We start from the raw sequence: 71020 nt of genomic DNA, 5'->3' as shown, positions 1-71020 counted from the left end.
TGACTCCGGCTGCGGCTGCTGTGGCTCCAATTCCACCGGCTGCTGCTGCTTTCCCAGGAGACGCCGCCGGCAGCGCACTAGTGGCTGTGGCTGCTGCGGAGGAAGCCAAAGGTCTCAACGCTCCTGCAACAATCAGAGCTCAGGCTGCTGCTCCGGTGGCTGCTGAGAGCCCACAGAGCTGCTCCGGAAAAGCTCTCACCCAGTCCTCCATAGTAGTAACAGGCAGGACCGGCCTAGGAATTTGGTTCCCCTTAAGCTAACTGCACTTTGATGGTCAGAAACTTCACCCTGTTCTTAGATCTGTCCTCTAATGTTGATTTTCCTCCCAGGGAATACAAGTCAGGGATGGGACCTCAGATGCTATGGGTAGGAGGTTGTGCACAGCAGTGTTAACAGGCCAACTGATTTGATTGTCCCCTGGAGACATCATAATAAAGCTTCTACCTCCTACGAACGCTTCTTTTCCTATTTATTCCTTCATCCGTGCCTTCATTTTCCATATTTTATTCCCTTTTATACTACCCCTCAAAGGCTCATGCCTGAAGGAGAATACATCAACTCTGGGAGTTCTAGGAATTTGGGGTTGGCAGTTTCATCTACTTTGTGTAATGATTCACTGAGGTGGCTGCTGCCGCGTCTATTTTACAGAAGGGAAACTAACGTTAAGCTCAGGGTCACTTCGATATGCCTGCAAGATGGACGAGATGACTGCAAGATTCTGGAGATCAGTTTACTAATTGCTCTGCTTAGCTTGGTTTGCTCTAAGTGGTCTGGAAGCTTTGAGATCCTCTTAGAGCAAGCCCCGCCCCCTCCCCAGGCCCAGGCAGTTGAGGGAGTCTGCAAGTTCAAGAACTTGAATTCAGTTCTGCTGAATGTGTTTTCTCTTCGTTCATCTTTTTCCTTCTTTTCATCTTCTTTACTTCTTCCATTTTTTCTATCCTTTCCTCGTTTTTCTTTTTTCTGGTGGAAGATCACTGAATTTTGCTGGATGAGAACATTTTCTATGCCTACCACAAGCCTGGGACTAACCCTCTTTTAGGTCTGGTCTATGTAGCTGAGGCACGGCCAGGAACCACAAGTCTCCCCTGTCTGTGGCAGCTGGAACAAACCATACTAGTATAGGAGTCTTTGTAAGCATAGCGTTTACTGTTCAGGCTAGTAAGACCCCTTAGCTTGATGTCTTCTAAGTTCAGAAGAGATGGTGTAATAATGGTTAAAAAAAAAAATAACAGCACAAAACTAGCTAACATTTGTTGAAGATTGATTTTGTTCCAGACACAAGGTACAGCACAGAACGTATGCATATATATTTATTTAATTTTAATAATCTCAAAAATAGGTTTTATTTCCCTAGTTCTTAAAGTGTGAGTAGGTTGGGATTCAGAGACTCTGAGGAATCTGTGCAAAGTTCCACAGGCAGTGAGTATCCTAAGCCTCTGATGGCAAATGATGGACATAAGACTTAAACTAGGATCTACAGGTATCAAAGTCCATGGAATCCACTCAGTGCCATTGAATCCACTCTACTGCAATCCTGGAAACCACCACTGCCTGAAAGCAGGGACACTTGGGCTTCTACGGACACACCCAAGCTCTTAGAAAATTGCAGCTTGACTGCTCTGCATCAGCAACTGCTGTGCTCTGGGTGGCATCAGCCCGGCAGCCATCAGCTGAAGTATTTGCTCAGAGGCAAAGTTAGAAATGCACCACTGATTCATCCATGCTATTTAAAGGTGAGACTAGATGACATCCTATGTTGGGGATGGTTGGAAGGACAGTCCTACTCTGCCTCTCACTTCGGGTTCTGAGATGCTATGCTTTGATTGCACTGTTTACAAATAGATGATCTCACTGAAGATCTGCCTCCTCCATACCAGTCAGTGATGTGTAGTGAAGCAACAGGCCTCGACTTGTTGGACAGCAAGACAGGAAGGGTGGGCTTGGCTGACTCAGAACATATTGGAACTGCAGTGTGAGGAGCAGGGAATGCAAGGACTGAGTTTTGGGGAAAGAGATGGTGACTCATTACAAGATATATGCGTCTCTAGCAATACATGTCTTTGACCATAGATACATTGATGTCTATCAATTGGCCAGCTGTGAGGATGGCAGCCCCACTGGTTCCCTCTTGTCTGTGAAATACAGACATACAGGGGATAGACAAGAAAACACATGGTTACGGGTTCTTCCTTTCCAGTCAGCCTGAGGCTTCAGGTATTTAAGATATCCTTCTGGTTATATTGGCAATTGGACTTTGTCTTCACTAGAAAAGAAACCTGGGATTCCAGCTGCTTGGCATACAGGCTTGCTACTAAGATCAGTCTTACACTGTAAACTTGGTACTCTTTCATTCACCGCTTAAAACATTGCCACAAGCAAAGTGTTCCTGTTTCTTCATGAGGAAACAAAAGCATAGAGCTATCTTGAGATGTCACTTCTAATCAGAAGACAAAGTTTTGAACAGGGTGTTTCGACACCAAAATAAACATTATGAACATCTTTTTTTGTACTATGTAATTCTAAGAAGAAGGAAAACTTCTGATAGAAGCAGGAGAAAGAATTTAAGATATTGCTGGGATTTCAAATAGATCTCTGAAAACATGTCCCCAGAGGAGAGGCTAGGCTACAGGTGGCTCCAAATGCCAATTATAGGAATTTAACAGTGATGTATCTGCGGCATAGAAAAACAGCTCTTAAGGAAGAATTTGGAAAGACAAACATTGACTTGCAGAATATCTACAGCAAAGCTTGGGAAGCTCTAAAAACCTAGAAAGACTATACTAATAGGCGGCTACAGTGTGAGCCAGGCTTGACAGAAGGATCTGAACCTGGCATTGGGCAAGAAGAGGAAATGACAGGTGGGAAAAGCATTTGCCTAGAGAAAAAAATGGAGAGAACCAGGTGTAGCACTGGGGTATATGAAGACAAACTAATTAAGGTGTCATTGGGGCTTTGTGCCTGGTCACTGGGAAATGACAATAACATTGACAGAGAAGTGGAGAATGAAAGAAGAGGTGTAGAAAGGGAGAGATCTCACCCACGGCATGCTGGATTTGAGGAGCTGCCAGGGCGTGAACAAAAATCAGTACTGTGTAGCCAAAAATGCAGATAATCTTTGAAAACTGATTGACAACATATAGATAAAGAGGAATAAACTCTGTGGAGGTGGGGAATCTTTGGCAATGGATGTAGCTTCACTTCTTCAGTGAAAGTTATGAAGAAGAAGAAGAAGGAGAGAGGGGGGGGAAGGGAGAGGAGAAGGAGGAGAAGGAGAAGAAGGAGGAGAAGGAGTAGAAGAAGTAGGAGAAGTAGAAGAAGAAATAGAAGAAGAAAGCCCAGATCTGGTCTGGCTTACTCATCACAGAAAGCTTGTGTAAAACTAGAAAATTAGACACTGAACACTGGAGATGCCTGATTGATATGTGTTGCTTCATCAACCTGGCCACCATTAAACACCTGAGGTGAGTTGAGGGGAATGAGCAGGAAGAAGCTGAATTCCAAAAGGAAGTCAAATATGAAGGCAAGAAACTTACTCAGGTTTCACCTGGGCAGCTTATCAGGCTGCTTTCAAATCTTGGGTTCTAGAAATCCAGGCTGAAGAGAAGTAGGACAGAGCAATGTTACAGAAAGTAAAGGTTGTCACCAAGTAAGGTCAGTCACATGGGGCCTTCTTTCCCATTGCTTCGTCAACCTTGCCACCATTAGACACAACTAGAAGTTTCATCTGGAGGGACAGCACTTCCTTCCTCCTTAACTTGGTAGAACTTGTAAAACAGGCAAATTGGTATCACAGTGAGTAAGGAGAAAAATCCTCTCTGCTGTGAATGACACTGCAGCAGATTCGAATGATTTGGCTCTGATAAATCTGAACTATGTCAGCTTGCCTCGGGATAAATGACAGCCCTAGAAAGGCAAGTATCACCCCTTCTTTTATAAATACTGACCAAGGTGAGGACAAAGAATTCTAATCTATCTTGTTCCCTGATGCATCCTGTTAAGAATGTTGTTGAAAGGATTATGGAGATGGTTCAGTGGGAAAGAGGAACGGTGTTCAAATCCCCAGCACCTGTGTAAAAGAAAACAAAATCGAAATCTGGGCATGGATGTGCATGCCTGCAACCCCAGCACTGGAGACTACAGACAGGCAGTTCCTGGGAAAGCTTGTCAGCCACCTGGCTTAGGTGAAATGGTAAGCTTCCACTTCTCAAGGCAATAGCAGAGAGTGGACATCTTGCTCTGACCTCCACATTCATGCATGGACCCATGCGTGTACCCATGTATGCTCATGTGTGTACAACATATACACCACAGCACTCACACGCCACACACAGTGTGTGTCTGTTAGTTTTATTGTCAATGATGTGTTGACAATAAAGCTGTGTTGGATCTTATTTGTGAACTGAATTTGCAGTGTTCAAATACCATTTTTTCTTGCTTCCAACCCCAATTTTTTTCTGCCAGTTTGAAGTATAATTACGTGTGCTTGAAAACTAGAAGAAATTAAACTTCTCCTTCTGTTTTATGCCCTTACATGTTTTTCTGTTCATTCATCACTGTACTCTTTCATTCATTAAAAATGGATTGGTTGTTCACCATACCTTTGGCACTTTATGATGTAAAAAAAGTGTTAATGATAGAGTTGAATAGTAGTGTGATGAGTCCTTGCAGCCATTATCATATGGACTGCACACAAGTGACAGTTCACACTGGTCTTGACAAAAAGAGTTGTTTGGACTTAATGCTGGACATGGTGTTGGTCAAGCTGAGAACATAGAAAAATATTTAAGTTAAAGAAAATAGCACTGCCGGGCAGTGGTGGTGCACGCCTTTAATCCCAGCACTTGGGAGGCAAAGACAGGCAGATTTCTGAGTTCGAGGACAACCTGGTCTACAGAGTGAGTTCCAGGACAGCCAGGGCTACACAGAGAAACCCTGTCTCAAAAAACCAAAAACCAAATAAATAAATAAATAAATAAATACAAAACAAAACAAAAAACAACAACAACAACAAAAAAAGAAAACAGCACCAAGTGTGAGGACAGAGAAATAAACACATGTTTTATTGAAAATTTTAAATGAATGAACCTCAAGAAGATCAAAAAAGGTGAAGATTATACACAGCTGGTCAGGGAACAAACAAGACTAACCCTTAGTGGTTTCTAAAGCATCTGGAACTTTATCCTAGAGGCAGGGTGAAACATAGCATTTTAACATTTAACATATAAAATTTTATTTATGTATTTATTTATTTATAGAATTTTCCACATGGATACAAAGTATTTTGATTACATCTAGCCACCATTACCCTTCACCTATGTTTCCCATGGGTCTCATTCTCAATCTAGTCCCAGTCTAACATCATGTCACATTGTTAAAAAATAACCCACTGATTCCAACTAGTATTGTTCATATGAGCACAGGTGTGGGGCCATCCACTGGAGCATGAACAACCTACCAACAGCTATAATCGCAAAGAAAGTGAATTTCCCTCCCACAGCAGCCATCAACTGGCAATAGCTTCTTGGCTAGAGGTGGGGCCTTAAGAGCCCCTCCTGCATTTATGCTGGATTCTGACCAGCTTGACATTGTGTAGGTGACCACAGGTGATCTGAGCTTACAAGGCCAGGATCATGGCATCCTCAAAACTGTTAGATCCCTAGGCTCTTTCGAACACATAGAGGATGCCTTAAGAAATCAGAGCACTTGTCGGGCAGTGGTGATGCACGCCTTTAATCCCAGCACTTGGGAGGCACAGGCAGGTGAATTTCTGAGTTCGGGGCCAGCCTGGTCTATAGAGTAAGTTCCAGGACAGCCAGGGCTATACAGAGAAACCCTGTCTTGAAAAAACAAACAAAACAAACAGAAAAGAAAAGAAAAGAAAAGAAACCAGAGCACTGACATACTAACAGTTTCTCTCTCTCTTTTTCTCTTTGTCTCCCTCTTTCTCTTTGTCTCTCACTCTGTCTCTCTATTTCTTCCTCTCTCCCTCCCTCCCTCCCCCTCTCTCTCATTCTTTCTTTTTTTTTAGTGTCTTCTCCAATTTCTAGAGATTCCTTACCACACTTGCCTCCACCAAGTAATTCTTGTCCCACCAACCATTGTGCATGATCATATTGATCCAGTCACCAAATCATCTCTCAAGCTCCACCTCCCACGATGTTCCTTCTTCATTCCCAAGGATCTTAGGCCTCAGTGAGGCATTGCCCAGTTCTGATCAAAGCTTACCCTTCCACCCTGGAATCTGCTCTTCTATCAGTTTTCTAATTTGTTGGTCACCCCCATCTGTCTCTGCCTGTCTCTCTCTCTTGGTTTCTCTTTTAAGTCTGAACATTATACCCAAAGCTCTGACTTTTTCTTTTTATGGGAAACCTCATTTATTCATTTATTCATGTATGCACCATGACATCAGGTGTCTTTTTCAGTCACCCTCTATCTTATTTTTTGAGACTGGTCCTCTTACTGAACCTGGAACTCACTAATTTGGCTAGACTGGCTGTCCAGCAATCTCCAGGAATTTATGTGTCTCTGCCTGCCCCAGTGCTGGGGTGAGACTTGTGCTGCACCTGGCTGGGGATCTGAACTCACAGTCTCCTGGTTGTGAAGCAAACACTTACCACCCCAGCCCCTTCTGTGAAATCTTTGACACTTTCCTTCCTGTTTGTTTTGTGCTTACACAGTCTTCCCTTTCTTCTTCTTTCCTATTTTATATTACCATTATCACCACCAGCACAATGAGGAAAGAATTTGTAAGTCAATAATCTAGGTAAGTCATCTGTCATGTGACACTAGAAGGGGTTCATGTTGGATATATATCTTAATTTAAGCCCCCTCCCCCACCCTTTTTTGTGGAAATAAGCCATCTACAGAGAGGTTGGAGTTCTATACAGTATTTTATTACAAGTCTTTTGTGTTTTATGCATAAGGTAAAAAAGAAATGATGTATATTGTGTAAAGGACACTTCTCTCTGGAGCCATATACATGTGAGAGGATGTTAACTGTGAATATCCTCTCCTTGTCTTTCATTTTGTTTTTGTCTATCATCAAAGCTTGTACTGATCCCTACCCCCACAGTAGTTACCCTCACTTCTGGTGCTTTTTACTGTCAGTACCTGTTATTTCATCTACAGATTTGTTTTTCTTTCCCAGTGTCTTAGTTACTTTTCTATGGCTGTGATAAAACATCATGACCAAGGCAAATTATAAGAGAAAGCATTTAATTTAGGGGCTCATGGTTTCAGAGGTAGTTCATGACCATCAATGATGGCAATGATGATGAGGGACATGGCAGCAGGCAGGTAGACAAGCATGGCTCTGAAGTAGTGGCTGAGAGACTGTCTGAGTGGTATCATATTTATATTGTGTCTTGATACACAAACAGGAGGTAGAAAGAGCTCATTGGGAATGGTATTGGCTTTTGAAACCTTAAAATCCACCTCCAGTGACACACCTTCTCTTACAAGGCTATGAGGCCATATATATGTCCTAATACTTCCCAGATGGTTCCATCAACCATGGGCCCAGCATTCAAATGCATAAGTCTATGGGGTCATTCTCATTCAAACAACCACACCCTACTTACCATTGCTTTAGATCATTCTTTCCTTTGAAATTCAGTTTTCATTTTCCTAAATTAAAGATTCTGGTAGTTCTTCTTATCCACTGTTGAGGTAAGATGATTCTTAGCTGAAAATAACTTGGTCCTCAACATTAAGTGACATTTTAGCTTAATATAGGATTCCAAGTTGAAAAATATGACCTTAAATCACTGGTGATAAATAATTACAATGTTTTCTGACATTAAAAGTCAAAAGGGTGCTGTAAGCTTAATTTTCTTTTGTGGAGGTCATCTGTTTCACATGGTTTTACATTTTCCCTTGAGATTTCTGTTCTGTGAGTTCTTTATGTATCCATTCAGTGAACTGTGGATTGAAAACATGAATAAAAGCATCTACATACAGATTTTTTTTACTCCCTAAACAATACAGTAAAATAAGTATTTGTATTACATTAGTATTGCGTTTGTATTGTATCATAAGTAATCCAGAGATTAAAAAAATTTAGGAGGATATGCAGTATTAAATGTTAATACTGTGCCATTTTATGAAGAGGTTGAGCATCCTTGGATTTCAGTATCCCAGAGATCTTAGAACACATCTTCCATGCTGATGGAAGATTATATATAACTTTCAGTTTTTTATTTCTTTTCAAACAACAAATATATTGTTTAGTGTAGCAAGACTCAAGCATGGCTCAAAGTGTAAGGGGCATCTGCTGCCAAGTCTGGTGATCAAAATTCAGTCAGTTCCTAGGATATACATGGTGGAAGGAGAGAGCTGATTCCTGTAAGCTGTCTTCTGACTCTATACATTTTCCATGGCACACACAGACACAGACACAAATAAATAATCGAGTAAATAAATAAATGTAATTTAAAACTTTTTTTTAAAAAAAGGGTTGCTTAGAAAAAGAATGTTTCCAAAAAATGTCTGTTTTAGCTTGGGCTTATGTGGAGGAAAGAGAATCATCTCTTAAAACTTATAGGCACAGCCTGCAAGTCAGACCTGGCTGTCATTCTCTCTAAAGGCCTCAGACACACCAAAGTTATGGAATTAACACAAAGTTGGGTTCAGACAAGTGACAGATTACCTGGAATATCCTCAGAAACAAATTCAAGTTTAATTTAGAGAGACTGTTTTTCAACATAAGCCCTGTATACTGGCTGCTAATGACATCTCACTAGGATGCACCTGTGAGGAACGGGTTTTAAAGTATGTTTGCAATTTTTAACTATGAATTCAATATCTAAGACAAGTAATGCTATAAACAGTAGGATAAGGCTACTAAAATTTTTCTGACAAAAGACCTGTCAGGCAAATATGATAAAATATTTTATTTTGCATGTAATTGTTTCTAGGAGACTGTGCTACATCACTATAAACTCATCAAATGTAACAAATGTACTACTGTGGAGTATTGATAATGAGGAAACTATATATATATATATATATATATATATATATATATATATATATATATATGTTCAAGTACAGAGTATGGGACCTCTGATTTCCTCTCTCTTTTGCTGAGCTTAAATATTTTCTACTATAAAGATCTTCTTAAAAAGTATGATTTAAATGCCCTAAATACAGTAAATAAGAATTTAAGTCATAAAATAGAGATTGAAAAAAACCAGATAGTTCTAAGAAAATTTAAATTAAATTGTATTTGAAGAAAAGAATGAGTGATACAGAGAAAGAATAGCTTTGGCTATAAATCAGAGACATAAAAAGATAGTATTACAGTTTGCATGTATAAAAGTAATTTACAATATAAGATCCTGAAAAAATCTGGGACTGGTTCATGTAGCTTTTCATATCTATTCCTAGTCAGTAACATTCGTTTTGGATAGGCTGGTAGCTGTGGTTGGGGAAATAGGACTTACACCATTAACCGATTATAAGTTCTCTATTTGGAAAAGGCACTTAAGAGCATGAAGTTTTCGGTGTGTGAGGCAGGAAGGGGATATCTGCTTAGCCATCCAGAGCAGCTGAACCAGTCTTGGTGGTCAGTAGCGAGAAAGATCCCAAAGACAGATGATCCTTATATCCAGGATACTAGTTTTTTCATCTTTGTATATATTTCCTGTTGGGAGACCCTGTATTAAGGTCGCAGTCCACCAAGTCCGGATAGCTCCAGAGCTTGATTTAACATGAAGGACTCTTTTTCTCTCTTCTCTGCCTAATTGGATCTGGAGAGCACGACCCCCAACATCCTCTTCTCCTAAAAAGTCACATAGTCCATGGCCAAATTACAGGTTCAACTTCCTCTCTTCGGATAAGAACCTGCCCGGCAAGCACCTGGAATTCCTCTTCATGTAACTAATGCATTATTCCCATCTTATCCACCACAGCTAATAATGTGTTCTCACCCTGAAAACCTTTCTCACTTCCCAAGGTTAATATGGCCTCTTCACCGCGAATAAGAAGAACAAGCCACTTCACTGAACATCATCTAGGAGAGCTGTTTCACTGAATACCGTCTTTGCCTGGACACCCTGAGGGAGGAAGTGAAATTCAGAACCGCAATTTCCCACTGGTAGTATATAGTCCAAGCCAGGAAAAGAAAGGGGTGAAGAAGGAAAGGGACAACGAGTGTGGGTCTGCTGTTTAAAAATGTCTTAGAGGTATGTCTGCATTGCCCAGGACTGAGTCACGTGACCACACTCACCTAATGAGTGGCCAGGGAATCTGCTAAGTTTTAGGTATTTTGTTATTGTGGAAGAAGTGGATTATAGATACGGAAGAAAGTTAATAGTGACAAGACTCTTTTTTTCTTTTATTGCCTTTGTGTATCCAGGGCAGAAACCATGTCATTAGTTCTGCTGGCACGTACCTTTACTGGTTAAGCCATCTCTCTTGCTCTCTAGTCCGTATTTTACTCAGTAAGGATGCCCACCTTATTAGTTTCAAATTTATATCCTGATCTTTATGATTTCACACCCCCCCCCCAACATTTGAGATAACTACACATGTAAAAACTTTCCATCAAGCAGTTCTGTCAAAACCAGTAGTTGGCTTGTTGGCTTTTTGGAAGACCTAATCTGTCTTCACTGCTAAGGGAAACCAGTTTCCTGGTTTGTGAGGTGGGGTGATCAATGAGCAATTGAGACTACTGTGGAGGAAACAATGATATAAATATGAAAGTCAAAAGAAAGCCAAGGCCCTATGGGAAGTTTCTGGACCCTTCAGCTCTTCTACATAACTATGTCCTTTGTTACTACGGACAGAAAGCTTCCGGGAGACTCTGACTGCATATATACATCTTGATGTTTCTTTACCATTTTTGGCACCATGGCTTGCATATGGAAGTTACTCAACAGAGCTGTTGATTGATTGTTGACAGGTCAAACTATGCAATTTAATCCTTGCTTTGTACGTTATACTCATCAGAAAATTACATCAAGGTGTGGTGCATTTCAAATACAAAGCAGCACATTAACCCTCTACTCCACCCAGTCCAGAAATATAGGGAAAATACCTGCACTCATTTTTGGCATTATATCCATTCCATAACTAAGTTACAAGCAAGAGAAGACCAGAGAGAATTAAAAATATTACTTCTTTAGTTCCAAATATGTTTTGAAAATCTTTTGGAGATTTGTAGTCCCAAATGTCCTACCCTTTAGCTTTTGGTGGGGTTACTATAAACCATGTAACCTGCCCAGTTTCAGTCTCTCTACCATGACCTGGTTAACACTGAATGGATCAGAGCTGGAGCATTAGCTCCACTGATCTGATGGTTCATTTCACTTTGAAAAAAGAATAAATTCTAAGAAAATATATGTGGTTTTGATACTAAGGTAAGCTTTTCATTTTACTGAATGATTGTAGCAGTTGTGGATAAGAGCAATTATAAATAAGCAAAAGATAACTTACATCAGTACAACAACCGTCTTATGGCTGGTTATGTGCTTTTTCACATTACTCTTTATGCTGTATTTGCTAAATAAACCTATTCAGGCTGCAATGCTGCTTTTCACTGGCTTGATTGTATATTGCTCTGTATCCATCTTTGTGCTGGCTCTTTTTGTTTAATAAAGCATCCAAGCTGAGATTGAGACTTTTCCCCTTGATTTTTGCTCAGTAGTGTAAAACTATCTTTTCATTATAGTAAACACATAGCATGCTTTTCATGCCTAACTAGTTTTCTGTTTCATGGCTGTCTGCTGTTTATTTATCCACCTCCTTATTATTGGGTATTATCTTGCCTCCAATTCTTTACTATAATTAGGTATAGTGTGATGAACATCGTTTATTCATTCAACAAATATTTGTGAAGTATGTTAACTCTGTGCAGCACTATGAAAGGGGCTAAAGAAAAAGGGGTCACATTTCCTGTTGACTTTTGCTAAGGTTAGAGGCAGAAAATGAATAGAATCAAACTGCAAATAAGATAACCACAAATACTGAAGAAAACACAGCAGGTAAAGAGATAAAGAGTGACAGGGTCCAGCTTGTAATTTAGGAAGGGGTGGCAGACTCTGCACAGAGCTGAAGGATAATCTTCAGATAAACCTGCAGAGGTGGAACTGCACTGGGAGATTAGGCAAACTCACAGCATGTGGGAGGGTTGGCTGCTTGGCATGCTAGCCAGTGCTGGGCCCTATGCTTAGCCTGGCATCTATTTTTTGATCCTCTTGCTATGCTCTGAACCATCTTGGCACCATCTGCTCCCTGTCTGTGACAAAATTGTTCCTTCTATGTACAGACCCTGGCATTTTTTAAGAAGACCTTTCACAGGTTAACTTAATGTGGTAATTATTTCTAATTAATTAGCTAATTAATTAACTCAGCAAAAAGCTTCATATCTGAACAAAGAGAGAGAACAGATCAATGAGCCCTCAATTACTCTGCCTGTATTTTTTTTCTACCATCTGGACCTCTACAATGATTTTCCCCTTTGACTATTTTATTTTATTTTATTTTATTTTACTTTATTTTATTTTATTTTTGCCTGGCCTGAGAAGTCTCATGCAGCTGGAAGCTACTCATCACAAATTTAAAGATTTCAGAGGAAATATTGTCTGGAACTCCTCGCCTTCATCTTTTTTTTTTTTTTTTTTTTTTTTTTTTTTTTTTTTTTTTTAGTTTTTATTGTTTTTAAATTAAATTAAATTAATTTTTTTTACATATTCACTTTACATCCCACTCACTGGCCTCCTCCAGGTCACCTCCTCCCACAATTACATTTTGAGTTAGGCTAATTAATCCTTTTTGGTGCCATTTCTCCTTCTTGTGATGTCCCTACATTCCCCATTAATTCTTGAAAACTAGTAATTATATATAGAAGCTTAAGTTAAATTCAGGTTCAAATATATTTCTGGCAAGCATGAATCTTGTGTGACCGTACATGCTTGCTATTGAACTACACGGAAGACTCACACAATCTGATGTGCCAGGCCCCACCTGAGGGATGCTGCCTGAGACCGACTGGTAGACTTGGATGTTGGCAATGCCAGTCATTTATTCATCTTAAAGCTGTCCAGAAACCTTTCACTTAATAGTATAAGTGCTCCTCGGTGATTACTACTTGAGAAGTTATTTCATTACAGATTAATACATGGAGATCCTCTACCACTCATTTCTCACCTATTACCTGGAATTGTTAAAGAACTTTCTCTCCAACAATTTCATAGCCTAAACTACAAATTATACAGAAAACACAGTAAAATCTATTAAATTTTTGGTGTGTTCAATTTTGAGGGCAACTAGTTGACAGGTCGTCAATTTCTAAAGGTAACTTTAAAAGATCACTACTGTTTCTGGGTCTCTGTTTTGAGGTGCATTGATTAGGTGTGGCATTTTGGTCTTATTTTTCATCCAGTGGAAGTCCTTTAAAATGGTCTCCTGGTGTGGTTCTGCCAGAACCTCAGACAATCCACATGAAGTAGGCTCCCACAGCATGCTTGCTTTCTGAAATTTTTTTCTGTATTAACTTGATAAAACACTGGCTAAACCCAGCTGTTTTAGTTTGGTTTGGCATTTAGGGAGTTTAACAATTTTATTTTTGTTTATGTATATAAATAACAGAAAAGTCACACTCAACAAGGTTTAATTTCTCCTCTTGACTCCTTTTTGTTCTGTAGTTATTTTTATTGAGGTTTAGATCACATATTTTTGTTATTATCCTTTACTCTTATTCCCAACCCTTTTATTTAGCAGGCAAGTAGTAATTATAGTAATGGAGGAAGTAGCATCGCCCAGTTTGAGCCTAGCTTCTCTGCCTCACACTGCCCTCCACAGACTGCTCTAGACATGTCAAGGGGAGGGGACATTAGCTCACACTCAATGCTAGGCAGGTGCATTTCAACTAACTTCTTGCTTCACCGAAGATCCCGCCCATGCTAGGATACACAAAATAACTATGAGAGCTATTTTTGGACTCCACATACTGCTGAGTGTACAGACAAAAATGTGTGACCACACAGGTGCGCGTTATCAATTCCTGTTAACACTGCTGTGATGAAGAGCTGAGGGATACAAAGATGTTGAGTAACTCCTGAGCCAAGCGTGGGGACAATACACATGAAGATAGTGGTCCTGACATTAACAACAACAACAACAACAACAACAAAAACCAGTTCAGTGAACAATTGTGGTTTCCTAAAGTCTTAGTTGTCATTTTGGACCCTTTAAGAGTAAAAATTGGCAAAATTTTCCCCAAGTTTAAAATGAGAAGCTTGTATTCTTTTCTTTCTAATTTAATTCAATTTAAAATGGTATTGGCAACTAGACAGAAGATAGTTGCCCAGGCTTCCTTGATAAAAAATTTTAACAGGGTAAGTGTACATGCTAGGATGTTAGATTATTAGGATATTACTGATTATTAAAGGGGTTCCTCACCGAAGAGCCTCCTCACTGAAGGGGCTCCTCACCAAAAAAGTTCCTCAGAATTCCCTCAACTCCCTGGGTTGCTTACAAGAGATGCTGAACTGGCCATGCCAGTAAAATTCTTCTAAAGCCTACAAAAACTTCAGTCACCTTCCCCTTAGGTCTGCCTCCTGAGACAACCTGGAAGCAAAATGTCAATCCCTCCTGGGACCCTCCCTCCACTCCCCTTCCTCCCCTCCTCTCCATTCTCTCCCCTCCCTCTGGAGCTTCCCCCATCCAGCTCCCAACCTTCTGTCCTCTTTGTTCTCTCTGTCTCCATTCCTTTCCATCCTCTCTTTCCCCTTTTCCTTTTCTTTTTTCTCCCCCGTCCTTTCTCACCCCTCCACTACGCCTTCCTTCCCTTGGCTCTCCCACCCCCTTCTTTTTCTCTTCTCCTTTTTCCTTTCCCTCTCTTTTACCCCTCCCCATCTCTTTTTGTTTCCTTCTACTCTTTTTCCTTTATTCCCTCTCCTTGTCCTCTCTGCTCCTCCCTCCTTTCCCCTTTTTTCCTGGACTACTTTCTGGATATTATTGGGCAGGCAGGCAGGCAGGCAGGCAGGCATCTAGGCAGGTTTTAATTCCCACAAGTCTAAAAAAATGACACAAACATTAACAATAATAATAATAATTATAATAAAATAATAATAATAGTAATAGTAATCATAATTAATAATAATAATACTTCAGTGATTTCTCCCCTAGTAGTTATCGGTCTATCCAATGGAGTGACTTGTTAAGGTTTTTGGACCCTGCCATCACTGCCATGAGCACACCAGCTTACTCACGCTTCAGTATCCATTACTCTACCTGTCCCAGCCCACACTGCCCCACGTTTGGGTACAAAGTGACCCGGCCTATTTTGGTCAGTCAACAGGTTCTAGCAAGAGAAAGAGTGGAGATGGAGGGGCAAGAGACGGGAAGAATGAAGACAAGACAGAGAGTCTGATCAGGTTCCATTTATTGAAAGGAAATCATGGGTATATATAAGCATATGCAGGGGAACACAGCTGAAGACACTTTACCACGTGTGCCTTGCAGCTGGGGGCACTAAACAACAAAATGAGATATGTGGGAAAAACAAGATGTTTATCAAGTGTGCTCAGCTGTTGTAGGTTGCTGAAAACAAGTCTCTTGTCAGGGTTTATGGATGGCTCAAGATGGCTGCAAAGATGATAGCTGTTTTCTGCTAGGACTTGGCTCCCAACATACACCCTACTAAAAGAGCTAAGTGTAGGTGAAAACTATTGTTTTTGTTAATGTTGAGCCTAAAAAGTCTTTCTGTTTAGGTCTACTTCCTGAGACAACCTGGAAGCAAAATGTTAATTTCCCCTGGTACCCTCCCTCCCCTCCCTCCCCTCCCTTTCTTCCTCCCTCACTGGAGCTTCTCTCTCACCTTATAGCTGCCTAGGTTTGTTTTTTTTTTTGTTTTGTTTTGTTTTAAGGCCATTTATAGTTCTTTTGTGTATTGTCTTTTATCAGTTTTGTAAAAATTTATATTGCACTCCTTAATGTGATAGGAGATTTTGGTCCTTATTAAGTAATTATGTACTACTTATGGTGTCTAGTCATAATATTGTTGAATATATTCTATAAATACTTTACTCAGCTTGTATGTCCATCTCCCTAAAACCAAAAACAAACAAATGAAACCCCCCCCCAACCTTGTTCCACTAATTTTCACTCCCTGGTGGTGCATACCTAGTGGACCAGCTAGGTCTTCCCAGAAGCCCTTTCCAGAAGACTGAGGAACACTGGCCTCAAGTGACCACTAGATGGTTCTGTGCCAAGACTTCTGCACAGTGGCTGCTGCTGAATACAGTAACCAGACAAAAATGTACCAGCTAAAGTGATAAGACACCCTTGGGCTGGCTTGGGGCATTTCCGTGTGTCGCTTTTTGTAGATTCAAAGCAATCTTCTCTCAGGCCCCAAGCTCACTTCCAGATGGTGGGTTGGGGGAGTGGGCAGGATGAGGCTGAAGATTTCTGGTAAGGGGGAAGCCTTTTCATTTCCTTCCCTCCTTCCTTCCTTCCAGCTTCAAGTTCCCTGCTTCTCTCTGAACAGGTGCCAAGGCGTTTTAGAAGAGGTTTAAAACATTCTCTTCTGGTGTAAGTGGCAGTCCTTTATGTGTGCTGCAGCATAGGTGTGCTAATTCTTAGTTTAATTAGTTCACTTACATGCTTACCCTATAACCACTTTTGAAACACTGGCTCTCCTGAGTGAAGAGAACTCACAAATGAACAAAATACAAATTCTTTTCTTGAGTGACTAAAAGAGCAGTGAGACAGACTAAGCACCCAAGTAGCTAGGATCCAATATGGTGAATTATGTAATATATATGAATGAGACATCTTCATGTCTTAGGTCAGAGCCTTTGGGTGACAATGAGCCTAAGGAATGACAAATCCCAATACTGTTACTTGCTATTGTTGGGAATGGTGGACCAGGTAAAATCTTTGTCTTCATCAGCAGTACTTGTTAGAAACAGAGGTGTTGGACCCATTTCCATACAAGGGCAACTGGCTGAAACTGGACACCCAGGTACAACTAATCTTAGTCATAACAAGAGGCCCCGAGGAAAAGATAAGGCTGTCAGGTGAAGTCATAGTGGGACCAACTGGGAAGTCGGAGAACACAATGGACCATGGATTTTAGGAAAAGTAGTAGCTTAATCAGAAGGATAGATATAGGAAGTTCAGATATTCCTAAATTGTGCTGTATCTATTTTAATTTTTCAATGATGTGTATGAATTAATGAATAAACTTAAACATTCAATACAAATGTGTATATATGTGAATGTATGTGCACATAAACACAGACAGAGACACACACACACACACACACACTCACACACACACACAGAGAGAGAGAGAGAGAGAGAGAGAGAGAGAGAGAGGTCAACTTTGAAACTTTCCGCAGTGTAGTCTTATATAATGGTAAAGTTAGAAGGATCTAGAGGATGAAGACAGCAATGAAGTGATTTCAAGAAAATGAAGTACTACAAAGATGTTTAAGGTAAAGTCAAACATTAAACATTGAGACTCTGTGCTAAGATGACAGCACTCGAGAAATTAAAACAAATGTAAGGAGCGCTATGTAACTCGGTGGTGTAGAATCCATTTTAAGAGACTTGGGAACTGCAGAGCATTAGAAATGATTTATATAGACTGGATTTACTACAACTGTGAACGGTGATTGACTGTATGTAATGAAGTTATTATTCAAACTTTGTTTCTTGGACATATTTCTGTATCATTCATGAATCTGTCTTCAATGCTATCATGAAAAATAAGAGCAACATTTATAAGGAGCTCCACAGTGACATATTCCTTCTGATAATACCATTGAGTCCTTGGGCACTGCTGACAGGGTCAGAGGAATGTTGCCAGGGGCCAGCCCTGGTGAGGTGGGGGTGTCTTCTTCTCTTCTTGTCATTCTTCTTGAGGCAGCTGAGGGAGAAGAGCATCCGGCAGGGGTGGGGGGTGGGTAAGACTTGATCTTACGAGATATTTAGGGTTGCTGTATAATAAAAGTTTACTTATCTACATTATTATACTACTGTAGCTGACCTGCCTTCTGTGATCCTGAGGCCAGAAACTGCAGTTTCTGGCACTTAGCACCTCAGCCCCCAAACAGCAAAGGATTAAGTAAATAGCCTTTGTACTATCTCAGCAGAAACTGCTGGGCCCTAACTTATGCCTGCTAGTCTGAGGTTGCAGGAAGAAAAAACACTTAGAGAAGTTATTATAGAGTTTATTACTAAGTGTAAAAAGTTTCCTATGAAAGCTATCTAAGGGGAAACGTGGAAAGATCCTAAGTGGGGAAAAGGAAAAAAATCTAATAAGGAAAAGATTCTAAGGGAAAAGATTCTAGGCAGGGGAAAGGAAAGGAAGGGACGAACGACTAACTACTACTTTGTTTTTGTCTTCAGTACTTATACATCTTTCAGAGTACATGATCACACGTTACAAAGTTCATCACAAGTTCACAGCAAAAATCTAATCATAAATTGAAATAGAAGTTTACAACAGAGAATGTTTACATGTGTATCCATTAGTAGTAATTATCTGGCTAAACATCCATCACCTAACTCCACAGGTTCACTGAAGGTTTGAAACTATAACTAAGAAATTGGTGAAGTCCCTTACAGCTGAATAAGGACTCGCTTGTCACAGATTATATAATAATCCAAGGCAAGCCATTTCAGGATGATCACCTGCTAATTATTAGCTTGTCCCATTATGGCTCTTGACAGGATGTCTGGCTCCAGATGCCAGTGGGGTCACTGCTGCCCCCTGTGACATTCATTGATTATTGATCTTCAGTGGTACCACCTTGCCTCAAGACTATGAGCCTGTTATTTTCTTGGTGTTATCAGATGCTTCCTGGCCACTGAAATGCTGTGCCTGTTTTTGACAAAGCCAAGAGTAAAAATTAAGTTGGCATTGACTTGTTTTTTATACCACTATTATCACAACCATAAGTACACAATTTAGTGTTTTATCTTTGATTTTTTTCAACTGCCCTTCAGCAAAATAACTAAAAGGATGAAAGATCTATAGAAAGTGGGCTTATTTAAGCTATATATTTTCTTATTCCAGTTTACTTCAGTATTTGGGGTCTATTTCTTATTGAAATACAGCACCACCAAAAATTATGCTAAAGGCATTTTAAAGCACACACACACACACACACACACTCACACATGTCATATATGTGTACATATTAAAATACTACTGTGGCAGGATTTTTCCTGCCCCAATTTATTTTAAATATTAGTGCAGCAGGAGGCCTGTGATTGGATACGGAAAAGGGAAGTGGAGCTAAGGGTGAAGAAAGAGAGAGAGAGAGAGAGAGAGAGAGAGAGAGGAGAAATGGGTGGGGAGAGAGGAGGAGGCAAAAATAGAGGCCGGCGTGAACCAGCATGGCTTTAATTAGCCATAGGTAGATATGATATCTGTTGGGAGCCGACTTTAGTAGAAAGCGGCTAGATCAACTTTGCAGCCATCTGGAACCATATACCCTGATGAAAGACTTGGTTGGCAAAAGCCTATAACAGCTGAAGCACACTCTGATAAATATATTGTTTATCCCACATAGCTTGTTTTGCTGTTTAGTGACCTCAGCTGTATGGTGCACGTGGTAAAATGTTTTCACCTGTGTTCTCCTACTTGTGTATATAAATACCTCAGAATTCCCTTCAATAAGGGAGACTTGAGAAAATAGAAGAGAATGAATCACACCCTGTCTTGTCTCCATTCTTCGAGTCTCTTGCCCCAAGAGCCCCACTCTCTCTCTTGACCAGAGCACTTAGCACCAAAGTGTTGAGGCAGAGTGTGGGCCTCAACAGATATCAAAGGGTTAGGATAATAGGGATAACTTGTCTAATCTGTGTTGACATCTTACCATTATCAACTGGCCTTGAAATCATTGTGTGGGCATTTTGTGTTTCGAGAATTGTAGATATATAAATCTGTTTGGTCAATTATAAGATTTAAGAGTTTTGATTTTACTGCATTATTGGGTATTGTGATATCTAGCCATGAGATTGGTGGTAGGTAGAGGCAGCAACCACGACAATATCTTGGGGGCCCCCAGGCTGGCAGGACTGAGATGGCCAGCCAGTGTTGGGGCATAGATCAGGAACTTTGTTGGTGGCAGAACCAGGAAGCCTGCCAGTAGTCTCATTAAATACCTCCTGCTACATACTAGCATTTGAGAAAGAGAACATTACTGTTATCAATCATGATTTTACTTATCTAGTAAATTTATGAAAATCTGTAGGAGTGGCCTCTACTTCTTAAAAACTTAAATGTTACAACATGAAATAAACTATGTACTTCCCAGTTATGGGTTGGGATACATTCCCCTGCCCCTGCCACCTGTGATGGCATGAGTATGGGGATGTAGTGAGGGGATGAAAAAAAATCAATCTCCCATTAGCAGTGTGATTTCATGCTTGTGCTAAGCTGTTCTGGACGTTGTGGAAACAGGTCTGTACTAGATGTACTGACCATCATCAAATATAACATAATTATATCTCAGGTTTTACTTAGTTTTGTGGCTTGTCCCTCAGCTTATTAAGGCTACATATGTGCTCATTACACAGCAGAAAAACTAAATGCCTTCTTGACCTATGGCTGTTGTGACATAAACCCACTAGAATGTAGCTGCTTGAATGGAGTATATTTTTTGTTCCCCATTTTGTCGTCAGTGCCTGCAATGTTTTGTACACAGAATAACTCAATTAAAATTTAAACATAAGAGAATTATTAAATAAACAGTTCTTGATCTGGATATGATGAGTCTGGAGAATCTATTTCTCTCTGTGTCTATGACCTCCCTGTGTGAGGTGGAGCATACATGCATTACTTTAGGTTTCCTGAGCCCTTATTGCAGTGTCAGGTCTGGATTTTACTGTCTTATTTAAGATTTTTACGGCTATAATAGAACACTATGACCAAAATAAACTAAGGGAAAAAAGGTTTATTTCATCTTACAGTTTGTAATTTGTCACTGACAGATGTCAGGGCAGCAACTCAATCAGGGAAGGAACCCAGGGTCAGAAGCTGAGGCAGAGGCCACAGAGGAATAATGCTTAGCTTGCATTATTATGGCACTCAGGACCTCCAGTACATGTCTCTTGTCTTTATTTCTACTGTATCTTGTCTTCAAGTTATTATGTCTGATCCAGTTGGTCCAGGCTGTGTATTTGAGAAAAGATTCAACTTAACGCCCCTATTATAGGTATAGATGTGTCCACAAGCCAATCTAGAGGGGCAAATTTCTAAACGAGGTTTCCTCTTAGAAAATGACTCTAGCCCATGTGAAGACGACATAAAATTAGCCAGCACACTGACTGATTGGCCCCATTTTCTTTTCACCTAAAATAGATTTACTATTATTTGGAATCCTGATCATATTTTCTGAGTGAGCTCTTGGGGTACTGGTAAGTTTCTGAGACCCAATCTATAGTTCCCACTAGACTGCATCTTCCAGCACTAATTACTACCTGTCTTATAGTTTTTGCTTCCATTGACTCCCCTTTTCCTGTTTCTTTGTTAGGAATCCAGGGACACCTCTTCTAAGATTAGTCTTTGCCTTCTAATAGAATCTGGGTACCAGTCAGAACACTTACCACACTTGTTATACAGTAGTCAAGTCTCCCACAGGAATCAAAGACAATGGCCTCTCCTCTTCCTGATGCAACACCCTCCCCCAGCCCCACCATGCTGCTCTTTTGTGAAGGCACATTTACTCTACATGCTAAATAGTACTGGCTAGAGGAACAGAGCAGTAGGAGACACACACATAGAGCTAGACATGAGAGACATAGTGCTGTTGAAAAACAAGATCTTTACTTTCCACAGGGTCAAGTACAGGATGATAATTACCCAGGCAGTTATCAAAAGCTCTCAAGATAACAAGGTACCTGCTCTGTGGGATTGAGGAGAACAGAAAGAGCCAGGAGAGAGCTGAGTTCTCTTGGGAAACATCTCAGCATGTAAAGAAGACAGAGAAACTGAGAAAGAGGACTGAACATTGGGGAAGATTTGTAGTCGTGTTTTTGATAGTGTTCCTTTTTCAACTGGGCTGTCCAGATTAGCAGCAGCCCCCAGAACTGTGGCCACAACCTGAGCCCCCAGACTGCTGACCACTGCCATGGTCACAGGAACTGGAGCTCCTGCGCCTGCATCTGTGGGACCTGCGCCTGTGGTGGCTCAGGCAGCAGCCTCCCTCAGAGCTGGGGACACTGCAGCCTCCAGAGCTTGTAGCACAGCAGGAAGAGGCTGCAGGCAGACACTGTGCTGTGCTCTTTGGGGGACATTTTGGGGAGCACTTTGGGGAGGGGCACTTGGGAGGAGGTTGGCACTGCTTCTGGCTCTGCTGGCAGGACATCTTGGCAGGAACTTGACCTAGAAGAGTATAATAGAAACATTACAGGGAGAAGCTTCTGGTGAATGTCTACTGACTTAGTCTGTCAAACACATGCCTTCCATGACTTATCTGCTTCCTAAGCCAAGATCTCTATGAAATAAATAGGACCATGGAGGTGCCCATACATCTGAGTACAGCATTCTCAAGACTATCAGATAGATCAGCATGCATTCCTAGTAAATACACTCAGACCAAGGAGCAAAGGGTAACTGATCTCCATAACCTGAAACACTGTCTTCCATTTTGCCCTGCTTGCAGAAGGGAATGAGGATACTTCTAAGTAGCTCTCTGTTGAACTGTAGCAAATACAGGTAATGGGAAAATGACTCTTGGAGAATCCTCTGTACTGATGCAGACCTCTCAGCAGAGTGGAGGTAAAGCTGAGAGCCAGGACTCTGATGTGTCACAAGCCCTGATGTACCTACATAGGTCCCTATCTGTATTCTACTCCCTGTTTCTTGGAACCTTGCAGGTCCACTTCCTGCTGCCTCCACACTGGACACCTCTGCTTCTTTCACCTAGGTCAAATTCTGCTTGTTATCCCAACACCCTCTTAGATGAGTTTCTGTTCCTAATTAGGTACTTACCAGATACAGCAAATGCAGGAAAAGAAGGTTGTGCTGAAGAGGCTATGGGTGAATGGTCCAGGGCAGCAGCCCTTTTATCCTTGGCAGGTATGTGATGTACAGCTCAAGCATGCTGCTGCTTTCACAACAAAGGAAGCAACAGCACCCAATACTCCAAGTATCTTCCTCATATTTCCAAGATTCCTGTCAAGGAAGAATTAAGCAATCTGTCATTGCTTCCTGGATGTACCAGAGATCTGCCATTTCTTCTTTCATTCATTCAGCTCACATGCTTTAACCTGTGTATTCCTTACATTTTTTTGGGCAGTGTAAATATAGAGAAACAGAATACATTTTTTGCCTTTGACCATTTCAAATTTAACTGCAAACACAGAGAAACAAACATGTATGTATGGTATCATGTGAGTTTTTAATGGGATACAAATGTCAGATGTGATTTGCTCCTGATTCTTAAGGGTGTTGAGTCCTCAGATCACTCAGTCCTTGAAGTGGAATGCATTAGCTAATGGATTGAGGGTGGCTTTAAGTCCTGTGGAAGGCAGAACTAACATTCAGGTAGGATAGGAATGAGAAGCAATGTTGTAAAGGCCCTATATTATTGATAGTACAATACCCCAGTGTAATTGGTAAAAGATCTTCTCCATATTTACCTTTCTGTGGAATATTAGGTATTGAGTATAAGATGATAAAATTATTTTGAAGCATGATTGATGAGTGGTAATGACTTTTTAATGTGGTGCTAATTACTAGGTTGATGTTAGGAGAGTACAGACTGCATCACTATCAATGAAATTATTCTGCTAACTTCTAAAGTTTATAAAGCATGGATGAAGAGTTGCCTACAGGAGTGTGAAGACAACTGCATTGTAAAGTCTTCTACCAGCATGGACAATGTCTTCTCCAGATCCTCATAGATAGACTTTCTCCCAGTTAACCACCCCAGCTTATACCTTAGCACCTTCCAAGACTCCCAGGCTTGTGCAGTTAGGGCAGACTTGAATAGAAATGGTCATCTGGAACTTCAGATGAGGGTTCAAGGACACTTCTCACTCCATCCTTTCTCTAAAGGAACATCAACAATCAACAGGCAGCTGGTGATGGATTCTTACAGGCAGACACATGTGATCTGACAACAATGGAGGGTGCTTTGCACAGTGGCTAGCATTGTATGACTGGTAGTAATTAGTGCTACATGTCTTTTCAGATAATTTTTGTAAAATATGAATCTTCTTTTTCTACTGGATTAGAGATCAATTTGTCTTTGAATTCATCTATTTTGCTATTTGTTTCCCATATTACCATCATAATCATAGCAGAACACTGGTTATAGTTAAATTAAGTGATCATTTTTAAATTCGGATCTATTCATTGTACACTGTTTTTGAAGGAGATTTTTCACATAAGTATATTATGTAATGAGTGACCTTATTCCTTTCTGATGGGGTACACTGTGCAAAGGTGTGTCTCTGTTCTTCCTCACCTGTCTAAGGCATTTTCTGATTGGTTTTAATAAAGATTTGAAGATAGCTGGGCAGGAAGTGGAAGGTGGGACTTCTTGGGAGAGAGACAGGGATGATGGGAGAGAAATCAGAGGCTAGGGTAATCACTAGCTGGACAAGGATGTGGTTGGACATATAGAAACTGAGAGAGGTAAAGATATAGCCACGTGGCAAGTTTCAGGCTGTGATAATAAGATTAAGCTAGATGAGCTAGCTGGAAGGTAGCTGTTGTGGTTAATATTTAATATGGCAGCACCCAATCTGGCTTCTTGTTATGGGGCTGCCATGTTCCCGACTAGACAAGGGCTGAGGCCAAGAGTGGCAGGGTGCTCTTGCTGCTGCTTGGCTCAGAGCAGCCAGAGGTACCAGCCCTGGTACCCACGAGATGCCAGCGTGGAAGATGGCTCTGCCAATCTACCATGCTTTCTCCGCAATGCTTGGCTGAGCCCAGACCATCCTGTCATCCATGCAGTACCCTGTAGAAATGAGACTCTAATGCTTAAAGATTGTCCAATAGCTTTATATATTTGGTAATGCTCAGTTAACAAGATGCCCACACAATTAGAGGTGTTAACCAGTACCTAACCTAGATCTTACAACTACCTTAGACTGCTAGAGTCATCTTCCACCATCCTCTCCTCCTCTTCCTCCGGTTCTCTAGCTCTTTCCTAGCTCCTCCTCTTCCTTTCCTTTTCCTCTCCTGACTCCTCACTCTGCCTACCGCTCATACAGCCCAATTGCTGAGCTTTATACAAATATACTGGGAAGATATCCCACTACAGGTAGCACAAGCTAAATTCCTAAGTTATACTAAAATTTTATAAGTCTCTGTGTCATCATTTAACTTCTGGTGGGTCTAGAAATTTCAGCTATACCTCCCTTTCTTTCCTTTCTCCCCTTCTTTGAGTCAGCTTTGTAAATCTCCTATACAGATTTGCTTTTACTGGCATATACACACAATTTATGTATATATGTAAAATCTAGAATCTATCAAAAATAGAAAACTTATTTGTCTTTCTTGGATTTTAGTTCACTTAACATAATAATCTCCAGTTGCATCCATTAAGTGATAATTTGTAATTAAACCATTTTTAGGGATATGTATGCTTGTTCTCTGCATATTTTGGGTTTCTGAGTTTTAGAAACAAAATTCATTATCTTAGAATGATGTATTTTATTCTATTTAAAATATGGGGATTCCATACTTCCTTTTGATGTAGGCACACAGAAACATTTGGTCTTAACGAATGTGGCCTTGATGGGGAAGGTGAGAGAATTGAGTGACCCTCCTTTCTGATTTCCTTTTGACTTCAGAGGTTTCCTATTCCAAGGATATTTTCAAAGTTTAGATAATTAAAAATGCTAAAGTGACCTTTTACTTCTAATAGTTTAGCATCATATTGATTATTACTGTACTAGATGCGATTATTTATCATCCATGGTGGCTTGAATGAGAAACATCTCTGTGGTCCAAGAATTTAAACACTTGGTCCCCAGCTGGTGCTGCTGTTAGGTGGTGCAGGTTTGCTAGAAGATGTATGTCACCGAGTGGACTTTAGCGTAAAAAGCATGGCCAACTCCTAATTTGATCTCTGTTCTTTGCTTATACCTTAAAAAATGTGAGCACTACACTTTCTGCTTGTGCCACCATAACTGCCACTTGCTGCCATGCATACTCTGCCTTTGTGACATCTTATGCCTCTGGAATAGTAAGACAAAATAAACTCCATAGTGTTTGAGTACTGCATCAGAAAAGCAACTAACACACTCAATATAGGTACTTTCTCATATTAGCTTCACAGTAGTGAAGCTGAAGAGGGACACAACATGTTAAAAAAAATCACAACATGGTAATGTTGTGCTCACTGTGGTAGACAAGAGAATATGAGATGGACAGGAAGGAAGCTAGTCTAATGAAGGTGAATTCTTTTTAGAAGGTCCTAAATTTTAGAATTCTAGACCTTCTAAAAGGTTTATGGTCTCTCTTAGTTGGAGACTCCCATTGGAAGTATCACATCTCTCTTGCCCAGAAATCCCCAATCCTTTCCCTGTATTCCTTCCCTTTCCTAACTACTGCCATTAGTATCTGTCCTCAATGAAATTCTTTCTGCTTAAAATAATCATTAATAGACTGCTATTGAACATCATTAGTAGTTTCCACCCAAACAGCATCAGGAACACCAGGTAGCAGAACAAAGTCATGTTGATTGGCTTGTTGTCATGATGGAGAGAGCAGACTTTCTGGAGACATTAAGACATGATTGTTGAGGGACTGGAGAAATGGCTCAGTAGTTCAGAGCAATTGGTGCTATTGTGAAAGGCCTAGTATTGTTTCTCAGTGCTCATACTGTGGCTCAAACACCTCATCTCTAGTTTTAGGGGATCCAGTGCCCTCTTCTTACCTCCACAGGCACCTGGCATGAAGTGATCTCCACACACGCATACAAGCAAAACTCTTATACACATTAAAAAATTATTTTTAAAAGAAAGAAATGAGCGTTTTAGGAATTGAAGAAATGAGTGTTTTAGGATTTGAGCTTGAGTTATAATATCATTTGGGGAGTTGAACTTTGTATGGACTGTATATTGTCAAAAAGCACAAGCTATTTAAAAATACAATTGGCAATCTTCATCACTTTCAACCAATAAGTATTTAAATCTTCATTACTTTTTTCTTCATCAAGATTTAAAAAATCTTCATCATTTTAAGGTAGATCAATGAAGCAGGTTAAAGCTCTAAATGCTAAAAAAGTGGCATTAACTCACATAAGATGAAAAAGTAGATGTTTAGAGGTGTGTGGTTTAAACGGTGCCCTTATCTTTTGGGGCCTTCAGAATGACCTTGTTTGTGGTTTTCTCTCTCATGACCAGAATAACCATGTTTGCTATTCAAGATAGGTGAAATGTATGAAATGTTTATATCCAATAGAACATTATAGCATTATCTCTCAGAGTCAGGTCAACTTCTTCTGGTCTATAGTACTGCTCTTTCTTTTCTTAGCATTAACTGTAGGCCAGTCATCCAAACCAGCAATAGAGATGCAGTGGTTAACATTGTACACAGTTTATTTATTGATCTAATTTTTGACAGATTGAACAACTACAGAATAGTTAATTACACAAAGATACTGAGCTCCTAAAAAAATTCTAAGTGCTATAGGGTATGTAAAAAGAAAAAAGATATTAGAGCCTAGAATTTCCACAAAATTTATTTTATTGCCTCATATCTATGGTCATCAGAAGCAAGACTTATCACAATAGTAGCAAGAATAGAGCCATTTTGCCTATGGGTTGGAGCTATGAGTAATAGACATTAGGAGATGGTGATAGGTAGCAACAATTGAACAAGGATATATATCACACTTTTGAGCAAGTTTCAAAGGACCAAAATATACGTCCCAGTGACTTTATGTATATAGCTTTACCTCACTTTATGCAACATAAGGTTGCCTGTAGGGCTTTCCTCTAGCTCTCTTCTTGATTGTTTATCTGGAAGCTTCCTGAGACACCTGAAGATGGAGATCATTAATGTCACCTCTTGGTGAACTGTCTTGTTTCTCACTTCCTTTCTTCATGAGATAATATGATCTACAGAGCACCCATCCTGTGATGACCCATGCAGAACATCCATCCTGTTATGACAGCTCAGATCCCTGAGTGTCTACTCACTCTCCCCTAGGGTATACAAAGGCCCCAACCCCAGGAGTCTCATTCCGTGGAACCTTTGCTCTATATAATTTTAAACACATCGAGAAAATACAGAGACTTGTCTAGCTGGATGAATCTTGGCAGAACTGTATACTTTAGTCATTCTAATTGTTATTACAGGAAGGAGCAGTACAGGATCTCAGGGTCAGGTCTTTGTAATATATTTTCAGTATTCTTTCTGGTAGTCTATAATGGGTCAACAACACAAAAACAATGTCTTTTTCCTTACAATTCAGTTTCTTATCTCAGTCCCTCCCATCCTCAAAACAGTTGCATCCTATAACAAGCAGCTGTGACATTCTGAAAAAAACAGAGGAAGGGGCAGCTGGAGAGCCACCTACTTTCAATGTTAGATGGAGGATATTTGCTGTAAGGTTCTTATATAGATTCGTATGTACCTCTGTGATGAATTGTGCTATTTGAAAGTATCCATATCTTTGTTGTCTTCTCTAAGAAAGTTCCAGATGGATGCAGCATGTAAGAGAAGTTTAGACTAGACATTTTTATTCTGATATTGGTATTCTAGCTAAAGATTCAAAGCTGAAAATAACTGATAACCTTTATCCATAGTATTCTAAGATACTATGCTTCAGTCAACACAGCAAAGGGACAGAAGACAGAGTAAAACAAAACTGTTCACTCTTTCTTTTACTGTACTGAACCAAGGGCATTTAAAAGGCTCTAAAATAATCATTATATCAAGAAAGCATCTTGTAGATTCTCTGCTTTTTGCAGTATCAGTTCATAACAGCAAGTTCTAAGATTCCAGGCCACAGAGGACAAGCAAGAAGCAGTTGGGGAAAGTGATTTTATAATGACCACACGAAGACACTACAAAGTTACTTAGAAGTGGAAACTGAGACATAACTGGAAGGGTTAAGGGAGCACATGATGAATTCTTGGAAGTCAGAGAAGAAATCTAAGGATAGGAGCATCTTAGAAGTTTAAGAGTAGAGGAAAGAAATTTAGGTGTGGCAGGCTAAGAATGTCTGTGAGCTGCTCATCTGTAGTGTATGGGGAAGAAGGAAAAAGGAAATCTCAGATGACTATCTTAGTCAGGGTTTCTATTCCTGCACAAAACATCATGATTATGAATCAAGTTGGGGAGGAAAGGGTTTATTCAGCTTACACTTCCACACTGCAGGAAGTCAGGAATGGAATTCAAACAGGTCAGCAAGCAGGAGCTGATGCAGAAGCCATGGAGGGATGTTACTTACTGGCTTGCTCAGCTTGCCTTCTTTCAAACCCAGGACCACCAGCCCAAGGATGGTACCACCCATAATGGGCCCTTCCACCCTTGATCACTAATTGAGAAAATGCCTTACAGCTGGATCTCATGGAGGCATTTCCTCAAGGGAGGCTCCTTTCTCTGTGATAACTGTAGCATATGACAAGTTGACACCTAAAACTAGCCAGTAAAATTGACCCCTTGTCAACACGAACACATCATTAGTAAGCCTAAACCCTTACTTTCTTATTCATCCTCAAGATCTAAATAACTTTAAAAGTCCCACAGTCCTTACAAATTCTTATATATTAAAATTGCAATCCCTTAAAAATATCCAATCTCTTTTAAAATTCAATCCTTTTACAATTCAAAGTCTCTTAACTGTGGGCTCTACAACACTTTCTTCCTTCAAGAGGGAAAAATATCAGAGCATAGTCACAATCAAAATCAAAATAAAAATCAAACTTAACCGTCCAATGTCTGGGATCCACTGATGATCTTCTGGGCTCCTCCAAGGGCTTGGGTCACTTCTCCAGCTCTGCCCTTTGTAGCACACATCTTGTCTTCTAGGCTCCAGATGCCTGTACTTCACTGCTGCTGCTATTCTTGGTGGTCATATCATGGTACTGCCATCTCCACACTGATGTCTTCTACTGCAACTAGGCTTCACCAATAGCCTCTCATAGACTCTCTTCATGGTGCTACACCTTAACTCCTTTGGATGACCCCTTCAGTCCTGGGACATCAATATCAACTGAAGCTGCATCTTCACCAATGGTCTTCCATGGCCTCTCACAGTGCCAAGCCTCAGCTGCTCTTTATGACCCCTTCATGCCTTCAAAACGAGTACCACCTGGGTGACTCTTACTCATTACCAAGTACAGCCACAGCACAAGGTACAACCTTGGTTATCTCTGGAACACAGCCTCTTTGTGCTTTCAGAAAACACCTCCCAGAAGATTTCACCTCAATGATGCTGATCTCTTCTTAATCACTACTAATTTTTCTTAGCCCCAGCTAACCAGCTTCAATAGTCCCAATATTGCAAAGGTTTCAGTTTAGTAGTTCTGGTAACTTGTTAATCACAGCTGGTTCTTCAGCCCCAACTAACCAAAACCACAGACTCTTCACAATCAAAACAGCAACAGACCTGATAAGAGTCTTTAATCTTCCCTCTGAAATTTCACATTCCAGGCCTCCATCTTCTATACTATTCTCATCATTACCTTCCAAGCTCCTACAGAACATCCCACATAGCTCTTAACATCCCAATGACTCTTCTAGCAAAAAGTTTCAAAGTCCTTTCACAATTCTTTCCAAAACATGGTGAGGTTGTCACAGGAATACCTCACTATGCTGGTACTGAAAGGGTTAAAATTTTCAAAAAATCCTAGCAGGCTGAGCAGAACCAAAAGTGAAGGTCAGCTTCGTCCTAAGTTCTGTTTTGGGAACTTGGCTGACCACAAGATAGATGGTTGGTTAGGAATAGGCTCTTAGAGAATAGCCTATACAAAATGTTCCCCATGACTATTCCTTGTACCCTGTCACAAACTAAATAATGGGCTGGGACTTTCCACAGGTACTCTCCAGTAACCCTCCTTCACTCCCCCTGGGTTGTGGTTTCCCCCCTGAATTGTGGTTTTTGCCTTTAAATTTTCTCTGTCTCCAAAGCCCCGGGGTCAGACCCCACTGCCCCTGCATGGGTCATGGGTCTTGACCTCAACATGTTGATCTAAATATACCTCTTGCTGATTGCATCAAGTTCGGTGTCTTGTGAGTTATTGGGTGGCCGAGAATTCCTGAAGCTTGAGTGAGGTCCTCCCTTCATGGGGGCCTTACAGTACCAACTTGTCTTAGTCAGGGTTTTTATTTCTGCACAAAACATCATGACCAAGAAGCAAGTTGGGGAGGAAAAGATTTATTCAGCTTATACTTCCACACTGCAGGAAGTCAGGACTGGAATTCAAGCAAGTAAGGAAGCAGGAACTGATGCAGAGGCCATGGAGGGATGTTGCTTACTGGCTTGCTCAGCTTGCTTTCTTATTGAACCCAGGACCAACAGCCCAGGGATGGTGCCACCCACAATGGGCTCTCCCCCCTTGATCACTAATTGAGAAAATGCCTTACAGCTGGATCTCATGGAGGTATTTCCTCAAGGGAGGCTCCTTTCTCTGTGATAACTGCAGCTTATGTCAAGTTGACACATAAAACCAGCCAGTACAGATGACTTTGCCAGTGTCCTTTGGTTTCAATACCTACTCCATCTTCCTTCAATTTCTTACTAAAATTATTTTATTTACATTGTTATCTTAAGACATTATTTTCCCTGAGTAGTGGAGAGGAGTTGACACACTAGAGGCATGGACCATCTATTCAGATCCAAGGTAGGCATGCTACTTGATAATTCTCAGTGCTTAGGGGATACGCTTTCAGGAGGTCTCAAGTTGACTCAGGCTCATTCATTGTGGGGTTGGCAACTGGAGAGTGGTTGAGAGAGAAAGTAAATATGACAACTGAAAAAATGCAATGACATTTGACAGAGATAACCAGGAGCAAATAGCACAAGAATAGGGTACCTGGGAAAACAACAAAGAAGATCTTATTGAGTAAGAGACTTATAAAAATGAGACCTAAGATACTATTACAAGATCAGGCCATGATGAAGACTGGAGACCAGCCATTTACTGATGCACAGGATTTAACAACAATGTGTGGTACTTGCATAATACTTTAGGTTAAACCAATGCTTTGAAGGACTCCCTAATGCCTACAATCATCACCATTCCTTTTTGTGACTTCTCAGCCCAGGTATAGAGATGATAGAATGAGGAAACCATCATCTGTTTGCTTTACCGAGTCATCCAACTCTGCTTCTGTGGTACCCACATCACCCCATTGCCTTCCTGCTGCCTCCCCCACACACCCTCTGCTTCCTTTTCTCTGAGAGTTGCTGGTCTGGTCTCCACAGTACTTCCAATGCAAGAATAGTATTCATCGAATTTCATGGACATCAGAAGGTCTTTTGGACAGAAGAACAACTGCCTCTAATTCACCATGAAGGAGTAGGGACCTCAGTATGGATAATAGAATCAAACAACCCAGCTCAGAACTAGACCTAAATCATTTTGATAATAACATGAGGCATAGACAACAGGTCAGGAAGCCCTGGCATTTACCTATGTCCTCTACTTAGGCAATATTATGTGGCTAGTAAAGACCATGTCTGGTCCCTGACAGTAGAATTCAGAGTAGAATGTGGCAGACATTCTATTAGAGTGATTAACCTCAGAGTAATTAGCTGCAAAACTGGATAAATACTATATGTAACTAACCATGACATATGCAGTTCTTTGGTGAGTTTATGTAAACAGAATAAGACATATTTTCCTTATATGTCATTTTAATTTTGGAGACAATCTCTACTATTAAAATAATTACATTTTATGGATGCCTTTGAAGATGAAGCACAGTTGGGACCACTGCTTTTTACAGTATTTAGGAAGTGAGAGCTAAAAAAAAATTATCAGGGAGAGAGACCTCTGTAACAAGATGCTTCTCCTAGAGTTTCTTAGATAATCCAGTTTCATGTGGTGGAGAGAGTCACTGTCCTCATCCCATATCACAACAGTTTGCAAGAGGAGTAGATGAGAGAGCAAAGTATTCTGATGGAAAGAATTCAAGTAGCTTCCAAACTCTCCCTCTCTTGCTACTTCCCTATTTTCCTCCATTCCCTCCTTTTCTTCCATTTTTCCTTCTCCAGAATGTGCTGAGCTAGACAGCTTTTTTAAAAAATTGGTTATTTTATTTATTTACATTTCAACTGTTATCCTCCTTCTTGATTTCCCCTCCAACAACCCCTTATTCCATTCCCATTCCCATGTTTCCATGAGGGTGCCCCCCCAACTCCCATCTTTTGTAGTCTTCATCCCAGGCCTTCCACATCATCCTGGGGAGATGGGAAGAGTTATTCTCAGAGAGGAGTCACATGATTGTCCAAACGGCTGCCCAGTGACTCAGACTTTCTGTCCTCTCTCCATGCTAACTTTTCCATTCTGTCACTTACTCATCTATTTACTCAATATTTAGTGTATCACTAGGATGTAACACACCATATATTCTGGACAGGATATCCTTAAGTAGCACACATGCAATAGAGCAGACAGGCACAATAAAATAAGCATGAGCCACAGAAGCAAGTGCTTCCTTAATGGTGTATGGAAATGAGAGTGAGGGTCTCTGAGATATGTTCTGCATTCCCCATCAGATGGCAGGCTTTGATCAGAACTGTAAGAACAACATATGAAGAAGAAGCAGTCCTACAGAGTGAGGGTCTCTGAGATATGTTCTGCATTCCCCATCAGATGGCAGGCTTTGATCAGAACTGTAAGAACAACATATGAAGAAGAAGCAGTCCTAGGGCTGTAGGTGTTTGATCTGTTCATGGAAAGCAAGTCTGATGGCAGGATAAGGGCTCAAGGGGAGGGACTCCTTGAACTGAGACCATCCACATCAGCAGAGAGAGATGGCACTAGTGTGGAGGTAAGGTGGCAAATAGGAGGGTGCTGGGAAGTTCTAATGAAGCAAAGCTTGTTCAAATTCACATTGGAATGGGATGCTTCTGGATGTGAATCCTGTTGTCTTTAGATAGCATCTGGACTCTCTAAAGTAAGAGGAGAAGAGACAAGAAATTCAGCATATGTGAGGGGATATGGCTTAAAATTTAAAATATATTGAAGACCCTTGTACAGTTTAGCTTGATGATTTCAGTGATATCCATTGTCAGAGTTCTAGGAATGGTTCTGGCAGGGAATGATTCAGCTAGGCTGGGGTGAGTAGAGAGATTATATGAGCTGTGAGTAATACTTTTTGGGTGTGGTTTTATTGAAGCTTGTAGTGACAAAGTTTAGCAGTAGTTCACCAAGGGTTTGGAAATTGCAGTTTGGTAAGCAGTACAGTGTTTCTTACTGCATTTTATTATACCAATGGAGAAACATTGCTCTTTTAAAATCACACTCAAGAATGGATTAAATCTCTTAAGGCACAAATATCACTTATAAAGATGATGAGGCATAACCATTTTTAAATAAATATTGAAGAAAATCATGTGTCTAATTGTCCTGTTAAAGAAAGAATTAAAGGTGTAAGCCTTCCCCTTTAGGTGATGAATAGGTGGTAGTCACAGGAAGGAAGGAGCACAGGTATCTTTGGTGTTGTGGAGAAGAAAAACGGAGAGGTGGGGAAGGGCTTGAGGCTAGAGTCATGCTCATGCACTGACTTTATCTCATTGGTGATAATAAATAATTTGTGTCAAAGATGGGAAATGCTTGTTTTTTACTGACACCTCTAAACCCACTGTCTAAAGGCCTCAATACTTTGCCCAAGCTGATGTCTTCTCTGGACTTATTAAGTAAATGCCAGTGTCCACTCATTTCCAGAGAACTAGAGGCTGTTCCCTGAAGTGTGGGCCATGGTGTTTCACTGCTTGTGAAATCAGGAACCATCAGTCTTGGACCCAAATTCTGCTTCCCTGACTCCCTGCTGAATCTGTAGGGCCCAGAGTAGAGTGCACAGCAGACAATAAACGTGTGTGAAATGAATAAATTGGTCCAGGACTTAGAACTCTATTGTAGTCACCCTCATGAGATCTGTGGGTGTGTTTGTCACTAGTTCCTTTGTTACTCCCAGCTTTCCAGGTCTTAGTATCCTACTCAGGCATCTATTGGTAACCCTTCTGTCTTTTCTTTTCACTTGGGTAAGAGTTCCAGAGAAGGGGGTTCTGTTGTGCTTTTGAAGTGGGGATCAGAGTTGCTTACAGCCTCTGTCAGGTGGCAACCTGTGATCCTCTAGTTCTGTCTAGCCTGTGGCACATTGTGGAGAGGCTGCACAGAACTGAGGGACCTTTGCATGGTATCACTCAGAGGTGTGACACCTCTCAGGCTGGCACAGATGTGCAGAGTTCTTCCTCATCCTGGGTTGCCCTTCCCATCTACAGTCTGCCAAGTGTCCCGCCCACCCAGTGATGTCATTACAAACTCTAAAGCTAGAGCTGTAGCTTCTTCTCCAATGGATATCTTGCTTTCTAGATTTGGTTGGTAGATGTCTAATATTAAGCTTCTATCAGGTTTTTTTTTTAATCATCAAATTTTGAGCAAACTTTATTTGAACCTCAGAAGCACTTAAATTTTATAATTTAAGTCTCAGCAAGACTGTGTTGAGATTGTAGCTCCCATGTGTTGGAGTTGGGATAGTGTAGAGTTTCAAAATCATAAATATTTGTTTTTTAAATGGTCTCTATACTAAATCCAACATTCTCCTCTTATCTTTTCCCTAAAGATCTCCTTTTGCACACTCTAGTCACCTCATAGACTAAACTCCAAATCTCTGGCTACATCATCTCCCCTTGACCTTAATAAACAACTATCTAAGATTTGCTTCTTTTCCTTGGATCTTCATACAACTGTGTTAGCCTCCCCATTCTATCCTTTTACTTTCTCCATCTTGCTTGTTTGTTATTAACTGATTGATTGAATGATTAATTGATTGATTGAGGTTCTTCTGCTGGGTACAGAACATGGGCTTCACTCACACATGCAAACTTGCCAGGGAAAACTCTCACTGACCTCCCTCACCAGCCCCTAAAGCTTTGTATTTGTTTCATTCACTGCCTAAGAGCTATGCCTTTGCCTCAAGCTTTTGATGCCTTCTTTGTAATCAGGACCTCAAGAACAGTTCATCAAAATAAGTATCATATCATTTCCAGGTTAAATCAGGGTCCTGTCATGTTTCAGAGGAAAAAACAGTCCTTCAGAGATTTCAGAGTACCAGCCCCAAACCCACAAACTTTCTTCCTCTTATCTTGTAGTAAGACTCTCTGAAGCCCTTACATAAGCAGTAGCAGATATGTCTTCATTGTATATGTAACTAGGGATTTGTCTAAGACATGGTTGTGATGTGCAAGGAGATAAGGATTCTGGGATTTCCAAAATGGCCCAGAATGAAGTGACTCATAAGATTCCAGCAGTTACAGTTCAAGCAGCTTTATTTTTGAAATGGATATGGATAAGACATATGCATCTGAAGCTAGGGCAGGAATGGGGACTGTGGGGTCCCAAACAACAGAAAGGAAGAGAAGTCACAAGGGGAGTTGAAACCATGGACAGAAGAAGCCAGCAGGAACTCTGGGAATGGACAAGACAGGCTAAATTTTTCTTGATTCCTGAGATTCTTGTTCCCTCTGAAATCCCTTGTCTCCACCTCAGGGTCCAGGTTAGCAGCAGCCCCCAGACTGCTGACCACTGCCACGGTCACAGGAACTGGAGCTCCTGCGCCTGCATCTGTGGGACCTGCGCCTGTGGTGGCTCAGGCAGCAGCCTCCCTCAGAGCTGGGGACACTGCAGCCTCCAGAGCTTGTAACACAGCAGGAAGAGGCTGCAGGCAGACACTGTGCTGTGCTCTTTGGGGGACATTTTGGGGAGCACTTTGGGGAGGGGCACTTGGGAGGAGGTTGGCACTGCTTCTGGCTCTGCTGGCAGGACATCTTGGCAGGAACTTGACCTAGAAGAGTATAATAGAAACATTATAGGGAGAAGCTTCTGGTGAAGTCTATTGACTTAGTTTGTCAAACACATGCCTTCCATGACTTATCTGCTTCCTAAGCCAAGATCTCTATGAAATAAATAGGACCATGGAGGTGCCCATACATCTGAGTACAGCATTCTCAAGACTATCAGATAGATCAGCATGCATTCCTAGTAAATGCACTCAGACCAAGGAGCAAAGGGTAACTGATCTCCATAACCTGAAACACTGTCTTCCATTTTGCCCTGCTTGCAGAAGGGAATGAGGATACTTCTAAGTAGCTCTCTGTTGAACTGTAGCAAATACAGTAATGGAAAAATGACCCTTCAACAATCCTCTGGACTGATGCAGACCTCTCAGCAGAGTGGAGCCAGTGCTGAGAGCCAAGACTCTGGTGTGTCACAGATCCTGATATACCCACAGAGGCTTCTGTCTTTGTTCTCCTTGTGTTCTTGGCCCCTGGTGGGCACTCTTCCTACTGTCTCCACACTAGACACCTCTGCTTCTTTCACACCAGTCAAATCCAGCTTGTTATCTCTACACAGTCTTAGTCGAGGCCCTGTCCCTAGTTAAGTACTCACCAGATACAGCAAAGGCAGGAGAAGAAGGCTGTGCTGAAGAGGCTGTGGGTGAATGGTCCAGGGCAGCAGCCCTTTTATCCTTTGCAGGTGTGTGATGCACAGCCCAAGCATGCTGCTGCTTTCACAATAGAGGAGTTGACAGAGCCAGGACCATCCATTCATCATCTTTCCGTGTTCCTACTACAATTACCATCAGTAGAGAACCAGGAAATTTTGATGTCTCTCTCTGTTTGACTTCTCACTCATACCTGCCTAGTAAGGGGAAAAGGTGAGGCTGTTCTTGTGCCATCTTTTCCATACTTCCTTTTTTTAAATTCTTAAACACAATCTCTGTGCCCGTGTCTTTTCTGGGAAGCCATAACACAGGTTATTATGATCTTTTCTCTTCCTGGGGAGACTATGTTCTATTAGGAAAGGGGTGAAAATATTAATATAAACAGTTGTAAATACAGAGTCATATATCAGATGGCAAATGCTGTATGCTATGTGCTATGTCATCAGGCTTTAGTGCATGGCCTTTGTTGTGAACCTTGCTTCACCTTATATGTAACCAGAATATCTTGCCATATCTGGTTGTAGCCAGTGACTATACTCTTCAACTCTGATGATAAGACTAGGTAAAAAATGTCAAAGTAGACCCAAGACCTTGTCTAGATGATAGGAATCTCCAAGAATATCTTATGGAACTCAGAAATTTCATTATAGAGTTTCTGGCAAAGAGGGAGGTTGGACTGAGTTGACAGTTGTTTCATGAGAACAGCTCAGTAGAATTTATAATATATGAGACTGATCTACATAAATAGGCTGCAACCTTTCCTTGAGTTTACCATTTGTTGCCTACAGTTTTATTGAAAAAATATAGCCACCAAAAAACACGACCAATAGTTCTAAACAGATGGTTCATCAGTTAAGAGCACTTGTAGCTTTTGCTGATGACCTAGATTTGGTTCCCACAACCACATGGATATCTACACCTGTTTGCAACTACAACTCCAGGAGATTCAATGCTTTCTCTGTCCTCAATGGACCCAAAACAAATAAGTGGCACATAGTCATTCATGGAGACACCCCACACAAAACATTTTTTTTAAAAAGAGAGCACAAAAAAAGAAGATCAAAATTTGATAATTTGTTTAAATCATATTTTAATTTATATAACATTTTATATTTTAGGACAGAGAAAAGTGTTCCTGGATTGTTTTATGACTGTTTGGAACCCTTTATAAAATGTAAAGGGTTATATGTGAGATGCCATATATGTAATATTTTCCCATTATCTTATTCTCCTGTGACAATCAGTGACTAAATGACTGCTTGCTATTAGAAAAAAAATATTACTTAATAGAATCTCTCGCTCTCTTCCTCTCCCTCTCCTTCTCTTTCTCCCTCTTCCTCATCCTCTCCCCCTCCCTCTCTCTGTCTCCTATTTGAAATCCTCTACTTTGGCATCAATGTCAATAGAGACATCTGCAGTAATATGTATTCTTATTAAAGAGAAGAGAAGCTCAGTATGCTAATCAGAGCATGAGGTACCCTCACCCATCATTTTTCTCTCAATGGCCATTTCACTACAAGGAAGTGTAATAGGTATCTTCCTGGTCTACCACATGACAATGCTGTGGATGGATGTGGGATGGGCACATTCCCTTGCTTTGCTGATGGTGCCAGGCCTTGGGAAATTCATCATTAGAAGAAGGGCATATTCTAGTTAGGAGCTTCTCTCAGGGAATTCTGGGCCACATACAAGACTTACATCTGCTTTCTAGTCTAAGATTCTGGTGTGAGACAACTTTACATCATCTTCCAATGGCTTAGTGTTTAGCCTGAGTTCCTCTAATAGAATGAATATTTGCTTTCCCTCAAACTTGTGGGGAAACTCTAATCTCAAATTTTAAGGTATTAGAAGAGTAAACCCTAGGAGAACATTTGAATTATAAGAATATGTGAGAAATATATCTTAGCAATTTGATGCCATCTGTTACAGCAGCCTGAAGGAGCTAAGAAGAATTCCAGCTTTCCACATGTGACTGTCTCGAGGAACCCTCTTATTCTTGAAGGCCTCCAGCTTTCTGAACATTGTAGATGCTCTCCTTAATAGATGTTCATCTCATAGAAGCCATTAATTTCTCTGTATTTTAAGTTAAACATATTTGTTGAAGCATGTGGCATGAACCAGGCAGCATGAATTGCACTGCGAATGCATCTGGGACTCAAGGGGAGCTTATATAGGACAAACTGAGAGAATAAGGATTTTGTTGTCTAGAGCTGGGGCTCACAGTTCTCTCAATTGTGCTGTAAAACTCCTGGAGACTCAGATGCTTAGAAGAAGTGAAACACTGATTTCACCTGATTTGTAATTTTTCAGAAGCAAGGACAAGCACCATTTTTGATCAGGTGGTTAAAATCTTAAGTTATTGGAAACCAACCTTGTAAAGTAACCTCTGCCATTTTGGGCAAGCTTCACATCAAAACCTTCAGAAACTATCAGCCAAGAATCTCCTCATGAAATGCAAGCCATCTTCTGTTGTACTTTCAGATGCTCCATCTCTACCTGCCTATGGAGTCTTTTATACCAGAGAAGAAACTGTCCTGCCCTGGCAAAGCAAAGGATATGAGGACTGCATTGCAGGGTTCCAGATGGGACAAGTGCATCTCAGGGAGAATGAGCATCCTGCTATCCACAGAAAGCAGCAGCTGGTCCAGAAGGATGGTTTAGTGAGGAGTTCTGGGCTTACTAATGCCCACAGGTGCTATGATACAGGCCTGTAGCCTTTCAGACTTACCTCTTTGATGGATTCTGTTCAGATCATATAGCTTCTAAGTCAGTCAGTCATTACTCCTTCCTCCCAACTGAGCAGAAGGAATTGCCAATTCAAGGTTTTTTTGTTACCATAATGACACTGCTTTGAGTCACACTTAAACAAACCTGGAGGAGAGATGGACAATACAAACCAAAACTCACATTGCTTTTCTGAATATCCACCTTTGTAAGGTATGCAGTTTGGTAGACTTAGGATATTCAAAAGATGCAATTATCATCACTAATTTTTTAAGACTTCTATTACTGTCAGAAGAAAATCTATAGCCACTATCACCTATACTCCCAATTCCCTATTCCCCAGAAGACACTATAGAACTGACACTATTCAAGAACAAAGCCACTTGTTCTGGTCTTTATCACTTAGCTTATTTTGAAAAACCCCAGTAAATAATTTATTAAAAATTTTTCCTAAAAGGAGAGCTAGAGGGATGGTTCAGTGGTTAAGAGCTATCGCAGTTCTTTAAGAATACCTGAGTTTTATTCTCACTACCCACATGGTGGCTCTCAACAGCCTGTAAATCTTGTTCCATAGTATATTATGCCCTCTTCTGTCTTCTGTGGGCAACAAGCCTGTAAGTGGTGATGAGACATACACTCAGGGCAAACACTCAAACATTTAAAATAAAAACTCAAAATGTTTTGAAAAGCTTTTTCTAAAAAACTGATCAAATGTGGACATGAAATTACCTGGGTAATTCTTTCATCATCTTGCTTTGTAGAGTTATTCCGGATGTTTTAATATTCTTTCTGTATCCCAGTAGTTAACATTGGGGATATATATTATTTTTCCCTCTTCTAGAGTGTATAGAATACCACCTTTCCTTTCTTTTGTTTTAATTCTTGACTTTCATTTACTTTTTTTCTTTAGTGTCTTAATGATGGAAGGTAGGTTGTTGGTCTCATGGTTTTCTTCTTTTCAATATAGTTGTTGTACGGACTGCTATTTTTCAAGACCAAGTTCTCAGGACAAAGATTTATTTGCCCCAGAGGGACAAAGGTCAGAAAATAATAGAAAAAGACAGAAGATAGAGGATAAGGGAAAATGGATAAAAGAACAGGAAAAAGAGGAAGGGATACGGTTCTAAACAGATGCTGGGGGTGGTGACAAAAACTGCCTCTGGATAGAAAGAAGAGTGATATGGTCCATAGGCAAATACAAGTTTATAAAGGTAAAAGGAGAAACCCAGTGGAAGATGAAGAACTTAATTTTGTTTGAACAACTAAATTAGGGCAGCCAAAAGGGGTTTTTTGATTGTTGATTTTCAAACTTTGATAGCTAGACCATGGTAGTCAGTCTTAGTAGGATGAAGTGATCAAATGAGTGAATGGGGGATAGTTTTAAAAATGTAATCTAATGAGTTTTAGCAAGGCAAAGGAAATGGAGGAGAAGGGCAAGGCCTGATAGTCATGTTTGGCATACTTGGACTGGCTACAATCCCTTCAGAATGTTTAATATTTTCCAGATTTCATTAGGAAAACATTTTGTTGGCATTATTCATCAGATTTGTGCTAAAAAGATGTGTATATACTGAGGAATTAACACGGGAAAGAACTGTGTCTCAAAGCTTACTATTACTCCTCAAACAACCAGTTTTTATGAACTTCTGTGAGTGACTGAAATCTAATCACTCTTCTGTGGGCTGCTCACCCTGAGCTGAGCTCCTGTTATTTGTGCCTGCCACTAGTGGGTGATGACACTTAGAAACAGATTAAATCACTATGCAGCTAAGGTGCAGGGTGAGCATGAATGGAAACAAATGAACATACAAAGTTAAACCAAAACAACACAACTGGGAACCTCCCAACATCATGTACAAGTACTATTTTATAGCTCCCTTTTAGGCTCAAAACTCAGGAAATAAACAACTCAAAAGGGCCAAGAAACTCTTGAAACTTAAGGATTCCCAAAAACCCCTCTCCAAGATTTACATATGTGGTAATGATTCCTGAGAATGAGACTTGACAGCCATTGGAGCTGTCTGCAAGTCACACAAGGAGTTTCAGGGATACAGCTTTCTTGAGTCATCACCTATGCTGGGTGGGCATTGTGATGATCCAGCTGCTCTTAAAGCCCAGTAAATATTAGTTTGCAAAGAGGAACTTTGGGAGAATCATTACTTTGATCTGCTATTGGTGTCCATATCTGAAGTAAGGAAAAATTTTCTTTTTCTCCCCAACAAATCATGTGAAAGGAAGAGAAAGAATCAGAGTTGCAGAATTGGTGTACTGTTCTCTAGTCCACAGACAAAATCTCCCTTGGTATTAGTCTCCAGGCAGTCAGGAGCTGGCTGCTTTCTCATCACCACTCCTGCCTTCCTCCTCCAAACCTTTTACCTCTAACTCCTCACATGTTTGCCACACCCAGAGACCCAAGGACTTTTGCCTGGAGCTGGCACTAGAACACTTTAGTGACTGATGCTTTGAACTCAAAGTATCTACATGAACATTTTAGGAAAAGATTCAGTAGTCAGAGTCCAAGACCACAGACCTTATCATCAGATCATATGTTTCTTGTTCATAGGCTCAAGGTCTATTGGAAGAGGGAAAGGAGAAAGAAGTATAAAAGTTCCATGAGAAGTGCTCTAAATCCTTCGAAGTTCTTGCTTCTTTACCTCACCAAGGGCTTCTTTCCTTACCTATTTCTTTTCCTTTCTTTTAAAACTACTTTTTTTCTTGTATTTTTAAATTTTTTATGTGTATTAAAGTTTTACTTGTACCCATTTATGTCTGTTTACCACATGTGTACATTGTATATGGAGGCAAAAAGAGGTTGTAAAATCTCCTGAAATTGCATCTACAGACAATTGTGATGCACCATGTGGATGCTAGAAACTAATCCTGGATCATCTGTAAGAACAACTGGTGCTCTTAACCTGTTGTACATCTTTTTGGTCCTGAATTTTTTAAAATAATTTAAAAATAGTGCTTGATTTTGGCAGCACAAATGCTAAAATTGGAAAGGCATAGAGAAGATTACCATAGTCTTCTGCGAGGATGACATGCAAAACCATGTAGTGTTCTATATTAAACCAGAAGTCAAACTGATATTACAGACCAGATAACTGTGATAGACATTTAACCCATGAAGTGATAAATGCATATGGCACAGTTGTAGTTGCATAACTTCCTGGGTAACGGGACAGACAGTCAGGTAATCAAGTCACTGCATTTAGTGACAACCTCACCGATGAATACCTGAGGAATAATCAGGTTTAGGCAAGAGTTCACAGGTATCAGTTTTTTTGTTTCCACATGTGTTGGGATGTCATTTAATGTCACCTGGGAGTGTCTGAGATGAGGTCAGCAGCCTGTCAGTGATGACTGTTGGGAAAGCAGAAGGAACAGTGGGATGAAGAACTTCACCCCACCAAAGGGGGGGAAGGGTAGCTGGTTTTGGGTGAGTAAGAGTAATGCATGAAACCCAGGAAGCAGGGAGGTCTCTAGAGAGCAGATAGTACACATAGAACTCATATATGAGAGCAAAATTTCATGTATAGTAAGAGAAGAATAATACTCTCAGTAAAAATACTGATTTAGGACTCCAATATTCCTAGCTTTGCTTCCTGATCTCAATGGGTGATGAATGTCTTAACATATGGGTGCTCCAGGAGAGACAAGGCTACTGTATGGTAAAAGCACAGCTTAGTTCAGATGTCAGATCAAGACTCAAACACTATCTCCTGAACAACTTGTGAGTCTGACACTTTGTACATCTGTAAGCTTCAGACATAGGTTACAGAAGGAGGTAATTCATTTGGGTTGGATTACAGAGAGGGAATCAGCTGATTAATAACAAATAATCAGCTATAATAGTATAATAACAAATAATAGTAGCAGTGATATGTGTACACCTGACAGTGCTGTTGACCTAATATAGTCACATTATGCATTGTTCATTTAAATTAGCTTTGTCAAATTTTCCTGTTAACACTAAAGATACATTTCCTTCTGATCCTTAACCAGACACATGGGACATGAATTACAGGTACTAATCCACACAGTGGTTTTCAGTTTTCACTTTCTGGTGCTTCTGGGTGTCCACTGGTTCTAGGTTCATGGTTCTTGGTCCACACAGCAAGACAATATATACATGGTGATAGCTCCCAGCTCTACTTATTATTCTGAACTGCTTTGGGTCATATTTTATCAATAACTTGACAGAATTCTGGCCCACGATGAAGGGATAACCAACAGTTTTTCCAGTAGTGAGTCAAGAGTATCTTGTCATAGATTTAATCATGGAAGCTGATGTCACACTTTAGGAAGTTGGGTTGTTCTAGAGTGGGTACCACCTGGATCTGGCCAGAGTATCTCATGCCATTATTTAGAAATGATTTTCTTCATTAAATTATAAAGATAAAAAACCATGAGTCCTTGGATCTTGGAATGGAAATAATCAGATATTTTCCAGCCTTCGTTTTTAAATTAGGTAAATCTGTATAGTTAGTTTTCTGAGTTTGGTAAACTGCTGTTTCACAGTAATATTTTTTAGAGTCTGACAGTTGGATGAGACAAGTGAAGGAACCAACATTCTATGTGCCAAATGTGAGAACCAGATTATTAAAAGGGGACTTTGAGTTTTATACTAGGATATTAGTTCTCATATAAATTTTAAAAATAAGAAGAAAATCAATTTGACAGAAGCTAAATAAAAGATCATTGTTTCTTCAAAGCTCTTGAAAATTTTCAAGGGAGGGTCAAGTGCCAAGTGGCCAAGAGCAGGGATTTATAAGGTGTGCATTCCTGGTCCTGGGACAAAGCAGTTGTAAGATGTGTGGCCCTTCAGAGAAATGAGCTTACAGGTTACTTACAGAATTGAGTGTCTATCTCTTAGGAGTTTCTCAGATGGTAAGCTCTAGTGACCTATTGAACAGACAGTTAAATAAATCCATAACCTGACAAGTATTTCTCTCTTCTCCTCCACCTTGTTCTAACTTCCTGGTATTCACACTTGTCTTCTTCTCCTTTTCTAAATCATCTGGTCATGTTCTCCTCTTGACTTACTCTGTTTTAACTTAGTTTCTTCTCCTGACCTCTCTGTTAGAGTGTTTGTTGTGTCTGTGATTCCTTTTTTTTTTTTATTGGTTTTTCAAGACAGGGTTTCTCTGTGTAGCCCTGGCTGTCCTGGAATTCACTCTGTAGACCAGGCTGGCCTCAAACTCAGAAACCTGCCTGCCTCTGCCTCCCAAGTGTCTGTGATTCCTATACCATTGTTCTTTACTTCTTTACTAATTTTGTTAGTTTTTCAGTCTTTGTGTTACTGGTATTCTGGGATGGATATTTCTTGCTGTAGGGGCTAGCCTGTCATTTGCAGGATATTTAGGGCTATCCTGGCTTCTAAAGACAAAAATGCCAATAACATTCATCATAAGCACAACATTATTTAAATTAAAATTTTGTATTACCATACAAATGTTTATACTTAATAATGAAAAACCAACTAAATCTTGTTCTCTTTTCTCCTCTCCCTGCAACCTGCTCTTCTCATGACCCCTCAACTCCCACTTTCATGTTGTGTCTCCTTTTGTTGCCCCCTTCCCTACCATGTTTCGTTCTGATGTCATGATTTTGGTCTAGTTTTTTAGTCTAAACCTACCACACTTCTTTCATTTAAAAACATACAGACAAAAATTAAAAGTACCTTCATATGTGAGAGATGAAGATTTTGTCTTTCTGTGTCTGGGTGATCTTACTTCCTAAGATATGTTATAGATCCATTTTCTTGCAAATTTCAAAATTTCAGTCTTCTTTACATTTAAGTAAAATTCCATTGTAAAAACATGTTATACTTTTTAGTTATCTATTCTTCTGTTGGGCATCTAGGATGGCTCCATTGCCTTGCTATTGTCAATAGATAAGCAATAAACATGGATGTATAGGTATCTCTGAGGTTGGATAAGATTTCCTCTGTGTATGTGTCCAGAAGCAGTAGAGCTGAGTTACATGGTGGCTCTGTTTTTGATTGTTGAGGAACTTACATTCTGACTTGCACAGTGGCTTTACACTCATTTCTATTTCCATCATAGCTACTCTGCTCCACACCTTGCCTGATATGTTATTATTTATTTTCTTGATCGTTGCCATAATGACCTCAGTGAAATGGGAGCTAATGGTGGTTTTAATTTGCATTTTCCTGACCCAAAGCCCATTTTTGTTTACAGCCAAAATTGTCTATGGGTTTTCTAGACACTCCCCAGAAAGCTACAACATCCCTACTGAAAAGAATCACTCATCAAAACAAACAGTAGCTCCTCCCAGTAGTCTTGGGTTCTACTGTGAGATGAATATATACTACATATGTCATAGGACATACCATTCCTTCTTAGTCCTGTCCATTTCCTCCCCTGCTGCTTCAACCCATGTGAACATTAATATTTATGATAGACCTCTAAATTTTTTCTGGTGTGGAGCTATGATTTTATTTATGCTCTAGATTTATGTAGTGCTGGAATTGAGAGTTAGAGAGGAGGGGCACATACCTGCCATATGTGGAGGGAACGGAATAATGACAGTGACACACAAGTGTGATGGGACTAGACGTTTTATTCTTGGTCAGAACCAAGGATGGGCACTTGCATTTCACAGGAAGCTTGGGAACAAGGGCCCTAGCCATCAGCCAAGCAGAGAATGGTGTACAGGATCAGACATGACAAGACAGCCTGGGCTTTCCTCGACCTCTAGGATGTTTGTTTCTTCTAGACTCTTGTCTCAGGATCATGCTTCAGGTTAGCAGCATCCCCCAGAACTGTGGCCACAGCCTGAGCCCCCAGACTGCTGACCACTGCCACGGTCACAGGAACTGGAGCTCCTGCGCCTGCATCTGTGGGACCTGAGCCTGTGGTGGCTCAGGCAGCAGCCTCCCTCAGAGCTGGGGACACTGCAGCCTCCAGAGCTTGTAGCACAGCAGGAAGAGGCTGCAGGCAGACACTGTGCTGTGCTCTTTGGGGGACACTTTGGAGAACACTTTGGGGAGGGGCACTTGGGAGGAGGTTGGCACTGCTTCTGGCTCTGCTGGCAGGACATCTTGGCAGAAACTTGACCTAGAAGAGTATAGTAGAAATTATAGGGAGAAGATTTTGGTGAATGTATACTCACTTTGCCAAACATATTCCTCCCATTACCTATCTGCCTTCAAAGCTGAGATCTCTATAAAATAAACAGCATACATCTCTCTGAATACAGCATTCTGAAGGCTATCAGATAGATCAGCATGCATCCCTAGTGAATGCACTCAGAACAAAGACAAAGGGCAATTGATCTCCATGACCTGCAAGGCATTGTCTTCCTTTTAGCTCTGTTTATGGGAAGGAATATTGATACTTGTAGTAGCTCCCTGATAAACAGTTGCATATAAAGGTAATTGGATAATGGCCCTATGGAGCATCTTCTGGGTTGAAGTATACCTATCAGCAGAGTGGAGGGAATGCTGAGAGACAGGACTCTGGTGTGTCAAAGGTCCTGATGTGCCCTCAGAGGTCTGCTAATATTCTCCTCCCTGTCTTTTGGTCTCTGACAGGTCCTCTTCTTGATGCCTCCAACTTGACACCTCTGCTTCTTTCAGCCCAATCAATTCCAGTTTCCAATCTCCACACGGTCTTAGCCGAGGCTCTGTCCCTAGTTAGGTACTTACCAGGTACAGCAAAGGCAGGAGAAGGCTGTGTGCTGAAGAGGCTGTGGGTGAATGGTCCAGGGCAGCAGCCCTTTTATCCTTTGCAGGTGGGTGATGCACAGCCCAAGCATGCTGCTGCTTTCACAATAGAGGAGTTGACAGAGCCAGGACCATCCATTCATCATCTTTCTGTGTTCTGACTATAATTACCATGCATAGGGAACCAGGAAGTTTTGTTGTCTATCTGTTTGACTTCTCACTCAGGCCTGCCTAGAAAGGGGAAGATATGAGGCTGTTCGTATGCCATCTTTTCCATGTTTAATCAGTTTCTATTCTTAAACACAATCTCTGTGCCTGTGTTCTCTCTGGGAAGCAATACCATGAGTTACTATGGTATTTTATCTTCTTGGGTAGATTATAATCTATTAGGAAAGAGGTAAAAATATTAATATACATAGTTGTAAATACAGAGTTGTATATCATGTGCTATGTCATCTGACTTTACTGCATGGCCTTTGTTGTGAACCTTGCTTCATCTTATATGTAATCCAGAGTATCCTGCCTTATCTGGTTGTAGCCAATGTCTATATGTTTAAACTTCAATGATGGAAAGATTAGGTTAAAAATGTCAAAGTAGATACAAGACCTAGTCTAGATGATAGGAATCTCTAAGAAGATCTCATTGAACTCAGAAATTCCATTATATGTTTTCTTGTGAAGAGGGAGTTTGACTTGAGTTGACAGTTGTTTGATGAGAACTACTCAGTATAATTTCGATTTACTTAAATAGTCTTCTAAAATACCCTTGAGTTTACCATTTGTTACCTGCAGTTTTAATGAAAAAGTAGCTACCAAAAATATGACCAATAGGGTTGTAGAGATGGCTTATTAGTTAGTAATGCTTGTTGCTCTTGCTGAAGACCTAGGGCTGCCTGGTCCCAGTTGGGTGTCCTTGAGACTACTCTCTCTATCTTGGCCCCCATAGTGACTAGTCCTTGTGCTTCCAGCTCCAGTTGGCTTGTCCCTGGAGCCTCTAGTTCCTTCATAGCCATAACCACCAGGTTGTCTGCAGACCCACCTTCCAGTAACCCAGTAAATCAAAACTCTAGATGCTTAAAGTTAACCAATGGATATATTTATATATATAAAATCTCAATACACAAGATGCCCATACAACTTAGAAAGTTATTCCAAACCTTTAGATTTCATATGTACCTATTTACTTGAAACCATGAGGTCCACATCCACTGCCATTTTGCCTTTCTTGCTCCTCTCTCCTCTCTGTGACTCTCTCTCTCTCTCTCTCTCTCTCTCTCTCTCTCTCTCTCTCTCCCTCCCTCCTTCCCCCTCCCTCTCCCTTTCTCTCTCTTTGCCACCCTTAGCTCCACCTCCCTTTTTCCTGTTCAATCATAGGCCTCCCTCTGCAAATAGATTGGGCAGGGAAATTTCTGCCACACACATTGATATTATCAACTGTTTGCAATCCATCTCTGGAAGATTCAATGCCTCCTCTGACCTATTGGACACAAAACACATATGTGACACATAGGTATACATGCAGATACTCCCACACAAAACAAAATGAAAAAAATGCACAAAAAAATGATCAAAATGTAATAATCTGTCTAAATTATACTTTAGTTTATAAAACGTGCTTGTATTTTAGGACAGAAACAAATGTTCCTGGGTTGTTTATGACTGGTTGTAACCCTTTATAAAATGTAGAGGGTTATGTGTGAGATGGCCTATATGTAATATTTTCACATTATTTTATTTTACTGTGACAATCAGATACTAAATAACTGCTTGATGTTAGAGAAGAAAATATTTCTTAATAGGATCTCTCTCTGTGTCTCTTTCTCTGTCTCTGTCTGTCTGTCTGTCTGTCTGTCTCTCTCTCTCTCTCTCTCTCTCTCTCTCTCTCTCTCACACACACACACACACACACACACACACACACATTTGAAGTCCTCTTATTTGGCAGTAATGTCATTAGCTTTTTCATCAGAGACATATGGAGTAATATGTATCCTTATTAAAGGAAGGAGCAGCTCAGTGTGCTAATTGAAGATTGAGGAACCCCCATTTCTCCCTCAATGATCATCTCACTAGCATTGTTTGATACCCATAAACCTTATCATGCCAGGAGAAGGTGCTCACAAAGAAGGGTAATAGGTTTCTACCAGGCCTACCACACGACAGTGTTGTGGATGGATGTGGAATGGGCAACACTTGGCTTCTCATTTCATTGCCTTGCTGACAGTGCTGAGCCTTGGGAAATGAAGGATTATAAGAAGACCATAATTTAATTATCAGCTACTTTCAGAAATTTCTCGACTACATTCAAGGCCCATCTGCTTTCTAGTCTAAGATCCTGCTGTGAAAGAACCTTCCATCATTTTCCACAGGTTACTGTTTAGCCTGAGCCCCTGTCATAGAAAGAATAGTTGATTTACCTCAAACTCATGTGGAAACCCTAATCCTAATTTCATGCCATTAGAAGAGGAAACCCTAGGAGAACATTTGAGGTATAAGAATGTGTGAGAACCACATCTTATCTGTTTTGATGTAAATTGTTACAGGAGCCTGAGAGAGCTATGAATTCCTCCAGTTTGCTGTATGTCACTGTCTTGAGGAACTCCCCTTTTCTTGAAGGCCTCCAGTTTTCTAGATGTTGTACATGCTCTCCTTAATAGACGTTCATCTCATGGAAGCTTTTCATTTCTCTGTATTTTAAGTTAAACATATTTGATGAAGCATGTGGCATGAACCAGGCAGCATGAATTCCCACTGCGAATGCATCTGGGAATCAAGGGGAGCTTATATAGGACAAACAGTGAGAGAATAAGGATTTTGTTATCAGAGCTGGGGCTCATAGTTCTCTTGATTGTGATATAAAAATTTTGGAGCCTCAGATGCTTGGTAGAAGTGAAACACTGATTTCACCTGATTTGTAATTCTTCAGAAGCAAGGACAAACACCATTTTTGATCAGGTGGTTAAAATCTTAAGTTATTGGAAACCAACCTTGTAAAGTAACCTCTGCCATTTTGGGCAAGCTTCACATCAAAACCTTCAGAAACTATCAGCCAAGAATCTCCTCATGAAATGCAAGCCATCTTCTGTTGTACTTTCAGATGCTCCATCTCTACCTGCCTATGGAGTCTTTTATACCAGAGAAGAAACTGTCCTGCCCTGGCAAAGCAAAGGATATGAGGACTGCATTGCAGGGTTCCAGATGGGACAAGTGCATCTCAGGGAGAATGAGCATCCTGCTATCCACAGAAAGCAGCAGCTGGTCCAGAAGGATGGTTTAGTGAGGAGTCCTGGGCTTACTAATGCCCACAGGTGCTATGATACAGGCCTGTAGCCTTTCAGGCTTACCTCCTTGATGGATTCCATTTAGATCATAAAACTTCTAAGTCAGTGGTGACTCTTTCCTCCCAGTTGAGAAGAACTAATTACCAATTCAAGGTTTTCTTATTATCATAATGACACTGATTTGAGTCACACTTAGGCAAACCCAGAGGAGAGTTGCATAATACATACCATGACTGTCATTACAAGTCAGAAAATCTATCTCTGCAAGGTGTGTAGTTTGGTAGACTTGGGCTATTCCAAGGATACAATTACCACTACTATTTTTTTAAACACCTCTATTACTGTTGGAACAATATCCATAGGCACTATCACCTGCATTCCAATTCCCTATTGCCCCTCCAGACAGTATTTAACTGACACAATTCAAGAACAAGAGCCTCTTGTTCTGGTCTTTTTCACTTAGCTTATTTTTAAAACCTCAAGAAGTCATTTAATAAAAATTCTTCCTAAAATGTGAGCTAGAAAGATGGCTTAGTGTTTTAGATTTCTTGCTGTTCTTTCTGAAGAAGTGTTTTCATTCCCATTACCCACATGGTGGCTCTCAATAACATGTATATCATGTTCCATAGTGTATGACAGCCTCTTCTGGCCTCTATGGCACCAAGCATGTAAGTGGTGAAGAGACACATTCAGGCCAAATACCCATACAGGTAAAGTAGAAAATAAAAAAGTTTTCAAAAGCTATTTTTTAAAAGATGATCAATGTGGAGATGAAATTACCTGCGCAATACTTTCATTGTCTTGCTTTATAGAGTTATTATGTTATTTTAATATTCTTTCTATGTTCTATTAGTTGACATTTGAGTTATATATAATTTTTAACTCTTCTACATAGTATAGAATACGACATTTCCTTTTTTGTTAGAATATCCACCTTTGTAAGGTGTGCAGTTTGGTAGACTTAGGATATTCGAAAGATACAATTATCGTCACTAGTTTTGTAAGACTTCTATTGGAACTCTTCTACTGTTGGAAGAAAATCCATACCCACTATCACCTGCATTTCCAGTTTTCTATTGCCTCACAAGACACTACGTGGTTAAAGCAATTCAAGAACAAGAGCCCATTGTTCTGGTCTTTTTCACTTAGCCTATTTTGAAAACTCCAGTAAGTAAAAATTCTTCCTAAAAGGAGAGCTAGAGGAATGGTTCAGTGGTTAAGAGCTCTGGCTGCTCTTTCAGAAGACGTTGGTTGTTATTCCCAGCACCTACATGATGGCTCTCAACAGCTCGTAAATCTTGTTCCATAGTATATTATACCCTTGTTTGGCCTCTGTGGGCACCAAGCATGTAATTGGTGAAGAGACATACATGCAGACCAAACACTCTTAACATGTAAAATAAAAATTCAAAAAGTTTTAAAAAGCTGTTTCTAAAAAACTGTTCAATGATGAGGTGCGGAATTACCTGGGTAATTCTTTCATCATCTTGCTTTGTAGAGTTATTCAGGTTGATTTAATATTCTTTTTATGTCTAAGTATTAACATTAGGGATATATATTATATTTCTCTCTTCTAGAGAATATAGAATACCACCCTTCCTTCCTTTCTTTCTTTCTTTCTTTCTTTCTTTCTTTCTTTCTTTCTTTCAATTATTGAGCTTTGTTTACTTTTCTTTCTTCAGTGTCTTAATGATAGAAGTTAGGTTGTTGGTCTGATAATTTCCTCCTTTTTAATATATTAGTTGTAGGGAATGGTATTGTTCAAGACAACAGAAGACCAAGTTCTCAGGACAAAGGAGATTTATTTGCCCCAGAGAGACAAAGGTCAAGGAATATGAGACAAAGACAGAAGATAGAGGCTAAGGGGAAAGGGAAAGAGAAAGTTTGTCCTGGGCAGGGGCTGTGGGGTGGTGACAAAGGTTGCCTCTGGATATAAAATAGAGATTTGTGGTCCATAGGCAAATGAAAGTTTTAAAAGTTAAATGGCGAAACCCAGTGTTAGAATAAGAGATTTAATTTTGATTGAAAACCTTAATTAGGGCAGTCAAAAGGGGGTGCTTGATTGTTGTTCTTTAAACTTTGATAACTAGACCACAGAAATCAGTCTTAGGAAGAGGAAGTGGCTAAGTAAGTGAATGGTGGCTAGTTTTAAAAATAATCTAATGGGTTTTAGCAAGGCAATGGGAACAGGGGAGAAGGGCAAGGCCTGTCAGTCTTGTTTGGCATAGGTGGGCTGGCTATGATTCTTTCAGAATGTATATTTTTCAGATTTCTTTAGGGAAACATTCTTTGTTGGCATTATTCATCAGATTTATGCTAAGATAGATAGATAGATAGATAGATAGATAGATAGATAGATAGAGACAGAGAGAGAGAAATTAACACTGGAAAGAACTGTGTCTCTAAACTTTTTATCACTCCTCAAACAAGCAGTTTTCATGAACTTCTGTGAGAGACTGAAATCTAATCACTCTTCTGTGGCTATGCACCTTGAGCTGAGCTCCTGTTATTTGGGTCTGCTGCTAGTGGGCGATGACACTTAGAAACAGATTAAATCACTATGCAGCTAAGGTGCAGGGTAAGCATGAATGGAAACAAATGAACAAACAAAGTTAAACCAAAACAACACAACTGGGAACCTCCCAACATCATGTACAAGTACTATTTTATAGCTCCCTTTTAGGCTCAAAACTCAGGAAATAAACAACTCAAAAGGGCCAAGAAACTCTTGAATTCCCAAAAACCCCTCTCCAAGATTTACATATGTGGTAATGATTCCTGAGAATGAGACTTGACAGCCATTGGAGCTGTCTGCAAGTCACACAAGGAGTTTCAGGGATACAGCTTTCTTGAGTCATCACCTATGCTGGGTGGGCATTGTGATGATCCAGCTGCTTTTAAAGCCCAGTAAATATTAGTTTGCAAAGAGGAACTTTGGGAGAATCATTACTTTGATCTGCTATTGGTGTCCATATCTGAAGTAAGGAAAAATTTTCTTTTTCTCCCCAACAAATCATATGAAAGGAAGAGAAACAATCAGAGTTGTAGAATTGGTGTACTGTTCTCTAGTCCACAGACAAAGTCTCCCTTGGTATTAGTCTCCAGGCAGTCAGGAGCTGGCTGCTTTCTCATCACCACTCCTGCCTTCCTCCCCCAAACCTTTTACCTCTACCTCACATGTTTGCCACACTCAGAGACCCAAGGACTTTTGCCTGGAGCTGGCACTAGGACACCTTAGTGACTGATACGAAGCACTAAAAGTATCTACATAAAACATCTTGGGGAAAGATTCAGTAGTCAGAGTCCAAGACCACAGACCTTATCATCAGATCATGTGTTTCTTGTTCATAGGCTCAAGGTCTATTGGAAGAGGGAAAGAAGAAAGAAACATAAAAATTCCCTGAGAAGTACTCTAAAGCCTTCTAAGTTCTTGCTTCTTAACCTCATTGAGGGATTCTTTCCTTTCTCCTCTTTCCTTTTCTTTGAAAACTACTTTTTTCTTGTTTATTTTCTTTAAATTTTTATGTGTATTGAAGTTTTACTTGTACATATGTCTTTCTGTTTACCACTTGTATTCAGTGTATATCTTGGCAAAAGAGGATGTCAAATCCCTTGGAATTGCATCTATAGATAATTGTGATGCACCATGTGGATGCTAAAAACAAAACCTCGATCATCTGGAAGAGCAGCTGATGCTCTGAAACTATTGTCCCATCTTTCTGGCCTTGATTTTCTTTAGTGATTTAAAAATAATACTTTCTTTTGGCAGCACATATGCTAAAACTTGAATGATACAGAGATTACCATAGCTCCCCTGCAAGGATGACATGCAAATTTGTGTATTGTTCCATATTAAAATAGAAGTCAAACTGATATTACAGACCAGATAACTGTGATAGACATTTAACCCATGAAGTGATAAACACATGTAACCACAAATGCATATGGCATAGTTGTAGTTGGATAACTTCCTGGGTAACGGGACAGACAGGTAATCAAGTCACTGTATCTAGTGACAACCTCACCACCTCACCGATGAATACCTGAGGAGTAATCAGGTTTAGGCAAGAGTTCACATGTATCAGTTTTTTGTTTCCACATGTGTTGGGATGTTGTCATTTAATGTCACTTGGGAGTGCCTGGGATGAGGTCAACAGCTTGTCAGAGATGACAGTATTAGGAATGCAGAAGGAACACTGGGATGAAGAACTCCACCCACCAAAGGGGGGAGGGTAGTTGGTTCTGGTTGAGTGAAAGTAATGAATGAAACCCAGAGAAGAGAGGTCTCTAGAGAGCAGATAGTGCACATGGAACTCATATCTATGAGCAAAATTTCATATACAGTAAGAGCAGAATAATACTCTCAGTAAAAATGCTGATTCAGGATCCCAGTATTCCTGGCTTTGCATCCTGATCTCTTTGGCTGATGGCTGCCTTATGGTATGGGTGTTCCAGGAGAGACAAGGCTATTGTGTGGTAAAAGCACAGCTTAGTTCAGATGTTAGATGAAGACTCAAACAAAATCTCCTGAACAACTTTGTACAGACCTAGGTCATAGAAGGAGGCAACTCATTTGGGTTGGATTACAGAGAGGGAATCAGCTCATTAATAACAAATAAATGTAGCAGTGATTTGTGTACACCTAACAGTGCTGTTGACATAATGTAGTCACACCATGCAAGATGCATTTAAATTAGCTTTGTCAAAGTTTGCAGTTAACACTGGAGATACATTTTCTTCTGATCCTTAGCCAGACACATGGAACATTAATTACAACCACTAATCCACACAGTTATTTTTTTCCCCCTTTCTGGTAATTCTGGGTGTCCACTGGTTCTGGATTCAGGGTTCTTGCTCCACAAAGCAAGACAATATATACATGGTGACAGCTCCCAGCCCAACTTATCATCCTGAACTGCTTGGGGTCATTTTATTAATAACTTGACATCATTCAGGCCCATGATGAAGGGATACCCAACAGTTTTTCCATTAGTGAGTCATGATCATCTTGTGGTCATAGATTTAATCATGAAAGCTGAGGGTCCCACTTTAGGGAGTTGGGTTGTTCTAGAAAGTGAGTACCACCTGGAGCTAGCCAGGGTATCTCATGCCATTCCTTAGAAATTATTTTCATCCTTAAATTATAAAGATTATAAAAAACCCTGAATCCTTGGATCTTGGGATGAAAATAATCAGATATTTTTCAGCCTTGGTTTTAAAATTCAATAAACCTCTATATTTTCCTGGGTTTAGTGGACTGCTATTTTTCACAGTAATAATGTTTAGAGTCTTGTTGGTAAATGAGACAAATGGGGGAACCAACATTCTAGGTTCCAAATGTGATAACTATATTATTTAAGGTGGGTTTGAGTCATATATTAGGATACTAATTCTGAATATTAAAATTAAATATAAGAATAAAAATTAACTTCACAGAGGCTAAATAAAAGTTGATTGTTTCTTTAGAGCTCTTGAAAAGTCTCAAGGAAGTGTCACCTGCCAAGTGGCCAAGAGCAGGGATTTATAAGCTGTGCATTCTGCATCCTGGGACAAAGCAGTTTCTCCACTGTAAGATGTGTGGTCCTTCAGAAAAATGAGCTTACAGGTTACTTACAGAAGTGAGTGTCTATCTCTTAGGAGTTCCTCACATGATAACCTCTAGTGAACTATTAAACAGACAGCTAAATAAATCCATAATCTGACCAGTATTCTCTGTTCCCCTCCCCTTGTTCTAACTGCCTGTTATTCACACCTGTTACTGTCTTATTTTCTAAATCATCAGCTCCCTCTGTCCTCTTGACTTACTCTGCTTTAACTTAATGTCCTCTCTTGACCTCTCTGCTAGAGTTTTGATGTGTCTGTACTTTCTATACCATCTTACTTTACTTCTTTACTGATTTTGGAAGTCTTTCACTCTTTGAATTACTAGTAACATGGAATGGTTATTCCTTGATGTAGGGGCTCGCTTATAACTTGTAGAATGCTTAGGGTTACCCCTGGATTCTACCCTCAAAAATGCTAACAACATTCATCATAAGCACAAAGTTATTGTAATTAAAAATTTATATTAGCAATGGATAACAATTACAATGGATTTTATTTAATTATAAATAAATCAACAAAATCTTGTTCTCTTTCCTCCTCTCCCTGCCACCTGCTCTTCTCTTGTCCCCCTCAACTCCCTACTTTCCTTTCTACTTTCATGTTGTGTTTCTTTTGTTTCTCCCCTTTTCTACCATCTCTTGTTCTTATTTCATGATCTTGATCAAGTCTCATAGTCTAAACCTACCACACTCCTTTCTTTTAAAAACATACACACAAACATTAAAAGTATCTCCATATGAGAGATATGCAGAATTTGTCTTTCTGAATCTGGGTGATCTTACTTCCCATGATATATTACAACCATTTATTTTCTTGGAGGTTTCATAATTTAGTCTTTTTTACAGGTAAGTAAAACACCATCGTGAAACATGTTACATTTTTAATTATCCATTCTTCTTTTGATGGGTATCTATGATGGCTCCATTTCCTTGCAATTGCAAACACATAAGCAATAAGCTTGGATCTCTGTAGTTGGATAAAAAATTCTCTGTGTATGTGCCCAGAAGCAGTATAATTGAGTCACATGGTGGTTCTGGTTTTGATTGTTGAAGAACTTACATTCTGAGTTCAACATTGGCTTCCTTCATTTATATTTTCACCACAGTTACTCTTCCCCACAACCTGCCTGATATATTATCATCTATTTTCTTCATTGTAGTCATGTCTTAGGTTAAATGGAATCTAATGGTGGTTTTAGTTTGCATTTTCTTGACTTGAAGCCTATTTTTTATGGCCAAACTTGTCTCTGGGTATTTCTACACACCCCTCAGAAAGCCACAACATCCCTACTTTAAAAGAACAGTTACTCTATTGGAATACTAACCAAGTTAGTGTTTACTAATTACAAGCTAGAAATCACTCATCAACGTAGACAGTAGCTCAGCAAGGTAGTCTTAGGGTTCTACTGTGAGATAAATATATACTCCACGTGTCATAGGACATACCATTTCTTGTTAGAGATGCCAGTTATGTCCATTTTATCCCCTGCTTCTTACACCCAAGTTAATATTAACATTTCTGACAGACCTCTAAATTTTCCTTGTATAGAGCTAGGGTGTTTTTATGCTTTGGATGTGTATAGTACTGGAATTGAGAATTAGATGGGAGGAGCACATACCTGCCATATGTGGAGGAACAGAAACAATGACAATGACACACCAGAGTAATAGGGATAAAGGATTTATTCTTGGTCAGAATCAGGGATGGACACTGGAATTCCATAGGAAGGGTGGGAACAAAGGCCCTGGCCATCAGACAAGTAGAGAAGGGTCTCCAGAATCAGACATGACAAGACTAGCTGGGCTTTCATTGAACCTGGGATTCATGATTCCTCTAGAAATCTCTCTTGTCTCAGCATCATGATCCAGGTTAGCAGCGGCCCCCAGAACTGTGGCCACAGCCTGAGCCCCCAGACTGCTGACCACTGCCACGGTCACAGGAACTGGAGCTCCTGCGCCTGCATCTGTGGGACCTGCGCCTGTGGTGGCTCAGGCAGCAGCCTCCCTCAGAGCTGGGGACACTGCAGCCTCCAGAGCTTGTAGCACAGCAGGAAGAGGCTGCAGGCAGACACTGTGCTGTGCTCTTTGGGGGACACTTTGGAGAACACTTTGGGGAGGGGCACTTGGGAGGAGGTTGGCACTGCTTCTGTCTCTGCTGGCAGGACATCTTGGCAGGAACTTGACCTAGAAGAGTATAATAGAAACATTATAGGGAGAAGCTTCTGGTGAATGTCTACTGACTTAACCTACCAAACACATACCTTCCATGACCAATCTGCTTTCACAGCCAAGATCTCTATTAAATAAACAGAGACATGTAGGCACAAATCCACTTGAATATAGCATTCTTATGACTATCGGATAGATCAGCATGCACCCCCAGTAAGTGCACTGATAGCAATGAGCTTTATAAAGGAAAAGGGTAATTGATCTCCCCTACTTGCAAGACATTGTCTTGCATTTTTTCTGTTTGCAGGAAGTGATGTAGATACTTCTAAGTAGCTCTCTGCTGAACTGTAGCAAATACAGTTAATGGGAAAATGACTCTTGGAGAAACCTCTGAACTGATTCAGATCCCCACCAGAGTGGAGGCAATGCTGAGATCCAGGACCCTGATTTATTACAGGTCCTGATATATCTACAGAGGCTTCTCTCTGTGTTTTCTTCCCTGTCTCTTGGCCCCTGGTAGGTCCAATTCCTGCTGTCTCTTCTAGACAGTTCTGCTTCTTTCACCTCAGTCAAATCCAGCTTGTTATCTTTACACACTCTTAGTCAAGGCCCAGTCCCTAGTTAAGTACTCACCAGGTACAGCAAAGGCAGGGGAAGAAGGCTGTGCTGAAAAGGCTGTGGGTGAATGGTCCAGGGAAGCAGTCCTTTTATCCTTGGCAGGTGTGTGATGCACAGCCCAAGCATGCTGCTGCTTTCACAATAGAGGAGTTGACAGAGCCAGGACCATCCATTCATCATCTTTCCATGTTCCTACTACAATTACCATCGGTAGAGAACCTGGAAGATGTGATGTCTCTCTGTTTGACTTCTCACTCATACCTGCCTAGAAAGGGGAAGAGGTGAGGCTCATCTTCTGCCACCTTTACCATATTTACCCTGTTTATATTCTTAAATACAAGCTCTGTGCCTGTGTCTTTGCTGGGAAGCCATAACATAGGTTGTTGTGGTGTTTTTTATTCTTAGATATATTATGATATATTAGGAAAGATGTGAAAATATTAATATACAAAGTTGTAAGTACAGACTAACATATCACATGGCAAATGGTGTAATCCACCTATGTGCTATGTCATCAGACTTTAGTGCATGATCTTTGGTGTGAACCTTGCTTCACCTTATATGTAACCAGAATATCTTGCCATATCTGGTTGTAGCCGGTGACTATACTCTTGAACTCTGATGATCAGAAGAGTAGGTAAAAAATGTCAAAGTAGACCCACGACCTTGTCTAGATGGTAGGAATCCCTAGGGAGAACTCAGGGAACTCAGAAATCTCATCATAGCGTTTCTGGTAAATAGGGAGGTTGTACTGAGTTGATGGTTGTTTGATGAGAACAACTCAGTAGAATTTATAATATATGAGACTGATCTACTTTAACAGCCTGCAACCTTTTCTAGAGTTTACCATTTGTTACTTACAATTTTAATGAAAAAAAAAATAGCTACCAAAAGCCTGACCAATAGTGCTGGAGAGATGGCTTATAAGTTAAGAGCACTTGTAGCTCTTGCTGATGACCTAGGTTTGGTTCCCACAACCACATGGACATTCACAATTGTTTGCAACTCTGGCTACTGTGATCTCTTGGGGCACAAAACACATATGTGGCACATAGGCATACACACAGACACTCCCACACAAAACCAAATTAAAGAGAAACAAAACCAGAACATGATCAAAATTTAATAATTTGTTTAAATTATATTTTAATTTATGCAATATGTTTATATTTTAAAACAGAGACAAGTGTTCCTAGATTGTTTATGACAGGTTGTAACCATTTATAAAATGTAGAGGGTTATATGTGAGATGCCCTATATGTAAGATTTTCACATTATCTTATTCTACTGTGACAATCAGAGACTAAATGACTGCTTGCTGTTAGAAAAAAATATTTCTTAATAGGATCTCCCTCTCTCCCTCTCCCTCTCCCCCTGCTTCTATCTCTCTCTCTCTCTTTCTCTGTCTCTGTCTCCAATTTAAGGTCCTCTTCTTTGGCACCAACATCATTTGCTTTTGCTTCAGAGACATGCACAGTAATATATATCCTTATTAAAGGAAAGAACAGCCAAGTATGCTAATTGGAGAATGAGGAATCCCCCCACCCATTGTTTCTTTCTCAATGGTCATTTCACTAACATTGTTTGATGCCCATAAACCTTATCATGCTGGGAGAAGGTGCTCACAAGGAAGAGTAATAGGTATCTACCTGGCCTACCACATGGAAATGAGGTGGATCGATGTGGAATGGGCAACACTTGGCTTCTCATTCCCTTGCTTTGCTGAGGGTGCCAGGCCTCGGGGAATGCAGAATTAGAAGAAGGGCATATTCTAATTAGTAGCTATGTTCAGGGAATTCTGAGCTGCATACACGACCTATCTGCTTTCTAGTCTAAGATTCTGGTGTGAGAGAACTTCCATCCTCTTCCATAGGATTAGTGTTTATAGTTTGAGCTCCTGTAGTAGAATGAATATTTGCTTTCTCTCAAACTCGAGTGGAAACCCTAACCTCTAATTTTGTGGTATTAGAAGAGTAAACCATAGGAGAATATTTGAATTATAAGAATGTTGTGAGAAATAAGTCTTAGCTGTTTCGATGTCATCTGTTACTGCAGCCTGAAAGTGCTAAGACTCCAGATTTCTGTATTTGTCTTGAGCAATCCCCATTTTCTTGAAGGCCTCCAGCTTTCTAGATGTTGTACATGTCCTTCTTGTTGGAAATTCTCTCACATAAGCCATTCATCTATTCATATTTTAAGTTAAATACATTTGACAGAGCATGCCTCATGAGCCAGGCAGCATGCATGACACTGTGATTGTATCTGGGGACAAGGGGAGTTTATATAAAACAAGATAACTAGGATTATGTTGTCTAGAGCTGGTGCTCACAGTTCTCTTAATTATGCTGCAAAAAAAAAAAAAAAAAAAAAAAAAAAAAAAAATCCTGACACTTCAGTTGCTTGGAAGATGTGAAACACTGATTTTACCTGTTTTGTAATTAGTCAGAAGCAAGGACAGGCACCATTTTTGATCAGGTGGGTAAAATCTTAAGTTACTGGGAACCAATGAACAAAGATAAACCAAACAACACAACTGGGAACAGTGTGTTACATTTGTATCCTTTCTATACCCGCTTCCAAGTCCTCTTTTGGAGAAGATGGTCTCCATGACCATCTTCTCTTAAATTCATGACCCCTTTGTATTCATATATTCATATACCCACCCTCAACACACATTCACATACACACACTCAACCTACTGACTCGAATTTCAGTTGCCTTGATTTGCATGTGTTTAGAGATGACTACTGATAATTGGGAACCCAGCCCTTGAGGAGTAAAAGAAAAACAGAAGAGAAAAGGAGTGGAGAAGAGAGGAGAGGAGAGGAGAGGAGTGGAGAAGAGAGGAGAGGAGAGGAGAGGAGTGGAGAAGAGAGGAGAGGAGAGGAGAGGAGGGGAGGGGAGGGGAGGGGAGAGGAGGGGAGGGGAGGGGAGGGGGGAGGGGAGGGGAGGGGAGGGGAGGGGAGGGGAGGGGAGAGGGGAGAGGGGAGAGGGGAGAGGGGAGAGGGGAGAGGGGAGAGGGGAGAGGGGAGAGGGGAGAGGGGAGAGGGGAGAGGGGAGAGAGAGAGGGGAGAGAGAGGGGAGAGAGAGGGGAGAGGGGGGAGGGGGGGGAGAGGGGGGTAGAGGGGGAGAGGGGGGGAGAGGGGGGGGAGAGGGGGGGGAGAGGGGGGGAGAGGGGGGGAGAGGGGGAGGGGGGGAGGGGGGAGGGGGGGAGGGGGGGAGGGGGGAGGGGGGAGGGGGGGGGGGAGGGGGGGAGAGGGTGGAGAGAGGGGAGAGAGAGGGGAGAGAGAGGGGAGAGAGAGGGGAGAGAGAGGGGAGAGAGAGGGGAGAGAGAGGAGGGGGGGAGAGGGGGGGAGAGGGGGGGAGAGGGGGGGAGAGGGGGGGAGAGGGGGGGAGAGGGGGGGGAGAGAGAGGGGAGAGGGGAGAGGGGAGAGAGAGGGGAGAGAGAGGGGAGAGAGAGGGGAGAGAGAGGGGAGAGAGAGGAGGGGAGGAGAGGGGGGGAGAGGGGGGAGAGGGGGGGAGAGGGGGGGAGAGGGGGGGAGAGGGGGGGAGAGGGGAGGAGAGGGGAGGAGAGGAGGGGAGAGAGAGGGGAGAGGGGAGAGGGGAGAGAGAGAGGGGAGAGGGGAGAGGGGAGAGGGGAGAGGGGAGAGGGGAGAGGGGAGAGGGGAGAGAGGGGGGAGAGGGGCGAGAGGGGGGAGAGGGGGGAGAGGGGAGAGAGGGGAGAGAGGGGAGAGAGGGGGGAGGGGGGGAGGGGGGGGAGGGGGGGGAGGGGAGAGAGGGGAGAGAGGGGGGAGAGGGGGGAGGGGGGGGGAGGGGGGAGGGGGGGAGGGGGGAGGGGGGAGGGGGGGAGGGGGGAGGGGGTAGGGGGGGAGGGGGGGAGGGGGGGAGGTGGGGAGAGAGGGAGAGAGGGAGGAGAGAGGGAGGAGAGAGGGAGAGAGGGAGAGAGGGAGAGAGGGAGAGAGGGAGGAGAGAGGGAGGAGAGAGGGAGGAGAGAGGGAGGAGAGAGGGAGAGAGGGAGAGGGAGAGGGAGAGGGAGAGGAGAGGAGAGGAGAGAGGAGAGGAGAGATCTTGTCTTCCCTCTGCAGCCTTTGACTTCCTGTAGCTCTTCCTTTAGGAATGGTCTTGTAAAATATTCCTTCATCTATGTTGACATCTCCTTCCTCTGGTAAATTGCCATTGTGTTCTTGTTTGAACTACATTCTAGGTCTAATATTAGACCCTAAACAGCATAGATCTACAGCTTTCATGAGTCATCACCTATGCTGGGTGGGCATTGTGATGATCCAGCTGCTTTTAAAGCCCAGTAAATATTAGTTTGCAAAGAGGAACTTTGGGAGAATCATTACTTTGATCTGCTATTGGTGCCCATATCTGAAGTACTCTAAAGCCTTCCAAGTTCTTGCTTCTTAACCTCACTGAGGGTTTTTTCCTTTCTCCTCTTCCCTTTTCTTTGAAAATGACTTTTTCTTGTTTATTTAATTTAAAAATGTATATTGAAGTTTTACTTGTACATATGTCTCTCTGTTTTCCACTTGTATTCAGTGTATATCTAGGCAAAAAGAGGATGTCAAATCCCCCTGGAATTGCATCTACAGATAATTGTGATACTTCATGTGGATGCTGGAAACCAATTCTGGATATTCTCCAAGAGCAGCTAGTGCTCTTAAATTGTTGTGCCAACTTTCTGGCCTTAATTTTCTTTAGTTATTTTAAAATAATGCGTGCTTTTGCTAGCACATATGCTAAAATTGGAATGGTCAGTGAAGAGTAGCATAGCCTCTTTGCAAGAATGACATTCAAATTCATGTACTATTGCTTATTTAAACAGAAATCAAACTGATATTACAGACCTGATAACTGTGACAGACATTTAAACTCTGAAGTGATAAAAACATCTACCCACAAGTGCATAAGGCATAGTCCTGGTTGGATAACTTGCTGTGTAATGGGACAGTCAGTTAAATAAGTCACTGTATAAAATGACAAGCTCACATATGAACACCCGAGGAGTAATCATGTTTAGGCAAGAGTTCAAAGATATCAGTACTTTGTTGTCCTATGTGTTGGGATATTGTCATTTAATGTCACTTGGGAGTGCCCGAGATGAGGTCAGCAGCCTATCAGAGATGACAGTGTTGGGAATGCAGAAGGAACAGTAGGATGAGGAACTCTCCCCTACCAAAGGAGGGAGGTAGCTGGTTCTGAGTGAGTGAGAGTAATGTAATCCAGGAAGCAGGGAGGTCACTAGAGAGCAGACTGTGCACACAGTGCTCTTATCTGAAAGTAAACTTTTATGTATAGTAACAGAAGAATAATGCTCTCAGTGAAAATGCTGATTCAGGAGGCCAGTATTCCTGGCTTTGCATCCTGATCTCTATAGGTGATGACTGTTTTAAGGTATGGGTGTTCCAGGAGAGACAAGGCTACTGTGTGGTGAAAGCACAGCTTAGTTCAGATGTCAGATAAAGACTCAAACAACATCTCCTGAACAACTTATGGGTCTACAACTTTGTACATCTCTAAGCTAGAGATGTACAGACCTAGCTTCAGACCTAGGTCATAGAAGGAGGTAACTCATCTGGGTTGGGATACAAAGAGGTAATCAGCTGATTAATAACAAATAAATGTAGCAGTGATTTGTGTACACCTGACAGTGCTGTTGACATAATGTAGTCAGACAAGGTGTTGTCACAAGGTGCATTTAAATTAGCTTTGTCAATTTTTCCAGTTAACACTGGAGGTACATTTTCTTCTGATCCTTAGGCAGACACATGGAACATTAATTACAGCCACTAATCCACACAGTGGGAAAGGGTCTTTTCCCCTTTCTGGTGATTCTGGATGTCTACTGGTTTTGTGTTCATGGCTGTTAGTCCACAAAGCAAGACAATATATACATGGTGGCAGCTCCCAGACCAACTTATCATCCTGACCTGCTTTTGGGTCATGTTTTATTAATAACTTGACATCATTCAGGCCCATGATGAAGGGATACCCAACAGTTTTTCCATTAGTGAGTCATGATCATCTTGTGGTCATAGATTTAATCATAAAAGCTTAGGGTCCCAATTTAGGGAGTTGGGTTGTTCCAGAGTGTGGGTCCTACATGGACCTGGACAAGGGTATCTCATATGACTCTTTGCAAACCATTTTCTTCATTAAATTATAAAGACTCAAAAAAAAAAAAAAAAAAAACCCACCCATGAGTCCTTGGATCTTGGAATGAAGATCATCAGATATTTTCCAGCCTTGGTTTCTAAGTTTGATAAACCTCTTTCTGGGTTTGGTGGACTGCACTTGCACAGTAATAATGTTTAGAGTCTGGCAGGTAGATGAGACAAGTGGAGGATATGATGACAGTCTAGAGGGATATTAAGTCTTACATTCTAGGTTCTGAATGTGGGACCCAGATTATTAAAATTGGGTTTGAGTCATATAATAGGATATTAGTTCTGAATATAAGAAATTTAAATATAAGAAAAAGAATAACTTGACAGAGGCTAAATAAAAGATCATTGTTTCTGCAGAGCTCTTGAAAAATCTCAAGGGAGAGTCAAGTGCCAAAGTGGCCAAGAGCAGGGATTTATAACATGTGCATTCTGGGTCCTGGAACAAAGCAGTTTCTCTATGGTAAGATATATGGCCTTTCAGAGAAGCGATTTTACAGATTACTTACAAAATCAAGTGTATATTTATTAGAAATTCCTCATATGATAAGCTCTAGTGAGCTACTGATCAGACAGTTAAATAAATCCATAATCTGACCAGTCAGTATTTCTCTGTTTCCCTTGCCCCTTGTTCTAATGCTTGTTATCCACACCTGTCTCTTCCTTGTTTCCTAAATCATCAGCTCCCTCTGTCCTCTTGATTGACTCTGTTTTAACTTACTTTTCTCTCCTGATCTCTCTGTTAGACTTTTGTTGTGTCTGTACTTCCTATACCATCATTTACTTCCTTACTGACTTTCTTATTTTTTCAGTCTTTGTGTTACTGGTATTCTGGGATGGAAATTCCTTGCTGTAGGGTCTAGCCTGATATTTGAAGGATATTTAGGGCTATCCTGGCTTCTACCCACAAAAATGCCAGCAACATTCATCATAAGCACAAAATTATTTTAATTAAAAATTTTTATTAGCATACAAATGTTTATGTTAAATTATGAAAAACCACCAAACCTCGATCTCGTTCCTTCTCTCCTTAACACCTGCTCCTCTCTTGTCCTCCCCACCTCCCTACTTTCCTTTCCACTTTTATGTTGTCTCCTTTTCTTGCCCGCCTTGCCTACCAAGTCTTGTTCTTATTTCATCATCTCCATCTAACTTCATAATCTAAACCTACCACAATCCTTTCATTTAAAAACATACACACAAAGATTCAAAGTATCTTCATACGAGAGAGATGCAAATTTGTCTTTCTGAGTTTGGGTGACCTCACTTCATATGATCCATGTATTTTCTTGCAGATTTCACAATTTCAGTCTTCTTTACATTTGAGTAAAATTCCATTGTGAAACATGTTATATTTTTTAGTTATCTATTCTTCTGTTGGGCATCTAGGATGGCTCCATTGCCTTGCTATTGTCAATAGATAAGCAATAAACATGGATGTATAAGTATCTCTGAGGTTGGATAAGATTTCCTCTGTGTATGTGTCCAGAAGCAGTAGAGCTGAGTTAATGGGGGCTCTGTTTTTGATTGTTGAGGAATTTACATTCTGACTTGCACAGTGGCTTTAAACTCATTTCTATTTCCATCATAGCTACTCTGCTCCACAACCTTGCCTGATATGTTATCATTTATTTTCTTGATTGTTGCCATAATGACCTCAGTGAAATGGGAGCTAATGGTGGTTTTAATTTGCATTTCCTGACCCAAAGCCCATTTTTGTTTACAGCCAAAATTGTCTATGGGTTTTCTAGACACTCCCCAGAAAGCTACAACATCCCTACTGAAAAGAACAGGCTACTCTATTTGAGTATTTACCTAACTGCAAAGTCAGTGTTTCTTAATTAGATGCTAGAAATCACTCATCAAAACAAACAGTAGCTCCTCCCAGTAGTCTTGGGTTCTACTGTGAGATGAATATATACTACATATGTCATAGGACATACCATTCCTTCTTAGTCCTGTCCATTTCCTCCCCTGCTGCTTCAACCAATGTGAACATTAATATTTATGATAGACCTCTAAATTTTTTCTGGTGTGGAGCTATGATTTTATTTATGCTCTAGATTTATGTAGTGCTGGAATTGAGAGTTAGAGAGGAGGGGCACATACCTGCCATATGTGGAGGGAACGGAATAATGACAGTGACACACAAGTGTGATGGGACTAGACGTTTTATTCTTGGTCAGAACCAAGGATGGGCACTTGCATTTCACAGGAAGCTTGGGAACAAGGGCCCTAGCCATCAGCCAAGCAGAGAATGGTGTACAGGATCAGACATGACAAGACAGCCTGGGCTTTCCTCGACCTCTAGGATGTTTGTTTCTTCTAGACTCTTGTCTCAGGATCATGCTTCAGGTTAGCAGCATCCCCCAGAACTGTGGCCACAGCCTGAGCCCCCAGACTGCTGACCACTGCCACGGTCACAGGAACTGGAGCTCCTGCGCCTGCATCTGTGGGACCTGCGCCTGTGGTGGCTCAGGCAGCAGCCTCCCTCAGAGCTGGGGACACTGCAGCCTCCAGAGCTTGTAGCACAGCAGGAAGAGGCTGCAGGCAGACACTGTGCTGTGCTCTTTGGGGGACACTTTGGAGAACACTTTGGGGAGGGGCACTTGGGAGGAGGCTGGCACTGCTTCTGGCTCTGCTGGCAGGACATCTTGGCAGGAGTCGGTTGGCCTGGTTATGGAAAGAAAACAACTGTTAGTAATCTACAGTGTAGTGTTTCCTCATCTCTGGTAATTTCTTTCTTGTGCTTCAAGACCTGAGGAAAGCTGATGTGGATGGAATTCACTGGATAGTGCCAGGTACCTCCTGCTCTGTTCACTACCCAGGCACTAGAAGTACAGGCTGAGTTTGTCTGGTAACCTGGCTTTTTGTATATTTGAAGAATATCAAGCAGGTGCCTGTGTTTGGGAAAAAAATCAATCTGGAGAAAGGGTGTCATAGAATACATGTGATTATCTGAAAGGAAAGGACATGAGGTGTGGGAAGTGGATGATGAGCCTGTGGCTTTTGTAGATTGTAAAATTCTTGTCAACACCCTACATTCTACCTATATACTATATACTATATACTATATACTATATACTATATACTATATACTATATACTATATACTATATACTATATACTATAACCTCACTGTTTTTAAATTGAATGCTAGAAATTGATTTTTTCCCTATTGCACTTTATCTTGGTTTTAATGAAAGATCTTATCATCTCTCTCCTCTACTGTGATCTTAACGTTCCCTTCCTATTTCTTATTCCAAGGCCCACCCCTGCTGGATACTCACTGGATTCAAAGGAGACAGAAGTCCGTGTCTATAGATGCTGTGGCAAAGGAGCCCATGGCAGGAGCTCTTTTATACTGTGCAGTTGATGATGTCACCTGCGTATGCTTCTGCTTTCACAACCAGAGGTGTTACCTAGACACATGTTCAGTGTTTTTTTTTTTTTTTTTTTTTTTTTTTTTTTTTTTTTTTTTTTTTTTTTCTGGTAGGTCCATAACGTCCAACTAAGGACTGAACCAGGAACAAGGAACAAGGATTGTTCATATCCGTCCCGATGAGTTCTCCAGGAAACTGCTCTGCCTTCCTTCTACCCTTCCTCCCTTTTTTCTACCTCATCTTCTTTTTTCCTCTTTTGGGTCACATGCCTTGGAGAATATTGTATTGAAAAAAATTTAAAGGGAGATTCTCATTCAAGTCTCAGGACAGCTCACCCAAAAACTCACAAGAGACCAGCTTGCTGTAAACACATGAGGCAGTGTAATATCAGAGCTCTGGGCCAGTCTATATCTCTATATCTCACATAGGGGATAGAGGGACTCACAGGATTAGGACTTTTTATAGGCAAGGGGTGGGGGAATTAAGAGATTTTTATGTGGGTATACATGATTGGTTGTTTTATATCAGCAGGCTGTTCTGGTCGAGGGGGCAGAGGGCAGTTTCTGCAGGTGGAAGCTTATCTAAGTTAGCATAGTATCAAGTTAAACTTAAAGTTTAGTTTCTTGGACCTTGAGAAGACCTCAAAAAGGAGGGGGAAAGGGTTTGGAGGAACACAAGATGTTCCTCCATAATTCATTTGGACATATCTCTGTTTTTCTAAGGATGTCTTTGTATACCTTTTATCTTTTATGATCAGTCAGCTTCTGGAAGGCTCTACAGGCCACTGTCCTTGTCTTATAACTTTATATTTTCTGTAACTAATTAACTGGGCCCAAAACTGTTGACAGGCATTTTTAACTATTTAGGTTAGGAAAAGAAATCACAGGGCCCTGTTATTTTATTAGTTTGGGCCTATTTCAAAATATTTTTTCAGTATCTTATTATTTTCTTTGGTATGATTGTGAATGAATTACACACATACACGTGCATGCACACACACACACACACACACACACACACACACACACTGTCAGGAGCCATAATGAGACAAGCTAATAATTAGCAGATGATCATCCTGAAATGCTTGCCTTGGATTATTATATAATCTGCGACGAGTTTGCTCCATCCAGCAAGGCTGTGGAGACATGATTTTAGGAAAAAAATTCCTGCTATTAATATGCTTTTCCCATTATTATTATTATTATACATATCCAACAATCACTAAGCAATAGCACACCCTTTTTGGAGCAGATCTCTGCACATCCATGAAGATGTACTGTCTTGTAGTGATACTATACAAATAGATGACTTCTTAAGTCTTAATGATGATCCTATAAGAATTCCTAAAATTAGATCAATGATCATTTAGCTCTTTTATAACAGGACTGCTATTAAGTTCCTCAGGCATAGTCAAAACTGCAATGAGAACTCTGCCAGTCTCCTGTTATCAGTTAATTGCCCCTAGACCTTCTCCTGCTTAGAGCACATTCCAAGAGGTCATAAAATAATTAATCAAGGTCACTAAAAGGGGATTCACGATTTATTATAGGTACCAGGACGGAAGAGAAAATATTGCCTGGGTTTATCTATACAAAACTTCACTAATTTCTTAAGTTATAGTTTCAAACTTTCAGCAAACCTGTGGAGCTAGACAGGTGATAAATGTCTAGCTAGATAATTACTCCTAATGGATATTCATGTAAACATTCTGTGTTGTAAACTTCTATTTCAATTTATGATTTGAATTTTGGTATGAACTTGTGACGAACTTTGTAACATGTGA

General features: G+C 40.7%; 5 protein-coding genes, 1 long non-coding RNA gene, 2 other non-coding genes and 1 pseudogene across 8 annotated transcripts in view; 4 read left to right on the top strand and 5 right to left on the bottom strand.

Annotated features, from left to right (window-relative positions):
- Crct1 (cysteine rich C-terminal 1) overlaps positions 1-444 on the top strand; it is a 1615-nt gene extending 1171 nt beyond the window's left edge. The window contains exon 2 of the mRNA XM_076932097.1: positions 1-444. This exon is cut by the window's left edge and continues 168 nt beyond it. Within this exon, the coding sequence (XP_076788212.1) occupies positions 1-166 (166 nt within the window). The 3' untranslated portion in view covers positions 167-444.
- Positions 445-21765: 21321 nt separating this feature from the next.
- LOC117707801 (late cornified envelope protein 3A-like) lies at positions 21766-23086 on the bottom strand. The gene is made up of 2 exons (XM_034501330.2): positions 22955-23086; positions 21766-22345 (listed from the first exon to the last, which is right to left on the bottom strand). The coding sequence occupies exon 2, from the start codon at positions 22326-22328 to the stop codon at positions 22032-22034; it is 297 nt and encodes a 98-aa protein (XP_034357221.1). The 5' UTR covers positions 22329-22345; positions 22955-23086; the 3' UTR covers positions 21766-22031.
- Positions 23087-36410: 13324 nt separating this feature from the next.
- LOC143442041 (uncharacterized) lies at positions 36411-37600 on the bottom strand. Its single transcript, XR_013109929.1, has 2 exons — positions 37549-37600; positions 36411-36943 (listed from the first exon to the last, which is right to left on the bottom strand). It is a non-coding gene; the product is annotated as an uncharacterized LOC143442041 (long non-coding RNA).
- A 5691-nt stretch (positions 37601-43291) lies between these two features.
- Positions 43292-43398, top strand: LOC117707939 (U6 spliceosomal RNA). The gene has a single exon (XR_004606682.1). It is a non-coding gene; the product is annotated as a U6 spliceosomal RNA (small nuclear RNA).
- A 3494-nt stretch (positions 43399-46892) lies between these two features.
- Positions 46893-48045, bottom strand: LOC117706522 (late cornified envelope protein 3B-like). The gene is made up of 2 exons (XM_034499353.2): positions 48000-48045; positions 46893-47409 (listed from the first exon to the last, which is right to left on the bottom strand). The coding sequence occupies exon 2, from the start codon at positions 47390-47392 to the stop codon at positions 47096-47098; it is 297 nt and encodes a 98-aa protein (XP_034355244.1). The 5' UTR covers positions 47393-47409; positions 48000-48045; the 3' UTR covers positions 46893-47095.
- A 7009-nt stretch (positions 48046-55054) lies between these two features.
- On the top strand, positions 55055-55155 carry LOC117707947 (U6 spliceosomal RNA; annotated as a pseudogene).
- A 3411-nt stretch (positions 55156-58566) lies between these two features.
- Positions 58567-59747, bottom strand: LOC117707787 (late cornified envelope protein 3A-like). The gene is made up of 2 exons (XM_034501306.2): positions 59704-59747; positions 58567-59085 (listed from the first exon to the last, which is right to left on the bottom strand). The coding sequence occupies exon 2, from the start codon at positions 59066-59068 to the stop codon at positions 58772-58774; it is 297 nt and encodes a 98-aa protein (XP_034357197.1). The 5' UTR covers positions 59069-59085; positions 59704-59747; the 3' UTR covers positions 58567-58771.
- A 4662-nt stretch (positions 59748-64409) lies between these two features.
- LOC117707935 (U6 spliceosomal RNA) lies at positions 64410-64512 on the top strand. Its single transcript, XR_004606680.1, has one exon. It is a non-coding gene; the product is annotated as a U6 spliceosomal RNA (small nuclear RNA).
- A 3496-nt stretch (positions 64513-68008) lies between these two features.
- Positions 68009-69238, bottom strand: LOC117707827 (late cornified envelope protein 3A-like). The gene is made up of 2 exons (XM_034501370.2): positions 69145-69238; positions 68009-68528 (listed from the first exon to the last, which is right to left on the bottom strand). The coding sequence occupies exon 2, from the start codon at positions 68506-68508 to the stop codon at positions 68212-68214; it is 297 nt and encodes a 98-aa protein (XP_034357261.1). The 5' UTR covers positions 68509-68528; positions 69145-69238; the 3' UTR covers positions 68009-68211.
- Positions 69239-71020: the final 1782 nt, after the last annotated feature.

Source organism: Arvicanthis niloticus, chromosome 4, assembly GCF_011762505.2.
Source record: "Arvicanthis niloticus isolate mArvNil1 chromosome 4, mArvNil1.pat.X, whole genome shotgun sequence".
Classification (NCBI taxonomy): domain Eukaryota; kingdom Metazoa; phylum Chordata; class Mammalia; order Rodentia; family Muridae; genus Arvicanthis; species Arvicanthis niloticus.
Note: the sequence above shows the minus strand (reverse complement) of the source record. Positions and strands in the feature narration are given on the sequence as shown.

What these genes read in the sequence shown, in the direction of transcription:
- LOC117707801 (XM_034501330.2), bottom strand. Translation starts at nt 22,328, where the DNA reads ATGTCCTGCCAGCAGAGCCAGAAGCAGTGCCAACCTCCTCCCAAGTGC.
- LOC117706522 (XM_034499353.2), bottom strand. Translation starts at nt 47,392, where the DNA reads ATGTCCTGCCAGCAGAGCCAGAAGCAGTGCCAACCTCCTCCCAAGTGC.
- LOC117707787 (XM_034501306.2), bottom strand. Translation starts at nt 59,068, where the DNA reads ATGTCCTGCCAGCAGAGACAGAAGCAGTGCCAACCTCCTCCCAAGTGC.
- LOC117707827 (XM_034501370.2), bottom strand. Translation starts at nt 68,508, where the DNA reads ATGTCCTGCCAGCAGAGCCAGAAGCAGTGCCAGCCTCCTCCCAAGTGC.